The 60,948-nt window shown below is 36.6% G+C and overlaps 1 protein-coding gene, 1 non-coding gene and 1 pseudogene across 4 annotated transcripts; 2 read left to right on the top strand and 1 right to left on the bottom strand.

Annotated features, from left to right (window-relative positions):
- Positions 1-28,613: 28,613 nt before the first annotated feature.
- On the top strand, positions 28,614-47,111 carry LOC110794234 (phenylacetaldehyde synthase-like; annotated as a pseudogene).
- On the bottom strand, positions 29,528-29,666 carry LOC130471214 (small nucleolar RNA snoR80). Its single transcript, XR_008931875.1, has one exon. It is a non-coding gene; the product is annotated as a small nucleolar RNA snoR80 (small nucleolar RNA).
- A 4,281-nt stretch (positions 47,112-51,392) lies between the features above and the next one.
- Positions 51,393-53,736, top strand: LOC130469435 (uncharacterized). Of its 3 annotated transcripts, XR_008929971.1 has the most exons (5): positions 51,393-52,140; positions 52,446-52,522; positions 53,132-53,221; positions 53,318-53,532; positions 53,622-53,736. XR_008929971.1 is itself a non-coding variant. In XM_056838753.1 (3 exons), exons 1-3 carry the CDS (start codon positions 53,151-53,153, stop codon positions 53,636-53,638), a joined length of 303 nt encoding a protein of 100 aa, XP_056694731.1. In that variant the 5' UTR covers positions 52,532-53,150; the 3' UTR covers positions 53,639-53,736. The 3 variants fall into 3 exon arrangements, 1 of the variants encoding a protein (XP_056694731.1); XR_008929970.1 differs by having other exon boundaries at positions 53,132-53,532; XM_056838753.1 differs by lacking the exons at positions 51,393-52,140; positions 52,446-52,522 and having other exon boundaries at positions 52,532-53,221.
- Positions 53,737-60,948: the final 7,212 nt, after the last annotated feature.

The raw sequence follows: 60,948 nt of genomic DNA on the forward strand, positions 1-60,948 counted from the left end.
CCTGTATCTCCAAGTACAAACAGATGAATATTTCAAGAATACAAAGTCCAAAAAATACAACGACTCAGGCGTTCAACTCCCAACGGACCCAAGCTCCGGGAAAGTCAGTCGAAATTTCAAAATCCTAAGGGCCAGTAAAAAGCTCTTATCCCCAGCAAAGCACATCCCCAATGGATCAACTCCGGGTGTTCAAATTCAAGATTCAAAAATTCAAGATTCAAAATTTTCGATGCCAAGCTCCGTCCTGAACCGAAGGCGGAAAAGTACAAGTACAAATCGGAGTCGTCACAACCGCACCGAGGTAGACTCTATCCTTTTTTCTAACGCCTGTTTTATGCAGGTACCGGCGTACAAAGAGTGGTTTTGATTGCAGAACATCTTGATCATTCTCCGTCCCTTTCGAAATACTTTGACTTGCGCTTTCCTAACCGAACGCTCAGTCAAAGTGGGGGCTTCTGTAGACACCTAATTTGTGTCTCCCCTCTGGGATGATGACGATACCATTATCCTTACTAGGCGGTTGGAATAACTCCAGGCGGAAATCCCAATTTCTAAGAACATTTCCAAAATTCAAGATCCAAAATCCAATTCCCGAGGTCGTTCCCCTCCCGGAACTCGGTACAAAATACAACTTTCAAAATCCAATTTCAAAATCCAAGTAAAATCTCATATAGTAGACCATCCCATTGGTATTACTAGGCCTTTTCTACTCAAAATCATATAAGGCAAGTCAAGTTCGGGCGCCGACCCACAAAACCGAGCAAGCCGGGCCCCGTCCCGTAAAACCGTAATTCAAAACCCGAGAAAGGCTTGTTTTTAGACGCAAAATAATGCCTTAACCTCCAAGCAAACACTAAACGCCAACTCGTACTATTCGTACGAAGGTACAGCACTACAAGACGAAACAAGGACGGAGCCCGCGTCCTTGCTTTGGCGGCATTCACGCCACGTCACCAGCGCCCAACGCTGCCTCGGCGTGCTGCGCTGGCTTGTGCTGGCGTCTTGCACCCATTCCTCCTATAAATACCCCTCATTTTCAGCATCAAAGGAGGAGGAAAAATCGAAATACAACGTCGTTATCTTGACATTGCGCCTCAAAATACAAATAAAAAACCCTTCAAAACACATACAAAGTTTCTAATTCTAAGCAATTGGGAGCTCTTGCCTAAACCTAAATAGGTAAATCCGAATCCCACTCTAATCAATCATGTTGTTTTGATTTCAAAATGATTAGCAAGTTGGAATTTTTATTATTAAAAATGCCACTTGCAACAATCATACATGTTTTTCAAAAATCCAAACTTTTTCAAAATACAAAAATGTAAACTTTTAAGATTCAAGGATGTTCAAAGTTGTTTGCAATCACCTCTTTGAACTAGAATCACCTTCAAGTATGGAGTAATCAAAGATGACACCTTTTTAACTCTTAAAGGTTTAGTCTTTTGAGATTCAAAACTCCATTTTTCAATATACAAGTTCAAGTTTTCAAATTTCAAGATCCCACCATGTTTAGGGTTGCTCATGACTACTTCCCTAAACTAGGATCCTTTCAAGTGAGAGCATATCAAAGGTCTAACCTTTTCAACATTAAAAGGCCCGACCTTTGAGATTCAAGCCTCTTAATTTCAAGTATTTCAAGATTCAATACTTCAATATTCAAGTTTTCAAGTTCAATATGCAAAGTCTAGGATATTTGGGTTGAGCAACCTCTTCCAAGTTGAGATTTTTGGCTTTGAATTCGTGTCGGGCGCACTTATTTTTAAGGAGCCTCTTGAGGTTTGAATCTCATGTGCCCAAGTACAAGTTTCAATTATGCACCTTTCAATATTGCAATTTCAATTCCGCAATTTCAATACCGCACTTTCAATATCGCAATTTCAATATCGCAATTTCAATACCGCAATTTCAATACCGCACTTTCAATACCGCAATTTCAATACCGCCATTTCAATTCCGCATTTTCAATTCCGCATCTTTACTTGCCTAGTCCATTTCTAGGTAATGTGGACCTACTCCCTAGTCCATTTCTAGGGGTCTTGTATTTACTAATTCCGCACTTTATTTAGTATTGTGATGTTGCTTTATTTTCTTTGTTGTTTTCATCACCGCACATGCTAAATACAACAAAATACAAGGTTACATCACGCTTAACAAAGATAATTTCTTGGACAAACCGGCCTTAGGTTCCTTTAAATCAATCTTTAAAGCAAAGTGACCACCATACAATTAGAGATTCTATTTGCTCTAAATTCAAACCCACATAGTCTAATCTAGGGTATATTTTCGAAAATGTTGTGCCAACGTACTTGAATATTTCTAAAGCTCGCGGAATAAGCATTTCGTTCCCGTACCCGGATCTCACCCATCCGTTTCGAGGATTCAAAGCCTTATCCAAATAAAGAGTCACTTGCGGTCTTTCCAAACGAGACTTTTAAACAATGTTTGGTGGCGACTCCTTCGAGGTACAAAAATACAATGGTTTTCTAAAGAACCTCCCTTCTTGTAGAACGGGAAACAATTGCATACACAAAAAAAAAAAAAAAAAAAAACCCTACAGTAACATTTCCTTATAGGACCCGAGTTTCTGTTATATATTCATGATTCCAGCAATATTTACAAGCCTTTCTTTTTTGCAGTTATGTTGATACAAGCAATATATAATTGCTTTATGATTATGTGCTTCCTTCACATATTTATTGATGTTTTGTGTTTTTATGTTTCTTAAGTTTCTACACTTTTTTCAAGTACTACCTTATGATCATTTGATGTAAGAGCCAGATGTTACAAATATGTGTGAACTATAAAATTTTCTTAAAAATGAGTGCATGTATGCGGTATGTATTCTGATAGCTTTTTTCATCTTCATATAAGCTAATTGAGTTAACTAGTTTGATATGTTCCCAATTTTATTAGTGAATCTGGTTATCTTATGTAAATATTCTCTTTTTTCATGTTAAGTGTCCTTTTCTTTACTTCTCCTGAGGTGTCATTCATATTTCTACAGTTCAGATTCGGACTCCATGGCTATGTTTCATATATCTCTATTCTAAGTCTAGTATTCATGTAATAATTTGTTGATTGTGAATCATTTAAATGGATGTCATGTAGAGTGTCCTTGTGGGTCCCATTTCAATCTGAAACTTGTTGTAGCTTTGCCTATTTTTTGGTTCAGGTCTTTATTCTAACATTCAAAGATTCATCAATATAATAAGTTTAATTTTGGCAAAGATGTGAACGCAGCACAATCACTATAACTTTTTTATACTAGGACCGATCTGGCTGTGTACTATCTCCTCCTTATGTCACGAGGAATGGTTGTTTCTCTTTGTTTTACTATTCCCAGTCTAAGAATATACTTTTAGCCCAACTGGGTTAAGATTTTCCTGGAACATTGGCCATCGCCTCCTTGCTCACCCCAGCATTGCACCAAGACACCTTCATTTATAAGTCTTGTAACATTACATCATTATCTGATTTATATGAGCTTTTTGGCACGTATTTGAATTGAAACTTTTTGGTCCTTGTGTGCACTTTGCAAGGAATTGACTAATTCCTCACCAAACCACTGCACTGATGAGCAAGAAGATAACCAAAAAAGAATAGAGAAAGGTTGAGTGAATATTACTGATAAAGTTTAGTTCTTACAACTCAAGTAATTCAGAGACATTTAAAGGATCTCAACTCTCCCAACTAAACCAAATACTTCAAGATACCTTTCTGGTTCCCCTTCCCTCTCCTTTTAAGTTCCAGCAACATAGTAATTAATGACGAAACTGAAGGAAATATGTCCTTCACCAAGGTGCATTAAGTCTAATACCAAGGTTCAGATTAATTGCGAACAATTAATTCAGTGAGATCAAGTGATCGGAACAGCTAGCTGGAGCAATGCTTCCGATCAGTGAGTTCTAATGAATATTAAGCTCACAACTTACTCTTGACTGAACCTACAAGGTCACACCAATGGCACGTAACAGATCACCGGATTAAATGAATCGGAAATTCATTTAATATCTTTTCAGGAAATTAGTTCGGAAAAACATAATTATACGATTAAACATTGGATCGTGAAATCGTATATCGTATTGCGTATATTCGTAAGCTAGGCGAGACGAATAATCGTATCGTACGACATTGGATCGTCAAGTACGAAACGATAAATAAATTGTCGAAGGATAATTTAATCGTAATACGAAAGCAACCCACGAGCCGGAGCGCACAAGCGCAAGGCCCATGGGCGCAGCATGCATGGCAATATAGCGCTGGCCCATGGGCATCGCTGCTGTGTGGCGCGCGCGGACAAGGCACTAAGCGAGCAGCAACTCGCGGCCCGCATTGTTGTGCGCGCATAAACCCTTCGTGGGCTTGTTGGCCGGCCAATGGCCTTAGGCCTTGGTCGGTTGGCTTGCTTATTATCTAGGTTATTCTAATAACCTAAACTTATGTTTTTCCTAACACACAATTCAGATTACACATCAAACCCTAAGGATGAGAGAGAAACCCTAATTCTCTCTTAGCTTCCATGGATGTGTTCTTCCCAAAAGCACAAACTCTTGATCGATTGTCTAAGCTACGATAATCAAGACGGATCTGATCGTGTCGGTGAACCAAGTAGAGGAACGACAAGTGGAGTTCTTTGTTCGTGTTCGTTGACATATTGTGGAAAACACGTTTCGAATGTAAGTTTGCTTAATCCGTGCTTTATACGTGTTTCCTGGCTTTGGGGATTGTTCTGCACATGTTATTATGTTTAACTGTATTCCCCTACAGTGGTATCATGAGCCTTATGTATTCAAAGCATGAATTACCATGATTATTATTGTTTTTGCATCTGTCGAAAATTTGGACTTTTTATTGATTTTTCGGAATTTTTACGAATTATTGGATGAATTGCGTAATAATCAGGTCCGAAATAAAAAATCTTCGCCTTTTCAATATTTAAAACCCTAATCTGATGGAAAACGATTTTCTAAGATTAACTCATGTGAATAGAATTGCGAAAACAGGCCTCGAAGTATCGTTTTTTGGGAGTTTTTGTTAATTTTTCATTAAAAATCATAAGTGCCGGACAGTAATTCAATTAAAAGGTCGAGCTAAACTACTCGGAATTGCTTGAAATTTTGACAAAATGTTTCTGGGTACATGCTTGATCTATACTAAAAATTTCAGATTTTTCCAAAAAGTATAAACCCTAATTTTGCCTTTCCCCAATTCGTAAAATTTGAAACCCTAATTGAATTTTAATTAATTTTAGTTTAATAATTCGGTTAATTGGGAAAGGGGATATAATTTCATGGGTCAGTGGCTAATTGTATTTTTCATTAGATTAAAATTTTGAATGGTTTCGTTAATTTTAATCGCACTTAAACCAAATTATTAAAAATTTGAATTTTAATTGTTTTTGAACGATTTAAAGCTTCGGATTTTATTAATTAAAAGTTCAAACTTTAAATGTTGATTCGTTCGTTCTTAAAATTTTGCATATTGTTAGCCCTTGATTTAATAGTTTTACAAAATTGGAATGCCGTTAAAGTTTATTGAATCGTTAAAAATCGTTGTTTTTCGAAAATAAAAATCGTAACTTTTTGAAAAATAAAATTAATGCAAGTTCGTGAAATTAAATTTAATTATAATTAAGTTGGTCCGTATCACGAACCAAAGGCACAAACATGATCATGGTGGATGTATGGCTCGTCGAGCCATGCGGGGCCATTGTGCTTGACCGAGCCGCATGCGACACGGGCAGCAGCAGGTACGCTGCGTGCTTCGTGCGCTCTGGGCAAGGAAGGGGCAGGCGGGTATGCCTGCGGGGCTGCGAGGAAGCAAGGCGCGAACCATGCAACGTCCAGCACACACACGACGCACAACACGCACGCAGGGGCAGCATGGCTGCGGGGACGCGGTGCGCGCGCGCAATGGGCCTGGGTGTGTGAGCCTTGCTCGTGCGCTCTTGGGCCTCACGCAAGGCATGGGGCTGGGCGCAAGCCTAGTCCGACTACGTAATCGGACTTTTTCGTTGAAAATTGTTTATTTCGTTGGGCTTCTTATATTTGCATTAATTTGGGCTAACGGGATATTTAATTTAATATTTTATTTGCTTGGGCCGGGCTGCGAGTTTTAATTTAATATTTCATAATTAATTATCCGGAATAATTATTTGTTTGAGTGGGAGCCACTTAATGAAATTAAAATGAAATAATTATTTTTAATTATTTACGTAGGTCGCATTATTTTAATTAAATTCAATTTTAATTAGAATAAAGTCTAAGGATTAATAATTTGGAAATTGATTAATCTTTTAGGACGCGTTTATGTGAACGTGAATTTTAATTAATTCACGTAAATACTTGCATATTAATATGGGCCATTCGTTTTAGCATACGAATGGGTGAATGCATAGAATATATATATTTTATGTAATGCAGGTACTCCAAGTGACTAGTATGGCCAATTTAGGATAGTTAAATACGGTCTGCGTACCGTTCTATCTTTGAATGTAAAGTTTTAAATATGGTCTGCGTACCATGGAAATTTTGATGTAATTTATTATTTTCAAGTATTTCTAAGTTTAGAACTTTAAGTTAGCATTTGAACGAAGATTCAAGTCGATGCCAAGCTAACAAGGAGGTGATGAAGATTGGATGCTTCAAGACAAGATGTTTTGGGCCATACTAGATCACCATTTATTTATGCACTTTAATATATATATTATGCTTGAATGTATGAATGTATGTATGCTTTGCATGAATAGGTTGTTTCATATGACTCGATTAGATTAAGTTCACTAAATAATCGAACTAACATAGAAACAACTAGGTCCAAAGTAATATTGAGTTTAAAAATTGCCTTCCAAATCAAGCACTTACAAAAATCTAAGGATCTAAGATAGTAGGTTTACGCTAAAGCGAGGTGCTATTTTAGTTGACTTAGGTGGTAAGGCGTCCTAAAGGAGCACGTTGATTGTGGTTACAACTCAAACAACAATGGCATTAAGTTGTGGCAATGGGATAAGTTATGGCATTAATTTATTAACCAAGAGTAATTTGGAGATTACTAGCAATAGGTTTTGCTTACCTAAAATCTTAAACTACTTAAGACATGCTAAAGCTGCTTAAGGATTTAGGACTTTTGGGGTCTTGGAATCGTTTCATTCATTTTGGACCATGTTTTTGCTTTTTGCATGAATGAAATGTTTAATAGCTTTGATGATTGCGTGAATGCTTTTATTTCAAGTTATTAAAGTATGATAAATGTTTTTCTTTTCTAGTTCATTTTGTAGAATCGTAAATCTTCAACTTTATTGCGTTCGGACGATAGAACTGCGATATTTCCTCGGTCGATTTGTAACTATTTTGAGAGTGATTCTCAAAGAAAAGGAGAGTGAGAGCGTATCTTGAATGCTATTTTCTTATAGTGATCTTCATGGTTGTTTTAAAACTAAAAATTTGAATGGTAGACAAATTGGACCTCATATATTCAAAATACTGGGAAGTTTTGAAATAATGAAGTATTGAGTTAAAGACTCATGTATAACCAATGGTTAACAACCAATCTTCTTTTGATTCGATAATGAACTAGACTCATTGGATGTGGTCATTCAAAGTGAATAAAAGAAAGAGACTTTGTACGCATAACAAAGTAAGAAGATCAAGCAAAGAGTAAAATCTTTAGGACTATAAGAAAATGTGCTAGAAAGGATAGGAAAGGGGAACAAAAGAAATGAATTCAATATTCAATTTCTACCTAAAAGTTTGTGTTAAAGAAAAACGACTTAGAAAATAAACTCCTATGGTATTAGATTACCGCTTGAGGTTCTAAACTCTTGTTAAGAACTCAAATTCCCGGAGCTAAGTCTGGTAATTGACCTACAAGTGGGAAATGAAGCAAAATTCTGCTACATTAACTGTACGGTCATCATGTTTGTTTTAAAGTCCTTCTAAAGGCTGGAACTTAATGGTATTATGTTCCATTAATCATCATAATCAATTTCTGTTTGGACAACGGAAAGACTCACATTCAAAGTAAAAACATTCGTTAAGTGTTTATTTGAATGAAATGGTCATTTAAGGGTTGAGTCATATGATTGATTTATAAACAAACGAATCTCTTCACACTCAAACTTCAGAAGGTTCAAATCAAACATTTGATTTGTGTTCCACATATCTTTGGCAATGTCATACGACCATATCAACAAGTCAACATTCTAAGATTCCATGGCATGGATTTTTGAATGTTGGTTAATTTAAGACACATGGGTCTTGCTTGTTGAACATGACATAGAAATGGACTATTGTCAGAATTTTCTAGACAATGAAGTTCATGGACCAAAGATGGATTTTATGACTTACCTATTTCACAAGAATTTGAGAAAATATGGCTATATTTACTCAAAGTGAAATGTGTGAAATGCTTCAATGTAATTCACAAAAAGGTATAAAATCAACTTGGCAAGAATTTTGGAACATCTAGGCTGGGTCAAGGTGATGTTTGCATGAGCCAAGAAGGATTATCTAGATTGTTTATATGGCAATATGAAAATTGAATCTCCATAAGAATATGGTATGTCCAAATGGAGAAATCGGAATCTATTTCGATTAACGATAATCACGACTATTTTCCTATATAGTTTCTAAATGATACTCTCAAGTGACTTTCACACTAAACAAAGTTGTCAATGCTAAGGATAAGATGTCATAAGGATTGAACTTCGGTTCAGTACATCTTTTCAATACATATATATCTAGGGTTGTCAAACCCAGTGGGAGTTAGTGTTTACATCAAACAAACTCAAGGATAGATATATGTTTCTTTATGAGCAACTCATAGAAACAAAAGGTATTGATTCTACCACAAATCTGAGAACATATGGTTGTTGCTTAAGATAATGTCTTTTAGGAAACCATCATATTTCCAAAAAGGCAAGTGGGAGAAAAATGACCTCGAATGGACTTCGAGTCAAGCAACAAACAACTGTAGGATACTTAGGAGTCTTTGGAAAAGCTCCGTACTTAGAAGTCTTTGGAAGAGCTTCAGGAAGACTTTAGAAGTGCTTCAAGAGAATCCTAATACTCAAAGGACTTGAGTAATGTCTTTATAGACACTAACGTTTGATGTTCAATACCTAGGTAAATCGTATAAGGAATAGAATTCAACCAAGATAGATACATAGATATCTTGAGGAATGAAAACTATGAAGACTTTGGAAAGTGCTTCAAAAACATACGACTTACAGGTTAGCTAGCTACGACGAATTAAAAATTCCCAAGTATGGTTTGAGGCCATCAGAAACATAAGTATGATTCAAGGCCATACAAAATGGTTTGAGGCCATTTCATCCAAAGTACCTTCATCTTAAAGAATCAAATCTATGATTTGGTTGATTTGCATAAAGGGTTCACTCCCATTGGTTGCAAACATGTTTTCTAAACATACAACGTTGATTTGCATAAGGGGTTCACTCCCATTGGTTGCAAAAATGTTTTCAAAACATAAAAGATGATATTGTATACACATACAAAAGAGAAGCTAGATTGGTGGTTAAAGAATGTAAACAACTTCACGGCGTTGATAATGTTGAAATCTTTTTCACCAAGTCGGAATGCTTGAACTATTTTGGATAAATCTAGCAATCATTGCATATGGCAATATGGCAATTGGAAAACGAAACACCTTACTCAATTGGACTTGTAGAAAGGAATTGTGTACATCACACAATGCAAAAGTTTTGGATGCTAGATAAAAGAGCAAGCTTAAGAAATCTATTCGTAGAATAAAGCATGCAAGTGGGAATTGGACCATATTTGTCTAAAAGGCTATTGAGCAACCATAGCTTTATGAAAATATGGATCATCTTATAGATGAGGAGATTAGTGGGAGCTAAGTCATGTTTATTGGTTCTATATATGAAATACATATCTCACTATTGAAAATGACATTCAAATGGTTAGATTTGAAAGTATTTGTCAATATTAGAACCATGGAGAAACTTAGAACATACTGGGTTAAAGATCTATTGGATATGATCTAAAGCGTTGTTTGGATTCTGTAAAAGTAATTAATAAATCAAACACAATTGAGAGACTCAAAAGAGACTCTCAACCCATATGAGTAAGTCTAAGTTATTAATGCTTTAACTAAGTATAAAGCTAGGCTGTTATCACTAGAGTTAAGAATGAAGGACCTTGAAGAGGTACCTTCACCTTATGTCACATGGCAATGCCAAGATTTTAGCAAAGATTCAGTATCTCTTGAAACAGAATAAAGCTAAAAGTTACATGGATAGATTTTAAAATGCGAATAGCTTTTGCATTACAATCAATCATGTATGATGTGATATATAGATCGCCAAGATAACTCGTGAACATTGGATCGTGACGAGTTTATACCAATCTCTATTGATCTGGATCAAAGATCATTGGAACTGTATCAAGAACATCCAATACATTTGGAGATGTAGGATGAGCACTTGATAAGAGGAAGTGAAGATAACTAAAGTTTTGATGCTACATGCATTTGCCTAAGCAAAAGTTGAATCTTGTTGTTAGGAAAACCACAAACAAACGCGAGCAATTAGGCGTCGTGATTAAAAGGTGGTTACATAGGTTCTAAACCATATATGATGCATGGGAAACTGAATCAATGATTAGTTTTCAAGTTCTCAGTTGAAAGATGTATCTCCCACATCTATGTGAACTGGTTGGAGCATTCCAAAAGGGAAGCATCATTTGAAATTCTACATAATTCAAATGAATTCATTGTTGCCTAAGAAGCAGTAAAAGGGAATTATTTTTATTGGGAGTTATTCAATGAACTCAGGTTGATCACAAGTCTGCTACCTGGATGATTTTCTTTTTTAGATATAATTATCATTCTAAACAGCAACGAAAGACTAGATCATTCTAGAAACATATTCAAAGATCTTTTCATCTTACATCGAAAGGCTTTCGATAGAAAAGATGCTAAGGATAGAAAAGTATGATAAACTAAACCTCTGCATTGAATGATACACAACATCCATATGCAGATATGGAATCAAGTTTGAGTTCCATGAATGTTTTAAGTATTGGGTGAAAGGCCTATATCTGTAAAATATTAAATGCTTGATTTTGGGTTAGAGGCCCACAAATTGGTAAGCATTTGGTTTAAACATTTATCATTTATGAAATTATATTTCATAGTTCATTTAATCTTGGTTTAGTATTAAATGATAAGTCCATGTGATTCAAATCATTCAAATGGGATGTCAAGATGGATTCTTCGACAAAGAAACACCCATAAGTGAACTTGAATGTTGAAGTCACAAAGGATCCCTAATCCAGGTCATTGAAAGGTGGACGACCAATGACTAATGAAGATTAGATTGCAAGTTGATTTCTAGTTCTGTTTCTTGAACTAGATGGACTGGATGTTAGAAATCATTTGCATAAGTACTTATTGGATCTTGTATCGGATTGATCATGAGAACACTTTAAGAGATTAAAGTCATGTCATAAGTAGTTCTCATTAATGGTGATTAGAACCATTCCTCAGAACATGAGCGATTATGTCTGCTCGTTTGAGAATTAGTTCGCTTTGATACTAGCTAAACGCCGCACCGTAAAAGGAGGCTATAAAAGCAGTTATTGGGCGTACTATGAATCAAAGTGAGTGTTTATAGATTGCAAGAATGGATTGTCCTCCTATCTTTGATAGGATATGGTGTTGTTTTGTAACAAGGCCTCTCGGAGAGTTAGATACTGTAAAATGCATGGCTGTGCTCAGAATAGTTAGGCTTAACCTACTGCAAAAGTTTAATAGTTGAGCTCTGTAATCCGAGAAACACTTCTGGACCTAATAAGGATGGCTTGGATCTTACCTTATGTTCAGTAAGTAACACTAAGTGACAAAGGAATGTGGATGCACACTTGTCTGAATGACAAGTGGGAGATTGAAGGAAATATGTCCTTCACCAAGGTGCATTAAGTCTAATACCAAGGTTCAGATTAATTGCGAACAATTAATTCAGTTAGATCAAGTGATCGGAACAGCTAGCTGGAGCAATGCTTCCGATCAGTGAGTTCTAATTAATATTAAGCTCACAACTTACTCTTGACTGAACCTACAAGGTCACACCAATGGCACGTAACATATCACCGGATTAAATGAATCGGAAATTCATTTAATATCTTTTCGCGAAATTAGTTCGGAAAAACATAATTATACGATTAAACATTGGATCGTGAAATCGTATATCGTATTGCGTATATTCGTAAGCTAGGAGAGACGAATAATCGTATCGTACGACATTGGATCGTCAAGTACGAAACGATAAATAAATTGTCGAAGGATAATTTAATCGTAATACGAAAGCAACCCACGAGCCGGAGCGCACAAGCGCAAGGCCCATGGGCGCAGCATGCATGGCAATGTAGCGCTGGCCCATGGGCATCGCTGCTGTGTGGCGCGCGCGGATAAGGCACTAAGCGAGCAGCAACTCGCGGCCCGCATTGTTGTGCGCGCATAAACCCTTCGTGGGCTTGCTGGCCGGCCAATGGCCTTATGCCTTGGTCGGTTGGTTGCTTATTATCTAGGTTATTCTAATAACCTAAACTTATGTTTTTCCTAACACACAATTCAGATTACACATCAGGCCCTAAGGATGAGAGAGAAACCATAATTCTCTCTTAGCCTCCATGGATGTGTTCTTCCCAAAAGCACAAACTCTTGATCGATTGTCTAAGCTACGATAATCAAGACGGATCTGAACGTGTCGGTGAACCAAGTAGAGGAACGACAAGTGGAGTTCTTTGTTCGTGTTCGTTGACATGTTTCTTGGCTTTGGGGATTGTTCCGCACATGTTATTATGTTTAACTGTATTCCCTACAGTGGTATCATGAGCCTTATGTATTCAAATCATGAATTAGCATGATTATTATTGTTTTTGCATCTGTCGAAAATTTGGATTTTTTATTGATTTTTCAGAATTTTTACGAATTGTTGGATGAATTGCGTAATAATCAGGTCCGAAATCAAAAATCTTCGCTTTTTCGATTTTTAAAACCCTAATCTGATGGAAAACAATTTTCTAAGATCAACTCATGAGAATAGAATTGCGAAAACAGGCCTCGAAGTATCGTTTTTTGGGCCTTTTTGTTAATTTTTCATTAAAAATTAAAAGTGTCGGATAGTAATTCAATTAAAAGGTCGACCTAAACTACTCGGAATTGCTTGAAATTTTGACAAAATGTTTCTGGGTACATGCTTGATCTATGGTAAAAATTACAGATTTTTCCGATAAGTATAAATTTTGCCTTTCACCAATTCATAAAATTTGAAACCCTAATTGAATTTTAATTAATTTTGGTTTAATAATTCGGTTAATTGGGAAAGGGGATATAATTTCATGGGTCAGTGGCTAATTTTATTTTTCATTGGATTAAAATTTTGAATGGTTTCGTTAATTTTATTCGCACTTAAACCAAATTATTAAAAATCTGAATTTTAATTGTTTATGAACGATTTAAAGCTTCGGATTTTATTAATTAAAAGTTCAAACTTTAAATGTTGATTCGTTCGTTTTTAAAAGTTTGAATATTGTTAGCCCTTGATTTAATAATTTTACAAAATTGGAATGTCGTTAAAGTTTATTGAATCGTTAAAAATCGTTGTTTTTCGAAAATAAAAATCGTAACTTTTTAAAAAATAAAATTAATGCAAGTTCGTGAAATTAAATTTAATTTTAATTAAGTTGGTCCGTATCACGAACCAAAGGCACGAACATGAGCATGGTGGACGTATGGCTCATCGAGCCATGCGGGGCCATTGTGCTTGACCGAGCCGCATGCGACACGGGCAGCAGCAGGTACGCTGCGTGCTTCGTGGCGCTGGGCAAGGAAGGGGCAGGCGAGTATGCTTGCGGGGCTGCGAAGAAGCAAGGCGTGAGCCGTGCAACGTCCAGCACACACACGACGCACAACACGCACGCAGGGGCAGCATGGCTGCGGGGACGTGGTGCGCGCGCGCAATGGGGCCTTGGTGTGCGAGCCTTGCTCGTGCGCTCTTGGGCCTCACGCAAGGCATGGGGCTGGGCGCAAGCCTAGCCCGACTACGTAATCGGACTTTTTCGTTAAAAATTGTTTATTTCGTTGGGCTTCTTATATTTGCATTAATTTGGGCTAACGGGATATTTAATTTAATATTTTATTTGCTTGGGCCGGGCCGCGAGTTTTAATTTAATATTTCATAATTAATTATCCGGAATAATTATTGGTTTGAGTGGGAGCCACTTAAAGAAATTAAAATGAAATAATTATTTTTAATTATTTTCGTAGGTCGCATTATTTTAATTAAATTCAATTTTAATTAGAATAAAGTCTAAGGATTAAAAATTTGGAAATTGATTAATCTTTTAGGACGCGTTTATGTGAACGTGAATTTTAATTAATTCACGTAAATACTTGCATATTATTATGGGCCATTCGTTTTAGCATACGAATGGGTGAATGCATAGAATATATATATTTTATGTAATGCAGGTACTCCAAGTGACTAGTATGGCCAATTTAGGATAGTTAAATACGGTCTGCGTACCGTTCTATATTTGAATGTAAAGTTTTAAATATGGTCTGCGTACCATGGAAATTTTGATGTAATTTATTATTTTCAAGTATTTCTAAGTTTAGAACTTTAAGTTAGCATTTGAACGAAGATTCAATACGATGCCAAGCTAACAAGGAGGTGATGAAGATTGGATGCTTCAAGACAAGATGTTTTGGGCCATGCTAGATCACCATTTATTTATGCACTTTAATATATATATATTATGCTTGAATGTATGAATGTATGTATGCTTTGCATGAATAGGTTGTTTCATATGACTCGATTAGATTAAGTTCACTAAATAATCGAACTAATATAGAAACAACTAGGTCCAAAGTAATATTGAGTTTAAAAATTGCCTTCCAAATCAAGCACTTACAAAAATATAAGGATCTAAGATAGTAGGTTTACGCTAAAGCGAGGTGCTATTTTAGTTGACTTAGGTGGTAAGGCGTCCTAAAGGAGCACGTTGATTGTGGTTACAACTCAAACAACAATGGCATTAAGTTGTGGCAATGGGATAAATTATGGCATTAATTTATTAACCAAGAGTAATTTGGAGATTACTAGCAATAGGTTTTGCTTACCTAAAATCTTAAACTACTTAAGACATGCTAAAGCTGCTTAAGGATTTAGGACTTTTGGGGTCTTGGAATCGTTTTATTCATTTTGGACCATGTTTTTTCTTATTTTATGTTTAATAGCTTTGATGATTGCGTGAATGCTTTTATTTCAAGTTATTAAAGTATGATAAATTTTTTTCTTTTCTAGATCATTTTGTAGAATCGTAAATCTTCAACTTTATTGCGTTCGGACGATAGAACTGCGATATTTCCTCGGTCGATTGGTAACTATTTTGAGAGCGATTCTCAAAGAAAAGGAGAGTGAGAGCGTATCTTGAATGCTATTTTCTTATAGTGATCTTCATGGTTGTTTTCAAACTAAAAATTTGAATGGTAGACCAATTGGACCTCATATATTCAAAATACTGGGTAGTTTTGAAATAATGAAGTATTGAGTTAAAGACTCATGTATAACCAATGGTTAACAACCAATCTTCTTTTGATTCGATAATGAACTAGACTCATTGGATGTGGTCATTCAAAGTGAATAAAAGAAAGGCACTTTGTACGCATAACAAAGTAAGAAGATCAAGCAAAGAGTAAAATATTTTGGACTATAAGAAAACGTGCTAGAAAGGATAGGAAAGGGGAACAAAAGAAATTAATTCAATATTCAATTTCTACCTGAAAGTTTGTGTTAAAGAAAAACGACTTAGAAAATAAACTCCTATGGTATTAGATTACCGCTTGAGGTTCTAAACTCTTGTTAAGAACTCAAATTCCGGGAGCTAAGTCTGGTAATTGACCTACAAGTGGGAAATGAAGCAAAGTTCTTGTACATTAACTGTACGGTCATCATGTTTGTTTTAAAGTCCTTCTAAAGGCTGGAACTTAATGGTATTATGTTCCATTAATCATCATAATCAATTTCTGTTTGGACAACGGAAAGACTCACATTCAAAGTAAAAACATTCGTTAAGTGTTTATTTTAATGAAATGGTCATTTAAGGGTTGAGTCATATGATTGATTAATAAACAAACGAATCTCTTCACACTCAAACTTCAGAAGGTTCAAATCAAACATTTGATTTGTGTTCCACATATCTTTGGCAATGTCATACGACCATATCAACAAGTCAACATTCTAAGATTCCATGGCATGGATTTCTGAAAGTTGGTTAATTTAAGACAGGTGGGTCTTGCTTGTTGAACATGACATAGAAATGGACTATTGTCAGAAGTTTCTAGACAATGAAGTTCATGGACCAAAGATGGATTTTATGACTTACCTATTTCACAAGAATTTGAGAAAATATGGCTATATTTACTCAAAGTGAAATGTGTGAAATGCTTCAATGTAATTCACAAAAGGGTATAAAATCAACTTGGAAAGAATTTTGGAACATCTAGGCTGGGTCAAGGTGATGTTTGCATGAGCCAAGAAGGATTATCTAGATTGTTTATATGGCAATATGACAATTGAATCTCCATAAGAATATGGTATGTCTAAATGGAGAAATCGGAATCTATTTCGATTAACGATAATCACGACTATTTTCCTATATAGTTTCTAAATGATACTCTCAAGTGACTTTCACACTAAACAAAGTTGTCAAAGCTAAGGATAAGATGTCATAAGGATTGAACTTCGGTTCAGTACATCTTTTCAATACATATATATCTAGGGTTGTCAAACCCAGTGGGAGTTAGTGTTTACATCAAACAAACTCAAGGATAGATATATGTTTCTTTATGAGCGACTCATAGAAACAAAAGGTATTGATTCTACCATAAATCTGAGAACATATGGTTGTTGCTTAAGATAATGTCTTTTAGGAAACCATCATATTTCCAAAAAGGCAAGTGGGAGAAAAATGACCTCGAATGGACTTCGAGTCAAGCAACAAACAAATGTAGGATACTTAGGAGTCTTTGGAAAAGCTCCGTACTTAGAAGCCTTTGGAAGAGCTTCAGGAAGACTTTAGAAGTGCTTCAAGAGAATCATAATACTCAAAGGACTTGAGTAATGTCTTTATAGACACTAACGTTTGATGTTCAATACCTAGGTAAATCGTATAAGGAATAAAATTCAACCAAGATAGATACATAGATATCTTGAGGAATGAAAACTATGTAGACTTTGGAAAGTGATTCAAAAACATACGACTTACAGGTTAGCTACGAAGGTTTGAGGCCATCAGAAACATAAGTATGATTCAAGGCCATACAAAATGGTTTGAGGCCATTTGATCCAAAGTACCTTCATCTTAAAGAATCAAATCTATGATTTGGTTGATTTGCATAAAGGGTTCACTCCCATTGGTTGCAAACATGTTTTCTAAACATACAACGTTGATTTGCATAAGGGGTTCACTCCCATTGGTTGCAAAAATGTTTTCAAAACATAAAAGATGATATTGTATACACATACAAAAGAGAAGCTAGATTGGTGGTTAAAGATTGTAAACAACTTCACGGCGTTGATAATGTTGAAATATTTTTCACCAAGTCGGAATGCTTGAACTATTTTGGATAAATCTAGCAATCATTGCATATGGCAATATGGCAATTGGAAAACGAAACACCTTACTCAATTGGACTTGTAGAAAGGAATTGTGTACATCACACAATGTAAAAGTTTTGGATGCTAGATAAAAGAGCAAGCTTAAGAAATCTATTCGTAGAATAAAGCATGCAAGTGGGAATTGGACCATATTTGTCTAAAAGGCTATTGAGCAATCATAGCTTTATGAAAATATGGATCATCTTATAGATGAGGAGTTTAGTGGGAGCTAAGTCATGTTTATTGGTTCTATATATGAGATACATATCTCTCTATTGAAAATGACATTCAAATGGTTAGATTTGAAAGTATTTGTCAATATTAGAACCATGGCGAAACTTAGAACATACTGGGTTAAAGATCTATTGGATAGGATCTAAAGCGTTGTTTGGATTCTGTAAAAGTAATTAATAAATCAAACACAATGGAGAGACTCAAAAGAGACTCTCAACCCATATGAGTAAGTCTAAGTTATGAATGCTTTAACTAAGTATAAAGCTAGGCTGTTATCACTAGAGTTAAGCATGAAGGACCTTAAAGAGGTACCTTCACCTTATGTCACATGGCAATGCCAAGATTTTAGCAAAGATTCAGTATCTCTTGAAACAGAATAAAGCTAAAAGTTACATGGATAGATTTTAAAATGCGAATAGCTTTTGCATTACAATCAATCATGTATGATGTGATATATAGATCGCCAAGATAACTCGTGAACATTGGATCGTGACGAGTTTATACCAATCTCTATTGATCTGGACCAAAGATCATTGGAACTGTATCAAGAACATCCAATACATTTGGAGATGTAGGATGAGCACTTGATAAGAGGAAGTGAAGATAACTAAAGTTTTGATGCTACATGCATTTGCCTAAGCAAAAGTTGAATCTTGTTGTTAGGCAAACCACAAACAAACGCGAGCAATTAGGCGTCGTGATTAAAAGGTGGTTACATAGGTTCTAAACCATATATGATGCATGGGAAACTGAATCAATGATTAGTTTTCAAGTTCTCAGTTGAAAGATGTATCTCCCACATCTATGTGAACTGGTTGGAGCATTCCAAAAGGGAAGCATCATTTGAAATTCTACATAATTCAAATGAATTCATTGTTGCCTAAGAAGCAATAAAAGGGAATTATTTTTTATTGGGAGTTCTTCAATGAACTCAGGTTGATCACAAGTCTGCTACCTGGATGATTTTCTTTTTTAGATATAATTATCATTCTAAACAGCAACGAAAGATTAGATCATTCTAGAAACATATTCAAAGATCTTTTCATCTTACATCGAAAGGCTTTCGATAGAAAAGATGCTAAGGATAGAAAAGTATGATAAACTAAACCTCTGCATTGAATGATACACAACATTCATATGCAGATATGGAATCAAGTTTGAGTTCCATGAATGTTTTAAGTATTGGGTGAAAGGCCTATATCTGTAAAACATTAAATGCTTGATTTTGGGTTAGAGGCCCACAAATTGGTAAGCATTTCGTTTAAACATTTATCATTTATGAAATTATATTTCATAGTTCATTTAATCTTGGTTTAGTATTAAATGATAAGTCCATGTGATTCAAATCATTCAAATGGGATGTCAAGATGGATTCTTCGACAAAGAAACACCCATAAGTGAACTTGAATATTGAAGTCACAAAGGATCCCTAATCCAGGTCATTGAAAGGTGGAAGACCAATGACTAATGAAGATTAGATTGCAAGTTGATTTATAGTTCTGTTTCTTGAACTAGATGGACTGGATGTCAGAAATCATTTGCATAGATACTTATTGGATCTTGTATCGGATTGACCATGAGAACACTTTAAGAGATTAAATTCATGTCATAAGTAGTTCTCATTAATGGTGATTAGAACCATTCCTCAGAACATGAGCGATTATGTCTGCTCGTTTGAGAATTAGTTCGCTTTGATACTAGCTAAACGTCGCACCGTAAAAGGAGGCTATAAAAGCAGTTATTGGGCGTACTATGAATCAAAGTGAGTGTTCATAGATTGCAAGAATGGATTGTCCTCCTATCTTTGATAGGATATGGTGTTGTTGTGTAACAAGGCCTCTCGGAGAGTTAGATACTGTAAAATGCATGGCCGTGCTCAGAATGGTTAGGCTTAACCTTCTGCAAAAGTTTAATAGTTGAGCTCTGTAATCCAAGAAACACTTCTGGACCTAATAAGGATGGCTTGGATCTTACCTTATGTTCAGTAAGTAACACTAAGTGACAAAGGAATTTGGATGCACACTTGTCTTAATGACAAGTGGGTGATTGAAGGAAATATGTCCTTCACCAAGGTGCATTAAGTCTAATACCAAGGTTCAGGTTAATTGCGAATAATTAATTCAGTGAGATCAAGTGACCGGAACAGCTAGATAGAGCAATGCTTCCGATCAGTGAGTTCTAATGAATATTAAGCTCACAACTTACTCTTGACTGAACCTACAAGGTCACACCAATGGCACGTAACAGATCACCGGATTAAATAAATCGGAAATTCATTTAATATCTTTTCGGGAAATTAGTTCGGAAAAACATAATTATACGTTTAAACATTGGATCGTGAAATCGTATACCGTATTGCGTATATTCGTAAGCTAGGCGAGACGAATAATCGTATCGTACGACATTGGATCGTCAAGTACGAAACCATAAATAAATTGTCGAAGGATAATTTAATCGTAATACGAAAGCAACCCACGAGCCGGAGCGCACAAGCGTAAGGCCCATGGGTGCAGCATGCATGGCAATGTAGCGCTGGCCCATGGGCATCGCTGCTGTGTGGCGCGCGCGGACAAGGCACTAAGCGAGCAGCAACTCGCGGCCCGCATTGTTGTGCGCACATAAACCCTTCGTGGGCTTGCTGGCCGGCCAATGGCTTTAGGCCTTGGTCGGTTGGCTTGCTTATTATCTAGGTTATTCTAATAACCTAAACTCATGTTTTTCCTAACACACAATTCAGATTACACATCAAACCCTAAGGATGAGAGAGAAACCCTAATTCTCTCTTAGCCTCCATGGATGTGTTCTTCCCAAAAGCACAAACTCTTGATCGATTGTCTAAGCTACGATAATCAAGACGGATCTGATCGTGTCGGTGAACCAAGTAGAGGAACGACAAGTGGAGTTCTTTGTTCGTTTTTGTTGACATATTGTGGAAAACACGTTTCGAATGTAAGTTTGCTTAATCTGTGCTTTATACATGTTTCCTGGCTTTGGGGATTGTTTCCGCACATGTTATTATGTTTAACTGTATTCCCCTACAGAAACTAATTAAGAAAAGCAACTAGGACAAAAAGGCATCTTCCACAGAGACAAAATTCTTTAAAGACTTCAGGGTTGCATCCACTAAGTGAGTTGTTGCCTCACTTTGTCTCGTACTAGTTTATCTCGTCTCTACTTATTTGACTTAAAGATATATGTATAAAGCTCATTATGAGGTTATAGGTATTATATTGGCCATAATAAAAATAAAGAACTATATTGGAGAAAAATAAAAATGAAACTATGTGGATTCCCTGGTAAGAGGGCTATACTTGTGTGGAAGTTACTGGTGATTAACCTTGTTTCTCAAGGAAGTAGGTTTATTGAAGTCCGCTAGGTCATATTGGAACAATGAAGTAGTTTTCTGTAGCTTTACAGATCAAAGTTGTGACTTCTGTAGTAATTAGCTTGTTTGGAAATCGGAAGTGACATGTCTGCTTGACGATATTACTTGTCAGATTCTGCAAATCTGATAATGTCAAATCATCTTAAGTATTTTAATATTTCAGTGGTCTTGTGTCTTGCTGGTATGTAGCAACTTGTGATTGACAGTTGTTAATTGGTTGTGGTTCGGTTAGTTACGTTTTTTTGTTAAATATATGTTGTAAGGGGTGTTTTTATGTCTGGCCACTTTTTTAGACAGAGATGGGTTTTCTGTTCAATTGTGGGGATCCAATTATAGTTTTGTAAATCTTTTCCAATTAGTAACTTGACTTACTCTTAGTATTCTATAAAGTCTCCCTGTCCTCTGTACGAAGTGGTTTTACTTACGGAGTATTTCTGTGGAGGGCAAGGGAACTTTAGCCTAAAAAAGTTAGTATTGGTTCGTGCGCTTTCATGCTAGCCTTGGAAAGTTCTAATGTTTATGTTCAAAGATACTAGAGCTTCAAATATATTCAAACCATCCAAATTCATCTAGGTGACATGCATCTCAAAGTGCTTTGGGTATTGCTACTTTGTCAGAATTCCTTAGTATGTCAATTACACAGAAAACAAGAGTCTATGTTTGTTGCAGATTCTGATTATAGACCAATATTGGTGTGTATATTTATCAAATTAATGACTATTGGAGATACTACAGATGCTGGGCACTATTGGAGATTTTCCAATTAACGACACACTTAGACTCTTAGTAGAGAATAGGGCAATAATGTAAGGTGGGAGTCCGGGTTGTGAAAAACTCTGAGCCTGTGCTTAATTGTTTAAATGCTTTGCTTTATTCGTTATGAAATGGTTATTTTGTATGTGTTGTTTTGTTAGTCCAGCGACCCTCACGCTCTCTCCTCCCCCGTCATTTTCAAAGAGCTTCAATCATCTTGGTATACTGACTAGTAATTTTTCTGTAAATTGTTGTCATAGACATGGAATTAAACTATTTGGCTGTTTTCTAACTTGAGATGTCGTCTTGGCATTTATTGTTTTGTGGTCGTTTTGGTTGATTTCTATGACGGTTGATTTGATTTTTTTCTCATTTTTTTTTGATTTTTTTCCTGTGAAGATCGTCCAATGTGATAAGGAGCAACATGAAAGAAGGTCGGGAACTCTAGCTTTGTCATATAACCTACTACCACCGGATAGATCCTAGTTTTCTAGGCTTTACTACTTCTTCGGTTTAGTAACATAAATATAATTTCGGAGGTTTGATGTCTGTACTATTTAGTTAGTAACATTTTTGTACTATGGAATTTGGTAGTACTATGGATTTTGGTTAATTAGTAACATTATCGTGTATGATGGAATTTAACTATGTAATTTTAGATTTTTATAAGTTAACTTTAATGTTATATTGATCGAAGACCAAGTATTTAAAATACAGGTGTTGTTGATCTTGTTGCCTTAATTGTAATTTTCTGACGAAAAAGTTTTATATTTATATATATTTTTGCATGTATATACAGGTGTTAAAAAAAAGCTTATACGAATAAATTTGGATGTTTTTTGATGTGATATCAAAGCTCATTTAGATTTAAGATTCCCACGAGTACAAATTTCTTGACGCTTTTAAGTGTCGAGAACATTAAATAAGTTAAATGGTGAACGAGGCTGGTAATTAAGGGATGCTCTTGGCGCCAATAGTACCTCTTGACGATTTCAGGCGTCGAGAACCTCGACGCGAAACTAAAAGAGGAGACGCAAAAAAGCGTCGACAGTGGCGACGGAGTAAAGCGTCGAGAAAAAATCTCGACTCAAGTTTTGTCGACGTCTTCGGAAAGCGTCGATGGAAATTTTCTCGACGCTTTATGGCGTCGAAAAAAGGCTGAAAATGCATCGCTAAAGTGTGCAATTTGTAGTAGTGTGCAAAAACAACAATGATAAAGTAATAGCAAAATATAAGTTTCCAACATATAAACATGATTACAGAATAAATTCAATGCTCATAATTAACTTGATTACGGAGTAACTATTTGCATTATGGTAAATTTGTAATACATCGTACAGACTATAGAGTACAAAGTATAAATTCAAAGTTGTGTAAAAAATATATTCAAATGAACTAAATTTGCATATTACTATGCAAAGTTAAATATTATAGTCGTTTACTTGTATGTAGAACGATCTAACAACGTTAACCAAACCCGAATGACTCAAGACTAATTTTCGTGAAGACCCGAGCATAACCGAGTTAGTCAAATACAACATAGTTTGAATTGAGTAAAATCTTGATAAATAAACTTATATGTTAGTCTACTTACCATGTATTATTATTTTAATTAACATTCTTACTTACCAGTTATCATGTATTATATTATTAATAGTAGACTAACATTAGAAGTTCATTTATCAATATTTTTTATATTTCTTATCAGATTAAAAAGTTATAATATTACATAAATAGATTATACTTCCTCCGTCTTTTAATACTCGCAACGTTTGGACTTTTGTCACTATTCATATAATCTACTTTGACTATTCGTAGTATTTTTTATATAAGATAAAACATAGTCATGTGGGATCTTGTTAGATTCGTCTCAATGTGCTAAAATTAAAATACTCCTAATTAATAATTTACTGTAGTATATTTGCAAAATGATTTGAATGTAAATACTATACTCCGTATGTACTTTACGTTTTAAGTAGTACTCCGTACTCCGTAAACATCTACTTATATAGTTGTATTCAAAGTATACAGTTAACTATAGAAAAATTGAACAAGAAAATGTAGAAATGCATAGAGCAATTCAGATCGGGACTATGAGAGTGATGGATATCTCAGTTGATTAGACCTTTCATCCCGGTTCCAGGTGATTCTGAGATCGATTCTCATCCCCGCTTTTGTAGCTCATTCGCACCAAAAAAAAAAAAAAAAAAATTCAGATTGGGACTATGAAAGAAGTGAGTTAAAAAGCAAAAGAGAATCATTTTTGGGTAATCCCAGCTGCCCAAGTAGAAAATCAAAGAAAAATGAATGGTAAAAGGTGGACCCCAAGGAATATCGATCTTACAATCTTCCTACGCAAACATTCCTTTTAAAACAAATGCGTTACAATCTTCTTCATTACTCCTTTGTATTTATTTAAGGGATACACTTGCCTTTTCCGGTCGTACTTATTTAAGAGATACACTTGCCATTTTTAGTAACTTATCAACCTCACCATCTAATTAAATAATCTATCTACACCGCACCCCACCCTCCCACCCCCTAAAATTACATGGTCCCACTTGTTTTAATTATTAAAATATCTACCCAACCCCACTTGTTTTATTATTTTATTTTATTCAATTCTTCTTCTTAATACCCGTGCCCGACCAAGTGTATCCCTTAAATAAATACGGAGTGAGTATTATGATCCAGTGTTTATTACTTGATATTTGTCAAACTGAAATTTGGGGCACCTTTCAACGCGGGTCCTGGGCGGTTGCCCCTCAATTCAACCCCTAGGGTCGGGCCTGCAACTGACATGGCGGGGTGTTAATCTCTATCCGACCCAGTGAACCCGATAGGTTTGTCCGACCGTTTAGAATCAGAATCGTTTAGAACCCGCTAGCTAAAATCCGATATCCAACCGTTTATGTTAATCAAATTAAGATCCGAATCCGATAAAAGATCGATGATTTACAATCCGAATCCGTTTAATCCGAACTGGAGCGACCTGAAACACGTTTATGACCCAATCCGTTTGAACCCGAATCCGTTCCAACCCAAGGAAAATTCGTATAATCCAATCCATTTGCAATCCGTGACCCGTTTAATCCGAACTGTTTCAACCCATGGCCCGTTTAATCTGAACTCGTTTAACCCAAACTTTTCACGATCCATAAGAAAACATTAAATATGTTGCACTTACTTTTTTAATTCTTTACAAATTATACTCGTTAACTATTACTTTATTAGTTCGTTAATAAATGTTTCGTTAACACAATGTAATAAACTTTATTATTAGTTATTAGTTCATCAATATTGATTACTACCTCAGTTCCCTGAAGTTATTTACGTTTACTATTTTGCATGGAATATAATGCAATATTTAACCACTAATATATCCAATTCCATATATGAAAGAATTATAAAATGTTGATATTATGAAAATACACATCGAGACCAATCTAACAAGATCTTATGTGGTAAAATTTTGATGTATATGATAGTGAAAATCTACGGTCAAAGTTTTCATACTTTGGACACATATTTCAAGGCGTAAATAACCTTCAAGAACGGGCCGAGTTGATTAAGCACAAGTTCATATCCGGTCGGGTTCATCTCTAATCGCATTCTAAACGAAACGAGTTATAGTTGGGTCAGTTTGAAACATGTTGGGTTGTAAATGAGTTTAGACAGATTGAATAGGTTCGGATTATATCGGGTTGTGTTCATCGGATAATGGTCTTAAATGGGTCGGGTTGAACATGTTTACCGGGTTATATCGGGTTTAGGTTCTTATCGGTTTAGATTCATACCGTGGATAAATCAATATTTGGATGAAACAGGTAGCGGGTTGAACTTCACATCAGGTCAATTTGGTTCCAAATTATAAAATCACAATATCGTTTTATTACTAAAATTACAATTCTCAATAACATTTAAAATTATAATCTCGGTGCCTTAAATAAGGGGTAAAGACGATAACATGCAAACTTTATAATATTAAAAATTTAAGTTCAATAGAATTAGTGAGTATAGTGTACCAAGTATATAACTTAGTTTAATAATCGATAACAATGAACTAAAAACTAATAAAATTTATCACTTCGTATTAATGAAGCAGTTATTGATGAACTAATAATTAATAATTGATAATGAAGAATTGATATCTAAGAAGTCTCTAAACTTTGTAAATGCATATCTATATATCATATATTCATATTGGTTTAAACAACAACGAGTCTGATAAGTTCAATGTATTGTTAATTAATGAATTAAGTCGATTTTGTTAAAACAATATAGTTTTCGATTAGGCAATTGGTTATAACTTATAAGCTTAAAATGCATCGAATTAGATCAATTTAGTTAATTTAATAATTAATTTGTCAATTGAACACGAGTCAATTAAATAGTGCAAGACTAATAAAATAAAGTGAATACATAAGTTCTATACCACTAAAAGGAATTAAGGACTATAACATGTACAATTGATTACTCTAATAAGCTAAGAACTAATGAATCAATGATCTTAACTAGTTTAAACTAAAACTCTACAAAATTTAAACTGTATAGGGATATAAATATACATCAATGTAATTGCGTAATTATATAAGTACGAAGTACATTACTTTGGAATAATCCAAGCTTTGGGGATATCTTTCCAAAATAATGCATTTTACCTAAAACCTTAATAGCCGGTTAACTATATATTTTTGTTTAAAGGTGTGGGGTTGTGGAGGAGGAGAGAGGCTTCCGAGGAGGGGGGGGGGGGGGGGTGAGAGAGAAATTAAAGAAAAAGTGGGTTATCAACATGTCAAATAATATTTTGGGAAAATACCTTTCAAATTTTTGGATTATTCATGAATTAGAAGCTTAGTGTAATTTCTCTTTATAAAGGCAGATCTTTTGAGTAAAAAAGGTGTCGAATAGTAATATCCTTTATAAACCCTATAAATTTCATAGTAATCACTTCGCGAGCTTTATCAACTCTTTATAGGACAAATTGTTTTACCACCTAAAAAATCAAAAAATTATTTTTTTACTACCTAAAAAACTAAAATTTGTATTTTACCACCTAAAATGAAATTTAAAACTTTCTTTTTACCACCTAAAAATGAAAAAAATAGATGAAATCGTTATGTGGAGGGCCAAAGTAACGGTAATATAAGTAGTATTTTCTCTTTTTCACGATTTAATTTATTTAACTCTCTTCTCTTCTCCTACTTCATTCTTTTTTATGAATTCACATGATATTTTTTTGTCATTAATTCACAAAATTAACAAAATTCAATGGAAATGAAGAGAGGAGGGTGAAAGAGTTAAAGAAAATCGCAGAGAAATTGTATAATATTGGAGGTAAAGTGAACTAGCAAGCCCCCACATAATGATTTCATCTTTTTTTCTGTTTTCAGGCAGGGCCGGTCCTGACATTTTGAGGGCCCTAGGCGAAATAAGGGATTTGGGCCCCTTCCAAAATAATACGTCTTTAACTGAAATAATATATATATATATATATATATATATATATATATATATATGTATATATATATATATATATATGTATATATATATATATATATTGTGAAATCCATTATATTGTTGAATTCAAATCAATAAAAACTTACTATATCTCATTTGCAGGATCCTAGAATTTCAAAATCTGGCTCTATAAAATAAATACTCACTTAATTACAAGATAATTAATATGCGTAAAGAGATATTTTTTGAAAATAAAGGTTCATTTTGAGCATATAAAAATATCAGTTAATTTTGTCTTCATTAAAATGCTTATCTATTTTAAAACTTATAAACCCATAGTCCATCAAATAAGCATTTTTTTGTTCACATATAGTTATATCAATTAGAACTGAGTACTAGAAGTCAAATACTACGTACATAAACTCAACGTAAAACACAAAAATAAAAATATTGACAAAGTTTAAAAAGAAAAGAAAAGAATTAGTAAGGGGAGTCGAACCCTAGACCTCTAGTGGATATCAAAACTTTAAAAGTTACTTTCTACCAATGAGCCAAGGAAATAACATGTGTATTTAACGGTTATTTATTACTAGTACTAAATTACTGGATAGACAATTATTTTGGGCCCCTTTCCGCCTTGGGCCCTAGGCGGTCGCACCCCTCGCCTACCCCCTAGGGCCGGGCCTGTTTTCAGGAGGTAAAAAACAAGTTTTAATTTTTTTATGTGGTAAAAAGTAATTTGTCCTTGTTTATATACCAAAAAGAATTTGACTCATAAGGCATAAAATCATAAAGGGAGTGTAAAAAAAATGGAGGGAAATTAAAGTAGTGGGCTGCACATAACAGTTTCATCTATTTTTTTCATTTTCATGTGGTAAAATATAAATTTTAATTTATTTTTAGGTGGTAAAATACAAGTTTTGTTTTTTAAGATGGTAAAAAACATATTTTATTTTTTATTTTTCTAGGTGGTAAAAAACAATTTATCCATTTATTTAAGGCGGTAAAAAACAATTTGTCCTTATTTATATACCAAAAAGAATTTGACTCATAAGGCATAAACTCATAAGTCATAATCCAATGGAATATTATTCACTAGACTCACAAACTTTACAAGATGAGGCTTCCCAAGCCATCAACTACATATCACGTTATTATGAAAACATACATAAGTACCCGGTTAGATCCCAAGTTGAACCGGGTTATCTTAAAATACAAACTTTTCTATAAGGCGGTCTCTCACAAAACACCACCTTGATATCATATAAGTTAAGTAATGGAACCAATTAGTTAAGCACTTGAACTAATTAGTTAAGCACCGAAATCAATTAGTTAAGCAAAGGAATTAATTAGTTAAACAAAAGAATTAATTAGTTAAGCAATTGAATCAATTAATTAAGTAATGTAACCAATTAGTTAAGAAATTGAACCAATTAGTTAAGCAACCAAAGTGGTCTTTCCGGTAAGGCGGTCTTACACAAAAGTTGCCGATCTTAAAAAGCTCATACCTGAAGATGCTCCAGCTTTACCCGAGTCGGTAGAGCAGATTCTTGAAGATGTTAATACAAAAATTGTGCCTGGCTTAACTCATTGGCAAAGCCCCAACTTCTTTGCTTATTTTCCAGCAAACGCAAGCAATGCTGGTTTGATCGGAGATATCCTTTGTTCGGGACTTAATGCCATCGGTTTTAATTGGATATCCTCGCCGGCTGCCACTACTCAACCTCCCTCAACAATTCCTTTTCTCCGGTGGAGGTGGTGGTGTCATGCATGGTACGTACGTTCTTATTCTATAACTCCAATTTTACACTCACTATAATATATATATCGCCCCATTATTGTAAACACTACGTATATTTACTTTTCTTTTCTTTCGTTTTTTTAAAGGAAACTAAAACCAAGTTGGATATCTTCAACAAAAAAAACCAGAGTTGCTATCCAGTATCCCAAGCATTAGATTTCATCACAAATAGCAAAGAATAAACTATGAATTGATATGTATGAAGCCTTTCCAAGATCATATGATACCAAAAGAAACAAAGACACCGATCGGGATAAACCACATTCCTATAAATTTATCTAGCATCCGAGCCATTACACCATAAGGAACGGATTTTCTCCTACGGAATCGGTATTTGAATGCAACCTAACATTCACATTTCTATACAATGAATTAAAGTAAATATGAAATTAGTGTGTTATACAAAGTAAAGCTCAATAGAAGTAGAAGTGGTTTATTTGGATTGATGAAGAGTTTATTTCCAATTGAGTTTATGTAAAGTCATTCGCCTTCATTCACATCCAATACTAAACTGGAAACAAGGGAGAGAAAGACCTAAATATAAGATGGAGGTTAAGCCCAAGGCAGATTCGGGATCAATAGTTATGTCAATACTCCTTTGCTAACTCATAAGTGACAAATAGATATCTTAGTGTGTTAAGTAGAATATGCTCGTGTATAAGCACGGGATGTATAGAGTGTTGTAAATAAAAAATTAAGATATATAGTCCAATTTGAATTGATAATAAAAATTACAAACAAACCCTCGTAAAACCATATACTCCTATTTCCATAGACAAAATTTGCTTAAGGAAGTAACATGACATTAATTAAATAATAAGAATTTATGAGTTTATTAAAAAAAATACTGAATTTGTACGATTTTAATTGATAATAAGAGGTGTAAAACTACGATCAAAATATATTATTTCAAGTAAGGAAAAATACCTCTCAGCAAATAATTCAATTCCTTTTTGATTAGTTTCTCCAACTATTATTCAAATACCCCACGATCATCAAATCTGAAAAATAAGAAAACTTTATATTAATATCATATCCTATAAATTAAGTAGTACATGACATATCGACTCTATATTGATATTGATTACAAAAATAAACTCTATTGATATTGATTACCAAAATAAGTAGTACATCGTACATGACAAATAGAGTGGCTATGAAATAATGATGAAAGAATAATTTCTGATAAAAGTGTAACTAAAATAGTTTTTTTTTCCCCAAATTCTTATATGAGACTGTCATCACCATCAACTGATGGTGAGACCAGCTCACACTTACCAATTTAGGTATGTTACTTCTATAGTTTAGACATGTTACTTTTTTTTATAATTTTAGAGGAGGTACTTTTTTTAGTTTAAGTATGTTACTTCTATAGTTTATACACGTTACTTTTGTTATACGGAGTAGTTTTAGGGGATATACCTTCTTAGTTTAGGTATGTTACTTCTATAATTTAGACATGTTACTTTTTTTTATATAATTTAAGAGGAAGTACTTTTTTTAGTTTAAGTATGTTACTTCTATAGTTTATACATGTTACTTTTTTTATACGGAGTAGTTTTAGGGGAGATACCTTCTTAGTTTAGGTAAGTTACTTCTATAGTTTAGACATGTTACTCTTTTTTTTAAATAATTTTAGAGGAGGTATTTTTTTAATTTAGGTATGTTACTTCTATAGTTTGGACATGTTACTTTTTTTTTTAATTTTAGATGAGGTACTTTTTTTAGTTTAGGTATGTTACTTCTATAGTTTAGACATGTTACTTTTTTTTATACGGAATAGTTTTAGGGGAGGTACATTTTTAGTTTAGGTATGTTACTTCTATAGTTTAGACATGTTATTTTTTTTTTTTTACATTTTTAGAGGAGGTACTTTTTTAATTTAGGTATGTTACTTCTATAGTTTAGATATGTTACTTTTTTTTATATATAGTTTTAGGAGAGGTACGCTATTGGTTTCGCGCTCGTCACACCATCAAGTTGATGGTGTGACTGGTCTCACAGGAGACGCGCTGTTTTTTTTTTTTTGTTTTCTTGCTTATGATGGATTTCTAACTTTTTTTTGTCTCTAGTCTTTCTCTACAGTTAGGACCTACATTACTGCATCGTACATAGGCCGTTATTAATTGGTTTCAGATAAGAGTGAGCTGGAGAAAATTGGAAATGGAACTTTGAGTGAATACTTCTTACTAAGGCCCTGTTTAGTTCACCTTATTTCCACTTATTTCAGGAAAAATAAGTTCAGATAAGTTCAGATAAGTTCAGTTAAGTTCAGATAAGTTCAGATAAGATAAGTTCAGGAAAAATAAGGGTTGGCCAAGTACAATTTATAACTAAAATAAGTTTTGATAAGTTCTAATCAGTTCAGATAAGTTCAGATAAGTTCAGTTAAGTTCAGATAAGTTCAGATAAGATAAGTTCAGGAAAAATAAGTGGAAATCAGGTGAATAGAACGCAGCCTAAATGTACTTGAACAGCGAATAACCGACAATTAAGACTCGAATAGATCGATGTTTAACTTCAATACGATTCCTATAGCCGAATTAATTGTTGTTAGGACTTCTTCTTTACTTTTCGACACTCGAATTATATGCTACAGTCCATGACAAACATTCCAAATTTCAACTCAGATCAACCAAACCTAATTCCAGCCCATAGTCGAATCTAAAATCCAAGCAACAATCCCAACAAAATAAGTTTAATATGATCATCGTTTTTACTTCATGACATAAGCGAAAAACAATGCCACCAAATTTACTGATAACGCCATTGTATATATGTTAAGATAGAGTTATAGTAGTATTATACTACTAATAGTATCCTAATATATGTAGAGTTATGATATTAGAGTTGAGTTTGAGTAGAATATCTTGTACGAAGTATTATAATACGTTAATCAATTTCTGATAGTTCAGTAGGAACTCGCCTAAGGATCTCGCCTTTGTAAACTTGCTTAATGATTATATCTTCAATGTAGTGTCTGACATGGATCAATTACTTGCTTATATTCCACGTTGCTTAGTTTATCCAACTCAGGATCTCCTTAACTTAGCATTATCCCTCTAAGGATCTCGGAACCTATTATGCAACATAACTTAACCAATTGTCAGGAGTTTGCTTTGTCATCATCAAAACTTTAGGGTCAACAATTTCCTTAATTATTTTTTATTTTTTATATGGAGGGCTTTTAGGTTCCTGAACAGAAGCACCAGTTCCTACAAATTAATTCTTCCCACACAAAGTTTATTATTTGAGCATGTCCAAGGAATGTTCCTAATCGTATCTTATGAGTGTATAGAAAAAATATTCGACTTATTTATACGAATTTAATTGATAATAAGAAGTGTAAAATTACGATGATATAGATCACAACATATATTTCAACTAAGGAAAAATATCTCTCGTCAAGTAACTAAATTCCTTCTTCGTCAATTGCTCCGACTACTGTTCAAATACCTCTTATCAACTGACGATCGTCAAATCTGACAATAAGGAAACTCTTTATATATAGGATTGATTAAAAAAAATAAGCAGTGTAGTACATGACAAATAGAATAATTAAAGAGACTATTGTAGTATGAAGCAATGTCATCTATCTTAATATTTTAAAACAGGAGGATTTGCATGCCACTTGTCACCGCCTCAAAATCTCCTTTATTTTTTTTATACATTTTAACTTATTTTGTACAACTCTCCCTAAATATTTAATTTGAAAAACTTTTAACATTCTTAAAACTCTCAGTTAATCAATGCTTGATTACTTAGTTCATTTCCCCTTCAACTTTTATATCAACATAATTATTTAATTTCATTAAAAATATATATATATACCGTGCATAGCACGGGCCAAAAAACTAATTATATCTCTATAAAACTCTACGTAGAAATAAATATATAATAATAGAAGTGGCATATAAAATTATAAATCTCAATAAAATTCTAGGTAGTTTTTTTTTGTTCTATAAAGCTCTAGTTAATTTGCACTTGCCCTTGTATCACACAATTATTTTTTGCCACCCGCATTGCTTAATCCTTAATCTATTTCTTCTTGCATATAGACTAAGAAACTCCTAATGCAAAAGAGTAGTGACATCAGTAGAATTATTCAAATTAAACCCTCCACAAAGCAACTACAATTGTCGCAAGTCCAAGATCTGGAAAGGACTCAAGAGCTTTCTTGCGATACACCGTCTTGATACCCGCCACCCCCATTGCTAGTTTTGATGAATATTCCATACTCCTTTTCAAATGGGTCAATTTTGACATATCCGAAATTAGTTAACTGTTAGTTTCACGGAGATCCACAAGAGGGGGAGTGAATTGATCTTTTTGCAAATTTAACAAGTATACGCAATATGAAACATAAAATCGTAAATAGTGCAAGCAGGATTTAGTGTGGAAAACTCTCTATGCCCAATAGAGAGGAAAAATCACAGCCCCGTAGGGACTTAAAAACTCTTTTACTAATTAGGCAAAAAACTCAGTTTACAACTAATTCTACCAGGGCCACAATCATGTAGATCTTCTCCTATTACAGATGACTATGAACAATCCCTCTATTGTTCCTTTCCCAATGAAACAGTCCCTCAACTGTTCCAACTCACATATCTCTTTAGAGATCTTCACTCTAGCACTGTAAGCTTGACTCAGGCTTAACATACATCAATTCAACTCTAGAATAAAAAAACAATTAACAACTAAGATAAACGCAAGATATAAGACCACGCAACTTTTTTTTTTTTGCTAAACAAGAGAGAATAATATTAATTGAATCAACAATTACAACTTAAGCCAACTCCAAGTCATAGAAACCAACTAGGTTGGACTCTATGCCCTTGGAATCAGCACAAAACAAAGCTAGAACAAGCTCTAAAAAATAGCCAGAATGCCTAAAAGGCTATTACAAAGTTGTAAACCAGTCACTATCCCTCTTGCTTACATGCTTTGGCAAAACTACTTGAATTCTGCTCTTAACCATCTGCTTCAAAGTCTTCACACTATGACTGACAGTGGGAATAGTACTATCCCAAAAACTAGTGTTTCTACATTTCCAGATCAGATAGACAGCAGCACCCATAGCTGCAAAATAAACTTGCTTCCTGAACCTTGAAGCTCTACTTTGTCTAGCTTTCCTGAGTAACTGAACCAAAGTGCCATTAATAGAGAAGCCAACCCACCGATGAACTGCTATAATAATTTGCCTACTATACTGGCATTGAAAGAATAAATGCTGATGAGTCTCATCATCCAGCCCACAAATCAAGCAATTAGCAGATTGACTAATGCCTATCTTTGCTAGTTTTTCTGTAGTCTGAAGTCTGGATTGAACAGCTAACCAGCAAATGAATCTATGCTTAGGAACATTCAGTCTATTCCATACCATTTTATCCAAATGCACCCTTGGCTTATTCCCAACTAATTTCTCATACACTTGTTTTACTGAATACTGAGGCATGTTTTCAAACTCTGCAAGAGTAAAAAACTGTTTTAGTTTCTCCTTTGTATTACAAACTTGTTTCCAGTACCAGCTAGCAGAAGAGCCAGGCTGATACTCCCACCAATCCCCATCCTTTAAGTAAACTGAATTGATCCACCTGATCCAGACATTATCCTGCTTCTTGACTAAAGCCCATACATATTTTCCCATAAAGGCAATATTCCAAATCTGAACATCTCTAACCCCAGACCTCCATTTTGCTTGTCACTACAGACCTTATCCCAAGCTATGTTGCTTGGTTTATGACTGAAAGCATGACCACTTCATAGGAAGGCTCTACATATCTTCACTATATCCTGTAGAACACTTTTTGGAAGCACATATATCTGAGCCCAATACATATGCAAACTTAACAACACTGAGTTAACTAGCTGCATTCTTGCTGTGTAGGATAAGTTCCTAGAACTCCAAACTTTGATCCTGGTTATGATTTTGTCCACCAGATGAGCACACTAAGCCACATAAATCTTCTTAGAGCAGATAGGAACTCCCAAGTATTTAAAAGGAAGCATACTTCTAGAAAATCCAGAAACATCCACTACCCTCTGAATATCATCTTCTTGCATACCATGACAATAGATAGAAGATTTTTGTTGATTTGCCCTTAAACCAGAAGAATTAGAAAACAGTTTGAAAGCTTGGAGCGATAGATAGATAGACTGATAATCACCCTTGCTACAAATGATCAGATCATCAGCAAAACATAAATGGGTAAGACCAATCCCCTTACATCTTGGGTGAAACTGAAACTGAGGCATAGCACTCACTCTATTCAGGATTCTAGACAGATATTCCTTACAAATGACAAACAACAGAGGAGAGATAGGATCTCCTTGCCTCAAACCTCTCTGGGAATTAAAGAAGTCATGCATAGAACCATTCAGCATCAGGGAGAACATGGGAGTAGAAACACATTGCATGACCATGTCAACAAATTGCTTAGGGAAATCCAACAATTCCAGCATCTCTTGTAAGAAATGCCAATCAACAATATCATAGGATTTTTGAAGATCAATCTTCATAAGGCAACTAGGCTTAACCCCTTTCCTCCCATAATGCCTAACTAAGTCTTGAACAACCATAATATTATGCACTATGTACCTTCCATGAACAAATCCTCCTTGATTCTCCAAAATAAGATCAGGAAGAACTTGTCTTAATCTCCCACACAAGACTTTTGTTATGCACTTATAAATGGTGTTGCAGCAAGAGATTGGCCTGAACTCACTCACATCTTTTAGACATTTAGTCTTAGGAATGAGAGTAATCACAGTGTGGTTCACCTCCTTCAAGATTTTGCCTTGCTGCAACATATCAAGTATAGCTGCAATGACTTCATCCCCAACAATATGCCAAGCATCTTTATAAAAATAGGAACCAAAGCCATCTGGACCAGGAGCTTTAATACCTGGAATTAGGAATGGCAATGGGTAGGGTCTGGGTAGGGTCTAGCAATACCAGGACCCGGACCCTAATTTTTTGACCTATACCCATACCCTACCCTTACCCTATAGGGTCTAGAATTACAAGACCCTTACCCGGACCCTATGGGTCTAATAGGGTATGGGTAGGGTCTAGGGTCCGGAGCGGGTCCGTATTGCCTATTTTTTCTTTAAAGTTTTTCAATATTTTTTATATCCAACCATATGTAATGCACAAAAAAAATACAAGACAAACGATTAATTTGACATTTTAAAATAAATAAATCCTAGTGCCCCAAATCATCCTTGTATTTCCTTAAACATATTACAATTTAATGTACTAAGGTCACGAATTAAAAAAATCTCAGGTTCTCAAGTACACAATGTCAATGTTAGAGGTTTTTTTGACTAGTGAGTGGTAGTGTTGGATGGTTGTTAGAGGAGTAAATGTGATTTTGTGGATTGCCTTAAGATTATGTGTTATTTTTATATTTCTTTAATGAAATTTGAGCGGATTTAGTTTAGGATCTGGGTAGGGTATGGATCTTAAGGGTCTATGGGTAGGGTCTGGGTAGGGTAAGGGTCTGAAAAAGTTGGAACCTTACCCTACCCTATTCGATACATCATATACCCATACCCTACCCTTACCCTATAGGGTCTAGAAAATTAAGACCCATACCCTAATTTTAGGGTAGGGTCTGACAGGGTCAGGGTAGGGTCCTGGACCCGTTGCCATCTCTACCTGGAATAGAGAAAAGAGCCTTCTTAACTTCTTCTGCTGTATAGGGAGCACTGAGAATAGCTTTATGATGATCCATACAAACTGGTCCCTGCTGAACCACCTCCCTGTTTATTGGTGTTCTATTATAAGAAGTACTACCTAATAGCACTTTATAATAATCCAGGAAAGCTTGAGACACCCCATCAGCTGTATCTTTCCATTCTCCTTTCATACCATAGATGCTATAAACTTGGTTCTGCATCTTCCTGTTCTTGATGCTCTGATGAAAAAGGGAAGTATTTTCATCCCCATCTTTAAGCCAAGACAATTTTGCTTTCTGGCTGAGAAAAGCCAGATAAGCTTTATGTTTCTCCTTATAATCCTGAATTGCAGTCAACTCTGCATCTGCAACACCTTGATCAGTAGGATTATTATGCATTGCACTTTGTGCATTCACCATAGTCTGATAGGCTCTCAAATCTGCAGCATGGATATCAGTAAAACCTACTTTATTCAACTCCTTAAGAGCCTGTTTCACTCTTTTCAGCTTATTAAGCAAGATGAACATTTTAGTCCCAAATATCTGTGTGTTCGAAGCCTGCTGAACAGTGTCTGAAAACACAGTTGAAGACTTCCACATAGTAAAGTATTTAAAGGGTTTCTTCCCTCCATCATCTCTGGGGTACACAGAAAGAAGCCCAGGAGAATGATCAAAATGACCTTCTGGCATAAAACACACTTCAGCAACTGGAAAACAAGATTGCCAAGCATGATTAGCCATATATCTATCAATTTTTGAAAAAACTCTGTTATTACCTTGTTGCTTGTTGTTCCAGGTAAAAAGATTACCCACACATTTAATATCTTCCATACCACAAGCATGCATACAATTGCTCACATCCACAATATCACTATGTCTTACAGGGGCTCCAATTCTCATCTAGAGCCATAACACAGTTGAGATCCCCACACACAATCCAAGGATCTTGAGTATTAAGCAACAACAAATCCCTCCATAGATCTTGTCTCTTACCAGCATCATTAAAAGCATAAACAAAAGTGCAATAAAAAGCTTGCCTACCACTTACAGGAGTAACATGGCAGTGAATAAACTGACTGGATGCAGCAACAATATTAACTGTGAAGCAACCAGCCTTCCAAGCTACGATAATTCTACCACCAGAGTGATAGCTAGAATTGCTAGTAAAACACCAGTTTGCAAAGACATTCTGGTAAAGCTTACCTAGATTAGAGATCTTCACCTTATGCTCCAAGAGTCCCACCAAACCCACTGCATACTTCTCAATGAAGTGCTTAACCTCATTCTGTTTCTGTATTGAGTTTAGACCCCTTACATTCCAAGCTAACACTCTATCCATTAGAGTTGGAAGAGTTCCCTCATCCAGGCATCACTATCCTTTGTTCATCCCCCTGACATTGTCCTCCTACCAATCCTTCATTATCAACTAATGGAGCCTCTAACACCTGAAAAGCATTAGATGTTCTAACTGGAGTCTCTAGACCAACTCTCACCCTGATTGGCCTCAAAGATCTCTGAAACCCTTCTTGATCCACAATAGGACTGACCACATTGTCACCCTGTACAGTTGTTTGAATTGGAACTGTTACAGGTTGTGGAGCTTTCCTAACCCAAACCCTCTTCTGACCTTGTCTACATTCAGTCTGTGGATGGCCAAACATCTTGCATTTAGTGCACATTGTTGGCCTCCACTCATAAAATAGAGAAACTCTCACCATAATTCCATTCTCATCTCTAAAAGAGATAAAATCAGGTAATTCTTGAGACAATGGCACATCTACCATGACTCTAGCAAACTGAAATTTATCTCTACAGATTGTGGCCTGATCTCTCCTGAGTGGATTGCCTAATTGTGTCGCAATCTTAAACAATGCCTTTTCCCCCCAATATTTGAAGTTTAACTTCAATTGCACCCATATTGGCACATATTGAAGCTCTGGTTTATCCATGTTCATATCAGGGTTCCAAGGTTTCAGAATAAGGGGTTTGCTATCAAAGAAATAGTGTCCTTTCAACACCTTATCTCTCGAGTCCATAGTAAGAAATCTCACCAGAAAAACCCCCTTTCTCACCATTACAACCTTGTCAACATTCAGCTGTTTCCATATCCTTCGAATGAAACCCTCCATGACATTGATAGGAGGATTAGCCCCCAAAATGTAACACACCACAGCTGAACTCCAAAAATCAATTTCAACAGGGTTACTCTCATCACTGTGAAATTCACTAACATCAATATTATCTTAATCAGACTATTCTGGATTCATAGGTATTTCAACATTGTTATCAATAATAGGTGCAATATCAGTATCAGCAGCTTCATCAAATTGATGCAATATAGGAATTTAAATCGTACCCACTGCCATATTAGATCGAGCATTACCTTGTTTCATCTGATTTGCCGAGCCATGAATCACCTCCATAAACTCATTAAACGAATGCCTCATTTCTGATCGAGTTTGAAGATGTTGTAACCCTGATTTTGGCGTGAAAATTTCATTTTCGACTCCAAAATCCATTGCTTCTACCCCCATAACCTCCTCAATACTGCATTTTTTCAAAGCTTGAGAATCCGATGATGGTCCTCGAGGTTTGCCTTTGCCATTTCCATGCTTGCTGCTTGCATGGCTACTGTGCACGTTAAGCTAACATGCACCGAGAGAAAACTTGGCTATAACGATGTTGATTATGATAGTTAGCAAACATAAAATGGTGGCAGCTAAGCTTGACCACACAACTTAGTACTGCTTAATATGAGAACAGGAACAGACTCTAATCCAAAGGTTAAAGATGATACTTGAATGCTCCAGTTTTTGCTAATAAGTCTGATAATTGAATATGAAGAACTTGAGGCTTATTTATAGTTATTCTGTAGATTTAACCTAAACTCCCTAGACTCTAACTTTACACGAGTTAGGACTCTTTAAGAGATAGAACTTCGCCTGAATAACTTAATGCTAACCAGGATTAGATAATCTCAAGATCAATAATTTATCTTTACAATCTTGAGAGTTATAATACAACTTAATCATTTTAAGTATTATCTTCAAGTACGACTCTAACTTCCCAAGAAGATTAGGACTTAGGTATGATAAGTAGATTTTAATCATTCTTTTTATGAGACTGAAATACCTAAGTGACTTGATATCAATTGGACCTTATGCAGACGTTGTTCCCATACTTAGCAGTTACCAGTATACATCAGTCTTGTACCTTTTAGAGTTTCCCATATATTTCCTAAGGCTGCTTAGACACTTGATCATTTATCCATCTTTATGTGATTCTTGATTACTTCTGCCGAGGCTGCTTCTCTGAGTCTCTTGCTCATATCCCATTTATGAGGTTCTTCTTTGTCCATTTGTTGTTACTTTGCAACCTGTTCCTGATGTCACTAGTATTGTTTGTGAGTACAGCTAAACTTGTCATCATCAAAATCATGGAGTCAACAATTTTCCCCTTTTTTATGATGGCAACCTTTCAACTTGATAGATATAAAAACACACCATATGCAGTGATGTTTTTAATGTTTGGACACAAATGATAAATGGAAACAGACAGTAAAAAACATAAGGATTGAACCAAGTATGATAAAAAAAAAACATAATGAAGCAAGTTTCCAAGTATATTCCCCCTTTGGAAGAATAAAAAAGGTTCGCTCTCTATTGAAAATTATGGAACAAGTGAACGCAGAAGAAGAGAACTGAATCATTTTACCCTTCTAGATAGAGAGCCACATTGCAGCTCAAGTCAGTCAACGAGTTTGACCGCACCCCTGCAAGCAAGATAAGAAAAAATGCAATAGAGAAAACAAGGCAAGCAAAGGTCCTGCAGGTTATTGTAGGCCAATTAGGAAAAGCGCACTACTGAGCATTAGTCATTACAAACCAGGCACTTAAAATTGTGTAGAAGGGCGCAAAATAAAAGAAATTGTTCATGGGTAAGCAGAATATGTGGGGTGGGGGGGTTGGATCATAAGTTAATAGGCTGGTAGGATTAGGCTGGAGGAGAATGAGGGGCAGCTTCCTCAGTTTGGATCACATCAGCAAGGCGTTCAATAATGTCTTTGAAGAACTCATCTTGATCCGCCTGCATCGGCACCATCAGCTCCTGAAGAGTTTTAACAGAGGAAAGGAGAGTTGTGATGTCCTTCTGCAGTAGGTCCACCTTGGCCATCAACAGGGAGAGGGGACCATCTTGGGAAAAAGCTGCAGATTGGGTTTCCTCTTCCTTTTCTGAGTCTGAATCTACTACCCTGTAGACCTTAGGAGGAACACCGTTTGAGGAACTGACAATTCTGCTGATACGCCTGATAGGTAGTGTGGAAGTTGGAGAGTGAGGGTTGGTGTAGACACCTACTTTTGTCCCCGTGCCCTCAAGGGAAAGGTTCGATGATGAAAGCGTAAATCTCCACTTGACAACGCATCTCCTATAAAATAAACGAGTCTCGATTCCCCATTTCATTTCACCCGAAACCTGCTATTTATGGAAAACCTGCTAAAAATAGTAACTGCCGTAAAAGGTAGCTTCTAAAAGTGGCAAATCGTAAAAGATAGAAACCTGTCAGAATTAGGTGTTGCATTCCAACATAAATCCTAAATGAGATAGAAAACTGCGAGAATCCTATTCCTAATATGATTCAGAAATAAGAGTTACGTATTAATTAAAATCCTAACGAGCCTAGAGTTCGTAACGGGCCCAGACGCATTCCGTCATAAAATTGATACGCGCTAAAAGACTCGAATTAATCTCAAACTCTACGGATTTCAGGAATCCGAATCTGACTAAAGAAAAAAGCCCAGACCCTATTTTCAACGCCTGGTTCTGGGCGCCGGCCTGGGCGCTTAAAGTACATGGGTACGTGTTTTTTCCCAATTCTTTGTGGATTAGAACTCTGCAATTCTATCTTTCCACGAACTCTTCCCTATAAATAGGCCCCTAAATTCGACGTGAAAGAACACACAACAACACACAATTATATTCTGAGTATTGACTCCAACCCTTAGCCTAAGCCTCTCGCTGCGAAACTGTTCACGCGTTCTGTCGCAATCGATCCATAAATCGAACAGAACGTATCCTGTCCCATAATTGAGATTCGTTAAATAAAAAGGAGAAATAGCAAAGTCAAAGTGGTTAGTTTTCTGAGAACCGTGACGCACCTCTCAAGGGTGCGTCGTGATGTGTCCCTTTTCGATGATTTAACTGCTTTCCTCGCCCTTTTTATGAACTGTTAAACTAACCTAATCTGATTGTTCTATCACGCCTAACAAATATAATATTTTTGGGAAATCGAATTATCATGCTAGGTCCCTTAATGCTATTTAAATTAGATAATCACGATTGAATTAGTACTATATGTTGCATATCGCTAAAATCAATTCAGATTAGTTTGATAGTTAACGCATGTCCCTTCAATTATTTATGCTGAGCTAGTAAGGATATCCTGCCTCTGGAGTTATCGACGAGCGAAGTACTCCTCTCGGTAGTTACAGTCCCCCGAACCCTCAATCTCTACCTTGCGGGTGTATATTGAGAGATCCCCACACCAGGGATCACAAGGGAACCTACGGCCGTCGTGGTCAAACATAATTGCACTCCCTTTATGTCACGATAACCGGGTTTTGTCAGTTTTTCTCATTATCGTTAAAAACTGAATGGCGACTCCTATATTACTAGTCAATTGGTTATATACTCACAAGAAATCCAATTACACTTGATTGAATAAAAAGAATCGTCACACTCACGAGGGACAAGGTCACGCATTAGCCTCGCGCTTTTTCGACCCCCTCACAGTGGCGACTCCACTGGGGATAGTGAAGGAAATACTCGTGCTTGTAGGTAATCAAAATAGCCGAAGGGTGAAACGATCCTACCCCGCGTTTATTTCCCCATCAAGTTGGGACGACCTGAAAATCAGCATATTAATGTGAACGGACAGAACATCATAACGAATCTCGGCTCCCTCGGGAGTTGGGACTAAGGATACCTTTTTTCGCCAATAGGGGGGGTGCATACGCCGCGCATGTTTCCCACTCGGTACTTGTGCAGGTAGTACACCTATCCCGAACCCAATCGCTCGCCCATTAGGTCCCTCTCGCCTGCATGCCCCCTTGGCTTGCACTTGCGGGTTGGCCTCTTGAGCGAAATTTGTCTGTTGAAGACACTACCTCGACCGGGGCATGTGTTGGATCTACGATAGAAGCGGTACCAAGCCAGGCGCAAATAAACTACCCATAGAAGCCTATCATAAACTACGTGGCATATTTAATTTTCAAATCCATGTTTGTAATGTAGTTATGTGTAGCGAAATATGTGATTGTGTGTGACAAACTATCCTAGAAAACCAACGACCTTAAAAACTGCCCAAACATTCATAGACTAATTGGCCAAAGAGTTATACCGAAACACGTGTTCCGCAAACCCGAATGATCGCCACAAAATAAGCGACGCCCGGGATGGCCTGTGACGAATCCCACAAACGCTGTTACGCGTAAAGGACGTTATTAGGCAAGCACGCAAATCGAAGTCGCATAAATAGAAGACAGAAAACGAGAACCAGCCAGGGACGAATTTTCAACGCCCCTGGCTGGGCGCCAGAATTTCTCACGCCCCTTGCTGGGCGCTGAAGTTGCCGCTTGGCCTTCTGGTCAGGCGCAGCAGCCTCGGTCGAGGGCATAAGAAAAGCACTCGATTTCAAAAAGCGACTCGTGAAAAAACAACTCTTTGTGTCATTGTTGGGCCTCCTACGACGGTAATGCTCGGCACCAAAACTGAACATGCTAACAACTATGAATGTCACACGGGCAAGTGTTTCGAAAATCCAAAGAATGACCCAAATAAAAAAAAACCAAAAAGTGTACCGACAAAAGAAAAGGTGAAAAACCAACTTAGAGAGTCGAAGTCTAGACTAAGTGATGCTTGAAACTTTGGGAACCTAAACTTTAGCTTATCTTATGCCTAGGACTGGTCCTGCCACTTGGTGCCGATAAGGGAATCAACGGTTAGTGCGTCTCGAAGATACATCGCCAACACCAGATTTAGTAACTCCAAGCTCCGTCCGTCGTCCCTCATTTCAAGGATCTCCGCTTCCCCAACCTCGATTCGCACCTTCAAACATGTCCATCGAAGATTTGCGAGACCAGATGGTCCAGATGACCCAACTTATGGGTCAACTGAAAATGGAAAACGAAGCTTTAGCGGCTGCACAAGCCAAAAATGACCTCGAAAACGAGAAGAGGATTGAAAAAATGGTCCTACAGCAAACCATGGGGAGCAAATACTTCTCCCTCGATCCTGAACCTTTTCCTGGAAAATTACCAGCCCTTCTTCCTCAGAAACTTCCTCTTCGTCTTCCAGCCCTTCACCCCCTTCATCCTCTGGTGAGGTGTATCCCCTGCAGTTGATTTCCCCACACAAACCACTCCATCAACGATACTCAGACTAATGTCATTCAGGCAGGATCGAGACAGTATGTGAGCTTGGGTAAGTGTTTCTGAGTTGTAGCTGGTGAGGTCGACCCCAACCTTCATCATTGGATTGAAGTTTCCTTCTCATTTGCATTTTGTATCCATATTTCCACGGTATCCTTACGCATAAAAAACCCCACATTCTCATCAAACCAACATCATTTACCAATTCTACTCTCTTCTTCGTACTAGGATTTTCATGATACAACCTAAATACCTCGGGAATCATAACATCTTTCATAATAGAATCATCAAAGAAGTCATCAACCAAATCCATGTAGTTGGTTTCATCACTACCATTTACCCTCACATTAAAACTACGATCATTGTAATGACATAAAAACCAAATTGCACCCATCCTATACAAACAGTAAACGCAACATAGAACTTCAAATTCGTGAACTTAAGCATATGGAAAATAACATAACACCACCACATACTTTGTACTACCACTAACAACCCAAAATTCTCAATTCAAACAAATCATGGAAAAAACCCCGATTTCATCAAAACCATAACCCTAATTACATCAAAATTCGTAAAAAAAAAAATGGCACCTAAAACAAGAAACGAATTGAATGAGCTTACCTTGACACAATTTTGATGAATGCGCAGCCACAAATTTTAGTCCTTTTCTCCCAGCACCCACTTTTGTAGAACTCGCGAAATTTCTAGATTTTTGAACCAAATTGTCAATCTTTTTGTGGGGATTTACTTCGACTAACTATTGCGAGTTGGTTTAAACAAATCCCAGCGAATTTCTTACGTTATCACTCTTTGGTTTTGGTATTCAAGTTCTCTCTAATGGTGTAAGAGAACAGAGAAATGTCGAGGAAGGAAGTTGGGAAGTTAGGTTTTGATTTTTTTTTTTGTTTTGTTATGTTATGGCGCCAGAATGGGGAAGTAAGGGCAAAAAGGTAAAAACATACTAACGGAGGGTTAACGTCCATCAGCCAAAAGGGCATTTTGTGATATTATTGCATACGTCAGGGGTGTTTGGTGCAATCTGGAAACTTTAGAGATATTTGGTGCATTAAAGAAAACCTCAGGGGCATTTCATGAAAAATCCGTAAAATTTATTTATTTTACATTTTTACTTACTTTGCACAGGTAGTACATGTGAAGCAGTGGTGTGCACTCTAGCAGCGGCAAGGGACCGTGCCTTGGGTGTTCACGGTGAAGAAAAGATAACAAAATTGGTGGTGTATGCTTCGGATCAAACCCATTTTACTTTCCAAAAAGCATCTAAACTTGTAGGTATTCCCCCTCGAAACTTTCGAGTACTTCCAACTTCGTCCCTCACAGACTTCGCATTATCGCCCGACATATTAAGGAAAGCAATTGTGGAAGAGATCTTACAAGGTTTGGTACCTTTGTATGTTTGTGCTTCTCTTGGGGCAACTGGTTCAGCTGCGGTGGACCCTATAGATGGTCTTGGCAGAATTGCTAGAGCCTTTGATGCCTGGCTTCACATTGACGCCGCTTTTGCAGGTAATTTACCCATCATTTTATTTACTCCATCCGTACCATGGCTCCATTTAATTTTTCACGGTGTCCCAGACATAATTTACAAGGTAATATCTCTAATTTTACAACTGTAAAAATCATCAGAAGTCTTTTTTACAACACAACATAAGTTGATATTCCAAAAACACAACATCATAAAATGTTGATATTCCTAAAACATAAATTGAAACAAATTTAACCAGATTTCATCAGATTATATTAATTCTTATAGGCGAACGAGAAGTCACGGTCCAAGTTTTTAAACTTGACTCAAAACAATTTTAGGGTTGGAGGGAGTACAACGTACCTGAAGATATCATTCAGGTCATTATATTTTAAGCTTTTCTCGAACAGGAAGCTTCAAATTGCATGCCCTGAAATAAGTTTGACTTTTCAAGATGTGTGTTTTAAACATGAAAAACAATGTTCAAACAACTAACAATTTTTTTTTGTGTGGCAGCAATTACAGACAAACAAGTTGTTGTTTACTGATTGATTTGATTTTACAGGAAGTGCTTGCATTTGCCCAGAATATAGACACTATCTCAATGGAGTAGAATATGCTGATTCAATCAGCATGAACCCACACAAATGGTTGTTAACAAACATGGATTGCTCCTGCCTATGGCTCAAGAACCCAAAAATACTCGTGGATTCCCTTTCCAGTAAGCCTGAAATCCTTAGAAACAAAGCTACAGAATTAGAGAATGTAATAGACTACAAGGATTGGCAGATTGCTTTAAGTCGTCGTTTTCGAGCTCTCAAACTTTGGATTGTGATACGTCGACATGGCTCAACTGAATTGATATCCCATATACGAAGTGACATAGAGTTAGCCAAGTTTTTTGAATTGTTGATTAACACAGATAAGCAATTTGAGTTGGTCGTGCCTCGCAAATTTTCATTGATTTGCTTTATATTAAAGCCAGTTGGAAGAGACGGAAATGGGACTGTGATAAACCAGAAATTGTTAGAAGCAGTGAACTCGAGTGGCCGAGCTTACATGACTCATGCTGTCATAGGAGGCACATTTGCTATACGTTGTGCTATTGGAGGCTCCTTGACAGAGAAATGTCATATCGCAAGTCTTTGGAATCTCATTCAGGAAAAGGCTAGAAGCGAGCTTTAGACCTAGCCATTCTCCCCTCATCCCCTCCTCCTTCTAGAATTCTCTTTCTTTTGATACTTTACCTTAAACGTACTTACTCTATTTTTTTCGAAAAGTAGACTAGCTTTTACCATTTTGTTATTGTTTATTTTAGTTATTGTCTTTTAATTTCAATAACTCCATATGTTGTGAACTGAGCAGTGGTAGATACAAGATTTCAATAATTATTGTATGAAATAATATATCGCATAACAAAGATTACTTAGGGTTAACTTGAAAATTTGTGGAACCACAGTAGAATCATTACCAATGGAATGTTGTTGTTTCTGTTGGAATTCTTGTGAAAATATCCAATGAAAAGAGGGTAAAATGAGAAGCGTATTTTTGTCCCACATTGAAAGAAATTTTCATAGTCTCCTTGTTTATGTATTTAATTTGGGTGTAGGTGTAACTCTTGTTTGAGAAAGTGTGAGAGTGGTATGGGTGGATACAAAACAAACGCGCGTGCGCCGGCCGGCCGGGTCGAGCTTGGGCCACGGGCCGTGGTCCTTGGGAATGCGATGCGCGGGCGTGGGGTGGATTTTGTGTGCCTTACCTATTCATTTTGATACCATATAATTTTAATTAAAAACTTGTTACGGGAATTTGTACTTGATTACGTAACAGTTGGATTAATTAGCTTTAACGACGTCCATTATAGCCATTGATGACTTTGTCCCTTTTTTGGTCGTTACAACCTTTATTGTTTTTCCCATTTTTCGTTGTTTCCCTCCCTGACTCTAATTACTTAATCAGATTTTTGTAACTTCCAAAAACACAGACCACAAACACCTTTCCAGAAAATCAAATTAAACACAAAGCTTTCTCTCTAAAATTGCTCTCGATTTTGGGCATATGTTCTGACTCCATCCGATTTTGTGAGTGCACACAAACTTGGAGTTGCGCTAATCCTGGAGGCGACCTGTAACACCCCGACCTCTAATTCAATTATTAAAGCATAATTAGCAGCGGAATTAACCTAATTGGTCGGGACATTACCTGCTGTAACTTCCTTTTTGGAAATTACAAGGCAAACATCAATCATAAGCTATTAATTACTCCAAAAAGTATATATATATAATCCTTTATAATACCAAAATGAAAGTACATAACTTACTAAAAGTCTTTAAATTAAAACTATTAAACTATTAAAACTGTAAGCATAAACTAGGTGGATAAATTAAAGTGAAATTCCTCGCCACTACTCGCGTCCATCGTCCCCATCAGTACCTAAAACAGAAAACAAAAACGGTGAGCCGAAGACTCAGTAACGAACTATTCTAGCAACGTAAATTCATTTTATTTAATAAGACAGGGAGAATAGAATATAGTAAAACATTTTATAAAGTCCTTTATTTAATTCATTCATAACTTTAGGGTGCACATGCTAGCCGTGGCAAGTATGACATGGTGGAACGTCTTCCACGATGGACCGCTGTCCATAAAACATAGGGCCTTGGCCCGAAAACATGAGAGCCTTGGCTCAATGGGCGGATGCCCCATGGGTACATGCATGACCGAGAATAGTAACCTGTGAACATATACTGCCAAACGGACTAGGTCTTTCACTTTCATTTATCATGTTTCGTTTAATTTTACATTTTAGTCTTTTTACTTCGATTGAAGTAACATATTTCCTTTAGATCATGAGATCATAATAAAACATCCTTTCTTTCATGGTTTCTTATAAACATTATTTTATAAGAATTTCAATCAATCATATTATAAGAAATAATTCCATTAAATCATATTATAATAAATAATTCAATCAAATCACATTTCATTTCCCGCAATTCATAAAACATTTTAAAACATTCAGTTCATAAATCAATCATAACGTTGTGATTTCATAATCGCATTTATAAGGGAATTGCGGGTACTAGCAATAGCCGTTACCTAACTCCGCGATTTGCTAGGGATTTGCCTGGGTTCGTTCGTCCTGAGCTCCGAGTCCAATTTCTTTCAAAATATTAAATCATTGAATTAGTATTAAACGATAAATTATCTAAAATTGATATTTTATAATAAATAAATTTTATAAGTAACGAATTTATAAATAACGGATTTTTAATAAAATATAATTTCGAAATTTAATGAAAATATTATTAATCGAATTTCAATCGAAATATATATTTATATTCATAAACCGATTTTCATGAAAATATTATTTAAATTCTGTTTTTAATAAATAAAGTTAGTAACTTTATTTTATGAAAATCGATAATTAAACCTTAAAAATAAATACAATTTTATTAGTCAATAATTATATCACAAAAATACCATAGAAATTCTGAAATCTTAAATATGACTTACCAAAGCCCAATAATTAGAGTTGGGCCATATGGGTTTGGGAAAATAAATCCAAGTTTTAAAATTAAAACTGAATATTTGTTCTCTTTGGTTTCTGGGAAAAGGGGACGCGAGAAGGACAAAGGGAGGAGGCACGAGAAGCAGGGCACGAAGAAGAGGGAGGCGATTGCGCTGGGTTCGGTGGCGACGGGTGTTGACGGTGAAGGCGAAGGTGGTGGTGGTTTTTGCGGCGGTGGTACAGGCGAGAGAAGGAGGAGGGAGGGCGAAGGAGGCGAGAAAACAGGGGAGTTTGGGAGTGGGCTTTTCGATCGGGATTTTGGGAAGGGGAAGGGTGGTTCGCTGGAGTTTTAAGGGCGAAGGTTGGTTGGAGAGATGATGAGGGTGGCTGGAGGTGGTGGTGGTTGTGGGAGGTGGTGCGACGAGAGAAAGAGAGAACGAGACAGGGGAGGCGAGAAGAGAGGAGGGAGCAGGGGAAGAAGGGTGTACGTGCGGTGGTGATGTAGGGTGACGGTGGTCTGGGTGGCTAGGGATGTTGCGACTGGTGGTAGGTGATGGTGGTGAGGGTGAGGGTGGGCGGTGGTGTGTGGCGTGGGTGGTGCAGCGTGGCAAAGAGGGGAAGAGAGATAGGGGAACGGGGCAGGGAAGGTGAGGCACAGTGGAGTGGTGGTGCTCGGTGGTGAGTGTGGTTAGGTGGTGTAGGGTGATGGTGAGAATGGTGGTGGACGGTGGTGGCTGCAGTGGTGGCAGACGGTGGTTGATGGTGGTTGGTTGGATTGAATCACAGAAAATAAGGAGTGAGATTGAAATTGAAATTGTGTTTTGTTGTTGAAATTCCATCCAAAATTCTGAATTTGTACATGAGAAGTAAGCAACACGACATAAGCAAAACCGTATCATCTATAAACTCTTACACTCCTTTTTATTTTCATAAGTCATTGCTCCCATGTTACAAATTTTATATTTTATTTGTATATACAACACTAACGAGGAAACAGGGAGAACATAGAAAGATGTAACCACATAGGCAATAGCCTAACATCTTAAACGCGATAACACACAAAGGAAGAACGGGACAAGGAGGAGCTGTAGTTATATCTCGCAGTCACAGAGTCGACAATCAGCGTAGTCCTTGCACGAGATGATGACGGTAAGAAACTACTAGTCTTCTACTTCAGTAAGTCGTTACTTAGCGCCGAAACAAGGTACTCACATCTTGAAAAACTTCTACTTGCATTACTTGTAGCATCTACTAAATTACGCCATCATTTTGAATGACATCCTATAATTGTGAGAACTAACTATCCCATGAAGTCGATCATGAGGAAACTTGAGTTACCTGGCAGGATGTCTAAATGGGGCGTACAGTTAGGGTGTTACGACATCATCCTAAATATGCAACACGAAGTCGACCATGACATCAACATGCTGTAAGACGACACTATCCCACCAACATGGACACTATTCACTGACGGATCCTCCAACATACGGAGGACAGGGCTAAGACTCGTGTTAAATTTTCCACAAGGGGACATGATAGTACAATCTTTCTGCTGCGAGTTTAAAGCTACCAACAACGAAGCGGAGTACGAAGCCCTGATCTTAGGATTGACGCTAGCTCGCGACATTCACAATCGACGACTTGAGGTACGCTGTGATTCATTATTGATTATTAGTCAAATTAACGGTTCTTATGCAGCAAAAGATTCCAAGAGGCAAGCCTACCTCGAGACAGCCAAGGCACTCGTCAAAAAATTTGATTTGTGCAACCTCCAGCAAATCCCAAGAGACCAAAACTGTAATACCCCAAATTTTTAAACTTGATTAATTATGTTTTAATTAGCCTTTCTAATTAAGCTTTCTCAGGATTAATGAATATTTTATTTTGAAAACTTTAAATGTTTTAATGGTAAATATTATTTTCAGGTTTTGTGAATTTATGTTGAAACTTAATTTTATTAGCAAATTTTCAGAAAAAGGAAATTAAAAAAAAAAAAAAACTAAAATCATATAATTACCAAAATGCCATGTTAGAGTCAAAGGAATTGAAAACCAGGTTCTCAAAATCCCCTTCTTCTCCCTCTTCCGTGTCACCATATCCATGAAGCTCATATCCATGATTGTCTATGTGTCTCTACCATAATCAATTCTCTTGCTAATTCATCAAACCTATTTACCTAAAACTAGACTAGCTAATCCTAATCACCAATTTGTTAACTCAAAACTCTTACACTTGTCTCTACCAACAATCTGAGTTGTTGCATCCATGCATGGAGCACCATTGCTCCTATAAATAGCTGCTCAATCATCCCAAAAACAATACAATTCAGATTGACCTTCAATTTCTAAACCACCATTAAAACCCTCTTAAACAAGATAAATTTCTGGAAAATTACCAAAACCACCACATTAACCACCACTGCCGCCCCATTCTGCCGGAAACCACCGCAACTGTCACTGGTGTTGCTGTCGGCATACCGCTTCCACCCAGCTTCGCTCAGGTATCCGACCACCTTACTCTCGTGAAGCCAACTAGTAGCCGCCACCTTCTCTTTTCTCTTTTCTCTTTTCCTTCGTGCGGCTCTTTGTTCCGTTGCTGGCGCTCCAAAAATGTCGGGAAGCAAGTTCCATTTGGAACTTTGTTTCTTTGTAAAGTCAGCCCATTAACTAAGTGCTAAGAGTGGCCCAACTTCAATCTTTTTGGGTAAGCCTTTATTCAAGTTATATTGCTTAATCGAGTTGGTTTACAAAGTTTAGTGTCTAATTAAAATTGTTTAAACCAATTTTATAAAGCTTTAGTGTTTAAATGAAGTTATAACTTTTATCCTTTTAGATTACTACCGTGTTTTAGTTTATAAAACCTAAGCATGAAACTAGTATACATATTCCCTCTCTTTTTCCTTTAAAAAGAATATATAGTTCTTAATAAATATAAATATTTTCTATACATGTATTCACTATTATTAATTTTACTTATTAACCTTGCTATATCTATTCTAATATAAAAAGAAGAAAAATCGGACTCGGAGCTCAGGAAGGACGATAATCAAGGTTAGAGAAAAAGCCTAGTCAATCACGAAATTGAGGTAACGGCTATTGCTAGTACCTGCAAGTCCCTTCTAAATGAGATTATAAAATTACGACGTTACAGTTGAGTTTTAATCATGTTTATTGTGTTTTATGATTTGCGGGAAAGAAGTATGCTTTAAGTAAACTATTTCATATTTATATGATATTTATGAGAACCATGAAACAAGTATGTTTTATTGATCACCTGATCTCAAGAGTTATTTTACTTCAACTGAAGTACAGAGATTGAGAATTATAAAACTCATTAAAACATGATAAATAAAAGTGAAAGACCTAGTTTTGTTGGCAGTATCAGTTCACAGGTTACAGTTCACAGTTTACAGTTTCGGTCATGCATGTACCCAGGGGCACAGGCCCACAGTTGAGCAAAGGCTCTTATGGACACCGGTCCATCGTGGAAGACGTTCCACCAGTTTATACTTGCCAACAACTAGCATGTTAATAAAAGAAAAGGTTATGAATAAACTAATATGATGTTTTTATTAAATGTTTTACGATATTCTATTCTCCCTGTTTTAGTAACTAAAATGAGTTGAAATGATTTTACGTTGCTAGAGTAGTACGTTACTGAGTCTTCGGCTCACCGTTTTTGTTTTATGTTTTAGGTGCCGATCGGGGCGACGGATGCGAATAGTGGCAAGGATTTCGTCTTATAAGGGTTCACCTAGTTTAAGCTTATTTTGTATTAAGTCCAAGTAAGAATTTTCTACTAAGTTATGTAAGTCACTTTTGAATATTAATATAGAACATAGTTATATAAAAGTATTATGAGAATTTGTTCACCTTGTCAGAAAGGCTGAGATAATACTGGACTGTGAAGCCAAAGATTTACTCAAGGCTAGAGGGAGACCGTTCAAGAAAAGTGGAAAGTCCAAGGGCAATGCTAAATCAAAGCAGGACAAGTCCACATCAAGCTGTCTTTATTGTAATGGAATAGGCCATTACAAAAGAGAATGTTCAAAGCTAAAGGAAGATCAGAAGAACGGAACAGTCGTTCCATCTTCAGGTACTTTCGTTATAGACTGTATACTTGCTAATTCAACTTCTTGGGTATTAGATACATGTTGTGGCTCACACTTATGTTCCAATCGACAGGGACTAAGAAGAAGTAGAAAGTTAAGCAAGGGTGAAGTCGACCTACGAGTGGGAAATGGAGCACGGATTGCTGCATTAGCTGTAGGAACTTATTATTTGTCGTTGCCCTCTGGGCTAGTTTTGGAACTGGAAGAATGTTTCCATGTTCCAAGTCTTACTAAAAACATCATTTCAGTTTCTTGCTTAGATGCTAAGGGATTTTCCTTTTTAATAAAAGACAATAGTTGTTCGTTTTATTTTAAAGAGATGTTTTATGGATCTGCTAGATTAGTCAATGGACTTTATTTATTAGATCACGACAAACAAGTTTATAACATAAATACCAAAAAGGCCAAAAAGGATGATTCAGATCTCACCTATCTGTGGCATTGTCGATTAGGCCATATAAACTTGACACGCTTAGAAAGACTTCAAAAGGAAGGAATTCTAGAACCTTTTGACTTAGAGGATTATGGTAAATGCGAATCATGTTTACTTGGCAAAATGACAAAGCAACCTTTCTCTAAAGTTGGAGAAAGAGCAACTGAACTATTGGGTTTAATCCATACAGATGTATGTGGACCAATGAGTACAAATGCTAGAGGTGGTTTCAGCTACTTTATCACTTTCACTGATGACTTCAGTAGATATGGTTATGTCTACCTAATGAAGCATAAGTCTGAATCCTTTGACAAATTCAAGGAATTTCAGAGTGAAGTAGAGAATCAATTAGGCAAGAAGATTAAGGCACTGCGGTCTGATAGAGGCAGTGAATATCTGAGCTATGAATTTGATGACAATCTGAAAGAATGTGGAATTCTGTCAGAATTGACTCCTCCTGGAACACCACAATGGAATGGTGTGTCGGAACGGAGGAACAGAACCTTGCTAGACATGGTCAGGTCAATGATGGGTCAGGCCGAACTTCCAATAGAATTTTGGGGACATGCACTAAATACAGCTGCACTCATTATAAATAGAGCTCCGTCTAAAGCTGTCGAAAAGACTCCATATGAGTTATGGTTTGGAAAGCCTCCAAATGTGTCTTTTCTTAAGATTTGGGGATGTGAAGTATACGTCAAACGATTAATTTCAGACAAACTTCATCCGAAATCTGACAAATGTATCCTTGTGGGCTATCCAAAGGAAACAAAGGGGTATTACTTCTACAATACATCTGAGAACAAGGTGTTTGTTGCTCGAGATGGTGTCTTTTTGGAGAAGAATCACATTTCCAAAATGACAAGTGGGAGAAAAGTAGACCTCGAAGAAATTCGAGTCGAACAACAAATTCTAGAGAATTCTCAAGGTGACATTCAGGATGAAACTCAGATATCTTTAGAAGAATCTGGTGAGAATCATGGTCAACCTAGAGATGTAACCCCGCGTAGATCGCAGAGATATAGATCTCAACCGGAAAGGTACTTAGGTATTTTGACGAACGAGAGCTATGACGTTCTATTACTTGAAAGTGATGAACCTGCGACTTACAAACAAGCTATGACGAGCCCTAGCTCCAAGAAATGGCAAGAAGCCATGCAATCTGAATTAGACTCCATGTCAGAAAACCAAGTATGGGATTTGGTCGATTTGCCAGATGGCTACCAAGCCATTGGAAGCAAATGGGTTTTCAAACTGAAAAAGGACAAGGATGGGAAACTTGAAGTTTTCAAAGCTAGATTGGTTGCAAAAGGTTACAGGCAAGTCCACGGTGTAGATTACGATGAAACCTTTTCACCAGTTGCAATGCTAAAGTCTATTCGGATAATGTTAGCAATCGCTGCATATTACGATTACGAAATATGGCAGATGGATGTCAAAACCGCTTTCTTAAACGGCGTTTTAACAGAAACTGTGTTCATGACACAGCCTGAAGGTTTTGAGGATCCAAAGAATGCTAAAAAGGTATGCAAGCTAAAGAAATCAATCTACGGATTGAAGCAGGCATCCAGGAGCTGGAATATACGTTTTGATGAAGCAGTCAGTGACTTTGGTTTCATCAAGAACGCAGACGAATCTTGTGTATACAAGAAGGTCAGTGGGAGAAAAATTGCTTTCCTAGTATTATATGTCGACGACATATTACTTATCGGAAATGACATTCCTATGTTGAACTCTGTCAAGATTAGGCTTGGGAAATGTTTTTCGATGAAGGATCTAGGAGAAGCACAGTACATATTGGGCATCAAGATTTACAGAGATAGATCTAAAAAGATGATTGGACTTAGTCAAAGCACTTATATCAATAAGGTGCTTGATAGGTTCAAGATGGCAGACTCCAAGCGAGGCTACCTACCCATGTCTCATGGAATAACTCTAAGCAAGACTCAGTGCCCAAAAACACTTGATGAGCGTAGACGAATGAATGGGATTCCGTATGCATCATTGATTGGTTCAATAATGTATGCTATGATATGTACACGCCCGGATGTTGCGTACGCACTCAGTGCTACGAGCAGATACCAGTCAGACCCATGAGAGGCACATTGGACTGCTGCCAAGAATATTCTGAAGTACCTGAAAAGGCACAAAGATGACTTCCTGGTCTATGGTGGAAATGATGAATTAATTGTTAAAGGCTATACGGACGCAAGTTTCCAAACCGACAAAGATGATTTCAGATCACTGTCTGGGTTTCTCTTCTGCCTCAACGTAGGTGCAGTAAGCTGGAAAAGTGCTAAGCAAAGCACCATTGCGGATTCTACAACTGAAGCGGAGTACATTGCTGCACATGAAGCAGCAAAGGAAGCTATATGGATAAGGAAGTTCATAGGTGAACTAGGTGTAGTCCCCTCCATTAAAGGACCAATAGCCCTGTATTGTGATAACAACTGAGCTATTGCACAGGCAAAGGAGCCTAGACACCACCAAAGAGTCAAGCATGTACTTCGTAGATTTCACCTTCTACGAGAGTTCGTTGAAAGAAAAGAAGTCGAGATAAGCAAGATTGGAACTGATGACAACATCTCATATCCATTGACTAAACCTCTGCCGCAGGCGAAGCACAACTCGCACACTGCAGCCATGGGAATCAAGCATATTGGAGAATGGCTTTGATGTCCTTATTTAATGTTTTAAAGTTTTAGAGTTTAAATCTTTGTAAAACATTATTGGTTAATCATTCACAATAAATGAATAGAATTCATTTTTCCATTTAATTGTGGTTTATTAAATGATGAGTCCCTTCAATTTGACGATATATTCAAGATAGACTGTCAAGACCAGTCCTGTGACTAAGAAATGTCTATCAAGTGAACTTGAATGTCAAAAGTTAAAAATGGTCCCTGGTCGGAGTTTTCTATAAAATTGGACGCATAGAAAACTTTAGACGACTAGAATGCAAGATGACTAGTAGTTCTGTTTCTTGAAATATGTGGACATGGCAATGTCATAATCATTTGCATAGATACTTACTTTGGGAAGACTAGTATCGGACAGACCTATGAAACTTTACTGTAAGAGATGAAAATCTGTCATAAGTAAATTTCATTAAAATTATTAGACACTAAATCCTCAATACCTGAGTGAATTGAGATTACTTGTTTGAGAACTGGTTGCTTTGACGTTGACCAACCGTCGCACCGTAAAAGGAGGCTATAAAAGCAACGCTCAGGTAATCACCTATCAAACAAAGTCTAATCTCAAGATCGCAAGATTGGGATTGTCCTCCCATAAATCGGGATGAGATGCTTAAAAGTTGTACAAGGCCACACGGAGAGCTAGAAACTGTGAAATGCATGGCCGTGCTCAGATGATTCATAGGCTATGATTATCTGCTTATTTGATCAGTTGAACTCTGAAACCGAGAAACACCTCTGGACATAATAAGGATGACAACTCTTACCTTATCTTCAAGAGCAAGCATCGAGCGACAAAGGAATTAGGAAATGCACACTTGTCCCTAAGGACAAGTGGGAGACTGAAGGAAATAATGCCCTTGGTCCAAGTATGCATTCAATGTTAAGTCTAATAAAAGCGGTTCAGTATTAATTAACAAGTTAATAATTCAGTGAGATCAAGTGAGCTGAATGCCTAGCTAGAGGTCGCTTCAGTTCAAGTGGAATTAATGATATTAATCCACAGCTTACTCTTGACTGAACCCGTAGGGTCACACAAATAGTACGTAAACGGATCAAGTATTTAATGGCATTAAATACTCTATCTATGGATATTCGGAATCGACAGCTCTTGGTTTCAGTGGGAGCTGAGATCGTCACAAGCAAGAAATGAATACTCCGAAAACGATGATATTGCCGGAAACGGAAATATGGATCGTATCAGAAATATAAATATTATCCAAGTCGTAGATGTTGCCGGAAACGGAAACATGGTACGTATCGGAAAATATTATCGGAAATGGAAATATAGCCGGAATCGGAAATATTGCCGGAAACGGAAATATTGTCAGAATCGGAAATATTACCGGAATCGGAAAATAATTCCGGAAACGGAAATATTAAATATTTGTTCGAAACGGAAATTAATTCCGGAATCGGAAATATTAAATATTGTTCGTATCATAAATGAATTCCGAAATCGGGAATTTAATCGGAAGCGTATCGTACGAATTAGTGTCGGACGAGGCTCGCTAGACGAAGGCCCAGCACGAAGCCAGCCCATCGCCCAGCAAGCCACACGCATCACCAACACACGCCAAAGCCTCGACCAGGCCCAGCGCAAGCCAGGCCCAGCCGAAGCCATGGGCGCGCGCGGACAGCAGTATGGGCCGAGCGCTGTGCGCTCGGCGTGGGCCGCAAGGCCTACGCGGGTGTACGGTGCTCGTGCGACGCTCGTGTGCGAATCCTAAAGCTATCGGGATTCGATAAAAGATTAAATCCTAAACCTATTAGATAAAGTTTATTTAAATAGAGTCCTAGCAGGATTCTAATTAAATTAATTAGTATCCTAATAGGATTCCAGTTCCTATTCCATACCTCCATAAATAAGTGCCTAGGGTCATTATTTACAGATACGATTGAAGTATTCAAAGGGTAAGTTTTTGAAAGAAAATTCAGCCATACAACTTGCACAACAATAGCCGAAAATTCCTAGCACCCTAAGGGCGATTCTAGTTGGTCAATCTTGAGGCGGATTCGGACGTACTGTGGACTATCTACGGAGGGACGACACTTGGAGTCCTAAAGACTTGTTCTTGTTCGGTTCGGGCGCAGTTAGGGAAGGCACGCTACACAGTGTATGCATCTATACTATGCTAAATGATTATGTGTAAATAATATGCTTTCCTGGATTTATGGTTTTTCCGCATGATTTATGTATTGTCATATGAATCATAACCTAACATCGGGGTGGGTTGCGGCTTGAACCTCCTGCGTTGTTGTTCCGACCACGATCTTTGTTAGTTGGAACTGGTCCCCTTATGGTTAACGTCACTTGATTTGGGCAATCTCTAACGTAATGATCATATATGGCTTCCACATCGATAGCAAGCATTTGTGCCAACACGATATTCACTCTCAACATGACTCCTTTTCCCACATTTGGCACATCCTTGTGACCGATTGTTCCTTCCTTGAAATCCTTGTCCCCTATTATCTCCTTGATTACTGTGAGGGGGTTGAAAAAGCACGAGGCTAATGCGTGACCTCGTCCCTCGTGGGTGTGACGATTCTTTTATTCAATCAAGTGTAATTGGATTTCCTGTGAGTTTACACCCCATTGACTAGTAATATAGGAGTCGCCATTCAGTTTTTAACGACAATGAGAAAAACTGACAAAACCCGGTTATCGTGACATAAAGGGAGTGCAATTATGTTTGACCACGACGGCCGTAGGTTCCCTTGTGATCCCTGGTGTGGGGATCTCTCAACATACACCCGCAAGGTAGAGATTGAGGGTTCGGGGGACTGTAACTACCGAGAGGAGTACTTCGCTCGTCGATAACTCCAGAGGCAGGATATCCTTACTTGCTCAGCATAAATAATTGAAGGGACATGCGTTAACTATTAAACTAATCTGAGTTGATTTTAGCAATATGAAACATATAATACTAGATCGATCGTGATTATCTGATTTAGATGGCATTAAGGGACCTAGCATGATAATCCAATTTCCCAAAAATATTATATTTGTTAGGCGTGATAGAACAATCAGATTTAGTTAGTTTAACAGTTCATAAAAAGGGCGAGGAAAGCAATTAAATCATCGAGAAGGGGCACATTACGACGCACCCTTGAGAGGTGCGTCACGGTTCTCAGAAAACTAACCACTTTGACTTTGCTATTTCTCCTTTTTATTTAACGAATCTCAAATTATGGGACAGGATACGTTCTGTTCGATTTATGGATCGATTGCGACAGAACGCGTGAACAATTTCGCAGCGTGAGGCTTAGGCTAAGGGTTGGAGTCAATACTCAGAATATAATTGTGTTGTGTGTGTTCTTTTCACGTCGAATTTAGGGCTGTATTTATAGGGAAGAGTTCGTGGAAAGATAGAATTGCAGAGTTCTAATCCATAAAGAATTAGGAAAAAAAACACGTACCCAGGTATTTTCAGCGCCCAGGCCTGGGCGCCGAAGATTTCGGCGCCCAGAGCCAGGCGTTGAAAATAGGGTCTGGGCTGTTTTCTTAGTCAGATTCGGATTCCTGAAATCCGTAGAGTTTGAGACTTAATCGAGTCTTTTAGTGCGTATTAATCTTGTGACGGGATGCGTCTGGGCCCGTTACGAACTCTAGGCTCGTTAGGATTTTAATTAACACGTAACTCTTATTTCCGAATCATATTAGGAATAGGATTCTCGCAGTTTTCTATCTCATTTAGGATTTACGTTGGAATGCAACACCTAATTCTGACAGGTTTCTATCCTTTATGATTTGCCACTTTTAGAAGCTACCTTTTACGGCAGTTACTATTTTTAACAGGTTTCCATAAATAGCAGTTTTCTATAAATATCAGGTTTCGGGTGAAATGAAAAGGGGATTTGAGATTCGTTTATTTTATAGGAAATGCGTTGTCAAGTGGAGATTTTATGCTTTCATCATCGAACCTTTCCTTTTCGGGAATGGGGGACAAAAGTAGGTGTCTACAGTTAGCCCCCACTTTGACTAAGTCTTGGAATAAGACGATGGTCAAAGTATTAGACGGAGTGCGTCACACAAGCCATGGTGTATGTGACCTGTTTTGCGAGGGTCTTACGAGCCCCCGAGTGATAACATTTGACTTAAGGGTCATCACTTGAAATGTCAACATATCCCTCACGTGTCATTGGGATTAGTCAACTGATAGTATAGAAACTTCCTCACTTTGTCATTGGAAGGATCTAAAGGTGCATAGAAACTCCCTCACTTTGTCATTGGGAGTAGCTACAGATGTTTTCGAAATCAAAGCTAT

This window comes from Spinacia oleracea, chromosome 3, assembly GCF_020520425.1.
Source record: "Spinacia oleracea cultivar Varoflay chromosome 3, BTI_SOV_V1, whole genome shotgun sequence".
NCBI lineage: Eukaryota > Viridiplantae > Streptophyta > Magnoliopsida > Caryophyllales > Amaranthaceae > Spinacia > Spinacia oleracea.

Bases quoted from the DNA above. Each gene is read 5' to 3' on its own strand.
- LOC130469435 (XM_056838753.1), top strand. From the start codon at position 53,151: ATGCGAATAGTGGCAAGGATTTCGTCTTATAAGGGTTCACCTAGTTTA. The intron at 53,222-53,317 runs GTAAGAATTTTC...TCACCTTGTCAG, and splicing joins TTATTTTGTATTAAGTCCAA to AAAGGCTGAGATAATACTGG.